The sequence below is a fragment of the Nyctereutes procyonoides genome, unplaced genomic scaffold (assembly GCF_905146905.1).
Source record: "Nyctereutes procyonoides isolate TBG_1078 unplaced genomic scaffold, NYPRO_anot_genome, whole genome shotgun sequence".
NCBI lineage: Eukaryota > Metazoa > Chordata > Mammalia > Carnivora > Canidae > Nyctereutes > Nyctereutes procyonoides.
This window is the reverse complement of record NW_026575125.1, coordinates 115,470,620-115,542,708: the sequence shown is the minus strand read 5'-3', so window position 1 is coordinate 115,542,708 and position 72,089 is coordinate 115,470,620. Positions and strand designations below refer to the sequence as shown.

The 72,089-nt window shown below is 39.8% G+C and overlaps 1 pseudogene; it reads right to left on the bottom strand.

The window, feature by feature from the left end:
• Positions 1–38,699: 38,699 nt before the first annotated feature.
• LOC129518973 (U2 spliceosomal RNA) lies at positions 38,700–38,850 on the bottom strand (annotated as a pseudogene).
• Between the last annotated feature and the right edge of the window lie 33,239 nt (positions 38,851–72,089).

Genomic DNA, 72,089 nt, shown 5'->3' with positions numbered 1-72,089 from the left:
TGTCATTTCTAAGAGTCTATATCTTTTGATTGGTATTTCTCCTGGCTATGAATCACATTTTCATGCTTCTCTGTATGGTTAATACTATTTGATTGGATACTGAACATTCTGTGTTTTACATTGTTGGGTGTTGGATTTTGTTATATTCCTTTAAATTTTCTTGGGTTTTATTGTGGAAAGCAGTCAAGTTACTTAAAATCAGTTTGGGGAACAGCGGTTTAGTGCCTGCCTTTGGCCTGGGGCATGATCCTGGAGTCCTGGGATCGAGTCCTACATCAGGCTACCTGCATGGAGCCTGCTTATCCCTCTGCCTGTGCCTCTGCCTCTCTCTCTCTCTCATGAATAAATAAAATCTTTTAAAAAAAATCAGTTTGGTTCTTTCAAGCCTTGCTTATAAGCTTTGTTAGAGCATGTTCATAGCAGCCTTTAGTCTAGGGATAATTTAGGCCTACTACTAAGACAATATCTCTTTGAGGACTCTACTTGATATCTTAAGTATGAAGGATCTTTCCACACTGGTTGGTGGGAACATGAACTATTCCTACCTAGCCTTATGTGAACACTGATAATTGCTCAGTCTACTGCTTTCTGATGTCCTTTCATTGATCAAGGGTAGCTTTTTTTCCCTCATGCATGTGCAGATCAGAATTCAGTCAAAGACTCAAGGAGACCTTCTTCATATCTCTGAAGCTCTTTATAAATAGATTCTAGTTCTTTAGTATTGTTACTTGCAATTTCCAGCCTTCTTGGCTTCCATAAACTCTTATCTTTATCTCTCTTACTGAGCAAGCTCTCTAGAATTGTTTTGGGTTTCTCTGCTGAAGCCTAGCCAGGCAATAAGCTATGGCACTCGTGGGGCTCACCTTACTTATTTTCCCCCTGCTAGGAATCACCATTTTGCACTTCCGTACTGCCTGTCTTCCAAAGTCTGAAAGCCATTGTATCATGAATTCTGTTTGGTTTCCTAGCTAAGATGGAAGGTAATCGGTCCCTCTGTTTCCATCATGACTATAAGAGGAAATTGCACTTTATAATTTTTAGAAGCACAAACATGTTTAATCATTTTTAAAAATATATTTTAATAAAACAATTCTTTTGTTCCTGACAGTATTGTGTGTGTGTGTGTGTCTGTCTGTCTGTCTGTGTCTGTGCCATACATCTGGCCATCAAGAAAATAATGATGTAGGGGCACTTGGTTGCCTCAGTTGGTAGAGCATGTAGCTATCACCTCAGGCTCAGGAGTTTGAGCCTTACGGTGGTCATGGATCCTACTTAAAAACAAAAAGTAAAGGAAAGAGAAAGAGAAAGAAAGAAAGAAAGAAAGAAAGAAAGAAAGAAAGAAAGAAAGAAAGAAGAAAGAAAGAAAGAAAGAAAGAAAGAAAGAAAGAAAGAAAGAAGAAAGAAAAAATAAATAATGATCTCAACCAGTTTCTCAACCTCATACTGACATTTTGGACTGGAAAATTCTTGAACATGAGGAGCTGCACCATGCACTGTAGGATGTTTGGGAGTTATAACAACCAAAACGTCTCCAGTCATTGCTAAATGTTCCTAGGGGTAGGGGTGGGGGGAAGCAAAATTGCCCCCGATTGAGAACCAAACTTTCAATATCATAGTAACTCAGAGACCATCCACTTTTATATAAAAGTTGGGAAGCCTAAAAATCTTAACAGGGGCATACTGAACATGTACAAAAGCCAACCCAAAAGAGTTCCCAATGTTCAAGGTTGAAAAAATCTGAGAAATGAGCAAAAAATAACCAAAACATAAAATAAAATCCCTGAATTTATACTGACACAAATAAAGGTAGGAGAAATTACACACTTCCTAATAGAAAAACTCCAATCAATAAACATAGAAAGAATGAGGGAAATAGAAAATCACCATTAGAGCCCAAGAGTGATAAATCCTGCAGGAAGGATCTTCCAATGGTGCTATAACAAGTCCTATGGGCAAAAGTTTAAGCAGAAACAGTATGTCTGAGGTACCTGGGTGGCAGCCAGTTTAGTGTCCAACTCCTGGCTTTGACTCAGGTCATGGTCTCATGGTAGTGGGATTGAGCCCCACGTTGGGCTCCATGCTCAATGCAGAGTCGACTTCAGATTCTCCTCTCTCCCTCCGCCTCTCCCCATTCTCTCTCTCTCTCTCTCTCTCTCTCTCATAAATAAACAAAATCTTTAAAAAAACTAGTATGTCTGCATAATTTCAAAGTACTTCTCCTAAAATATTTAGTAATTACAGAGGCAGGGAAGGAAATGATGACTTTATGGTAGAGAATCCTGGCAGAAACCACTTTAGCCAGGGACCAAAATTACTAATACATATCCCCAGTAATCCCCAGTACTCTATATTGATACTATGCATCCCCTGATATTATGGACTGGTAAAAGCATATCAACTCAGTGGTAGCCTTCCCCAAAAGGCACAATTTCAATCTAATCATGAAAAAAATTCAGATGAAACTAAATCGAGGGGTATTCTACAAAATAATGATTTAATGATCTTGAAAGTGTCAAGGACATGAAAGACTGATGAACTGTCATAGATTGGAGGAGACTAAAGAGATATGATGACTAAATGCAATGTGGCAGCCATAATTGGATCCTGGAGCAGAAAAAAACAGTGGAAAAACTGGTAAGATCCAAATAAAGTTTGTAGTTTAAATAATAGTTTTGTACCAAGGTTAACTTCTTAGTTTTGAGGAGTGTATAATGGTTATAAACATGTTAACATGGAGGAAGCTGGTTGGAGGGTGTGCAGCAGTTCTCTGTGGCATTTTTGTAAATTTTTCATAAATCTAAAATTACCTCAAAATAAAAAGGTTTTAAAAATTGCAGTATCTGATGGCCTCTGGGTGGCTCAGTGGTTGAGTATCTGCCTTTGGCTCAGGTCGTGATCCTAGGGTCCTGAGATCGAGTTCTGCATCAGGCGCCCCACAGGGAGCCTGCTTCTCTCTCTCTGCCTATGTCTCTGCCTTCCTTTCTGTGTCTCTAATGAATAAATAGATGCATAAATAAATAAATATTTAAAAATTGGCATATCGGGTGCCTGGGTGGCTCAGTTGGTTTAGCGTCTGCCTTCGGCTCAGGTCATGATCTCCAGGTCCTAGGATCAAGCCCACATCAGGCTCCCTGCTCAGTGGAGAGTCTGCTTCTCCCTCTCCCTCTGCCTGCTGCTTCCCCTGCTTGTGCACACGTGCTCTCTCTATATATATCAAATAAATAAATAAAATATTTAAAAATAATTGGGGTATCCTGTAGTCTCAAAGTATATATGTATCTGTGTATTACAAAAGATCTTATTAAACTAAAGATTGGAACCACAGAATCTCAAAGTTGGAAAGGCCCCTGTACATCACCCGTTTGAATTCTTTCATTTTACCTTTGGGGAAAATTTGGGACAGGAAAGAAATGGGATCTGCCTAAACTGATTCAAATAGTGACAAAACAGGGACTAGAACCCCTTTTTCTGCTCCCAGGTAAGAGATTTTGGTATATTTTCCTCATAGTCGTTTGCTCTCACCTCTAAAATACATGCAGACATACCCCAAGATGTTTTGGATACATGTTATGGTGGACATCTGTTTTACAGAACAGGGGTTGGAAAACATTTTCTGAAGGGCCATACAGTAAATATTTCAGTTTTGGGGAGATATTCGGTCTGTGGCAACTACTCAGCTCTGGTCTATCATGAAAGCAGTTGTGGGCAATATGTAAACAAATGAGTGTGGCCGTGTGCCAAGAAAACTTTACAAAAGCAGGAAGTGGGCTGGATTTGATCTGTGGGCCATAGTTTGCAAACCCCTGTTCTAGATCTTTGCTGAGAGACCTTTGTTAGCTCAGGGACATGCACCTAAGATGCATCTCAAGTAGTACAGTGAGTGGAAGATATGTGCATGTCCCCCAGTGGGCAACAGTATTGTAGAGGAGGCCATGAAGGTGAGATCTTCTAAAATGATCAAAGAATGGCAATAAGGTCTCTTTTTCCTTTGAGTTGGTTGGCCCAAGCAGAGGATGATCAAGTAGTATAAAGGATGTCAAAGATAATAAGCCCATAAATGGAAAGATGAACAGCCATCCCTCTGACATTTCATTATGTGCTTCTGGCAAGGTGGGGGACTTTCTACAGAAACACCCAGAGCTGTGGAGCTTTCAGGTTTCAAAGATAATGAATTAAATCTAATTTCAAAATAGTTGGTCTTTAAGCTAAAACGTGCACGTGCACACTCAGATACACAGAGGAGCAAAGTATTGTGCTCTAAAGTGGCTAGAAAAAAATGACAGAGTAAAAAGAATAATTCTGTTAAGAAAGCAAGATTTATGACAAGTCTATTTGGTATCGACAGAAAGCAGGCATGAGTGAGCAGCCTGGAAATAGGATAAAGAGTATTTTTAAAATACAATGTTTAATGTTATTTCCAGAGAAAATGTTTCCTAAGTTGACTCTTCTTTCAAAAATGTTTTTTCTATTTCACAATAGTTATTACCTATTTTACAGAAGTCCAGTGATGAAAATAATCTTTTGAGATGAGGTAAAATCTCAGTGGGATCTTTCCTTCTCATTTTTTCCCTCATCTGTCTGCAATCCTTAACCACAAAGTAAAACAAACAAGAAAAATACTAAATATACAGAGCGTGTTGAAATAATTTCTACTCCTGACAATTACTTGACATTGGCATAACGCTTTCATGAGTCTGATTAGCTTGTTGCTTCTCAGGTTAAATATTTCATACCCAGATTTTGTTTCTTTCTCTATTGGACTACAGCCTTACATGGAGACACACCTTTTTGTTCCATTGTCAATCCCTGAAGTACTGTGGCTCAATTAGTTTGAACCATGCAGACTGCAGGTTTAGTCTGTCTATGGTTCAGCTAGCAGTCCAACCATACTGTACCAGGAGTCCCAGGGGTCACTCACAGTTTCTGGGAGGCCACTGGAGTAAATGACAAGAGGGCAGGAAGAGTCAGTGAGGACTCAAAACTATGTTAACCAAGAATACCAGATTTCCTGGGACAGACTCACTTCTAATAGTAGGTCTCATTGATCCAGCCTTAAATACATTTATTGTTGTCAGATCATGGGTTTAAAATTTTAACTTCAGGCCTACAAGACTCCAGATCCACAAGAAGAAATAGAACAGGGATTAAATGAGACAAAAACTATGTGAGGCTTCCAAAACCTTGGTCACCTGTCCCATTTGGTATCCTTGCTTTCCCCTTTCTTCTTCCCTTTAGGGGCTGAATGCCAGTAAGTACCTAAAATAAAATAAGTGTTAGCCTGGAAGTGGGACCTGGGGTAAAAGTAGCCAGGGAAAATCAGCGAAGACAAGTACCTGTGACATGTCACTGAGTCTCTCTGAACATTCAATCCTTCATCTATCAAATTTGTATCTAACACCCACGCTGCCATACTGGCTATGAAGATTCAATGTCAGAATTCATGGGAAGAGCCTCTAAAATCATTGGCACAAAGAAAGCCCTTATCTTTATAAGCAGTCCACCCCTGGGGCTTATGAGAAAAGGGATCCTGGGTAGCCAGCCCAAGACAAGACATAGTCCCAGAGCTTATCTCTCAGCAAACACAAGTGGGCTTTCCAGCCACCTCACCCACCAAGAGACAAAGAGCTTGGAGAATGAGACCTATGCATAGGTGGTCAAACAGCTTTCCCTACTCGAAAACTAGTACCTTCTGAGCGAATAGTACCACGTATTGACCTGCTCATTGGGTACTTTGGGGGAAGCAGCCACCAGGCAAAAGAATTCTCCAGCAAGCTCTCTCAAAATCTGAATCACCCTAGACTCGATTCTGAACTGACAACCAGTGCAGGATACTACTTAATTGATGAAGCTCTTCCTCGCCACTCTTTCCACCTTTACTTACTTTTAGTTAATTGTCAAAAGGTTGTGTGCTCTTTGCAGCCACTACTGCTCCCCTGGCTGCCAGGGCTGGAACGTTGAGACTGCCTGACAATTTCCTAATTCTGATCCTAAATAGAGGACAGCACCACAGCAACACATATCAGGGCAAAATATCTAGGATAAACACCTCATCCCAAGTTGACCTCTGTGGCTTGTTCAGTATATTTTGGACCTATTACCCTCTCTAGCTACTGTGACCTTGAGGAATGAAACACTGTTTTAATAGTAGTGTAAGTAAAGCTAATTTAAGAAGGGAAATCTGCTATATATATATATCAGATAATGTCTTTCAAACTGAAATGAGTAACTTTGGAGTGACGCATGAACTTGGATTATCCTTTTGAATTATCCATGCTTCTCTTCTTTCTTTAACACAAGTGAAAGCTGGCACCACCATCACACCTCAGTTCTGGGGAGTAGGGCAGAGATGGTGAGAAGGGATCTATTTATTAATATCTGTGAATGGGTACTCTGAAAAATAAAGGAAAAATGCTTTTAAAAAACAGTGTCATTGAGGCTGTCTACTTTTACAGAGCTTAACATGTGTTGACATAAACATGTTTTTAAAGATTTTATTTATTTATTTATTTATTTATTTATTTATTTATTTATGAGAAATACAGAGAGAGGCAGAGATATAGGCAGAGGGAGAAGCCCCCGATGTGGGACTTGATCCCAGGACCCTGGGATCATGCCCTGAGCTGAAGGATCATGCCTCAACCACTGAGACATCCAGGCATTCCTGGCATCAACTATTTGATGACCTCTATCCTCAAAGTCAATTTGCAAGTATGTATTGAATATCTACCACATGTGAAAGAAAACACTCCATGCTGTAAAGACAGAAGCTTAAGTAATCCTAGAGGATGTGATGTTGTCACCTGAATAAGGAGAGAACAGGAAATGGAGAAGGAACATGAATTTCTGAGTACCTACTACATGTTTATGTGTGTGTTTATATATATAACTTTAACTCTCCTAAAAACCATGGAAGATAGATGCCATTAGTTTATTTTAAAAATGAAGAAACTTAAGCTGGTAGGTATTAAGTAGCTTGTCGTGGCCATACAGGCAGTATGAGGTAGGACCAGGATTCAATTCCAGTCCCTCTGTGTGCTCTTTTCACTATACTATGTTGACATCTATAAATATGGTTCTTTAGGGACGCCTGGTTGCTCAGTGATTGAGCATCTGCCTTTGGCTCAGGACGTGATTCCAGGGTCCTGGGATCAAGTCCCATATCCAGCTCCCCACAGGGAGCCTGCTTCTCTCTGTGCCTGTGTCTCTGCCTCTCTGTGTGTCTCTCATGAATAAATAAAAATCTTTTTAAAAATTTAAAAGTATATGGCTCTTCATATCTGGAGCATGAAATGTACATGATGATCCCAGACTATCTTACACCTAGCAAGAAAATTTTCAAAGACAGAGTCATGCAAAAAAGACTCAATGAACCAACTTAAAGAGTTCCCCAACGGCCAATGCAAGCCTCAATATGAATAACAATGTATTAAAACATCAAATATGTCTAAGTCCATTAATTCATTATTATACTTTAAAAAATAATCACTCACTGACTTTATTAGTGGATGCTGGCAAACCAGCTCATTATTTTGAATCAGGCATTTATCTTGCCTTCTTAAGCAAACTGTACCCTGGATAACCAAGTAGTGTATGTACAGACATATTCTAGCTAATAAATAAAGGAATAATAAAAGAAACACATCACCATCTTGTAACCCTTGATGAATAAATGATTCTAGACTTCATCATCAATGGCCACTAACATAAAAGTAGAGAAAACCAGGGTGCCTGGGTGGTTCAGTTGGTTAAGCATCCAACTCTGGATTTCAACTCAGGTCATGATCTCAAGATCGAGCCCCATATCAGGCTCTGTGCTCAGGATGGAGTCTACTTGTCCCTCTCCCTCTGCTCATCCCCCCACTCTCTCTTTCTCTCTCTCTGTCTCAAATAAATAAATAAATAAATAAATAAATAAATAAATAAAATATTTTTTAAAAATTAGAGAAAAGCAGATAGTATGTGTCACTTAATGGAGAGCACAAAACCATGTATGAAGTAGTCTCATCAAGAACAAAATGCTAAAAAACCCTTAAACCTGAATCTAATTAAGCCTCCAAAATCAACTAGTAGTTTATAGAAAATACAGAAGTCTCAGGATACTCAGGATACTAAGTTTAACATGTTAAACTTAATGGGCAGCAATCAGCAAAATCCAGAGTGTGGGAAATGTTACAGGGAAAAATAATCCATTTTCTTCCAAAAATCAATTGCAAGAAGAAAAAAGATTGAAGAGTAACCTATAGATTAAAAGAAACTAAAAGGCTATTAACAATCAATTATAGTATCTAGCCCTTACTTTTAGTCAAACAAATAAGAACCCACTTATCCCAACTGTAAGATAATTGGAAACTAGAATATTGACTGGATATTTGTTGATTTTAGTGAAGTTAAGTTCATTTTGAGATATGATAATTGCATTGTGGATTTTTTTAAGAGTCCCAATCTTTTAGAAATACATACTGAACCATTTGCAGACAAAATGTTATGATATCTGTGACTTGTATCAAGATATCACAAAACGATTGAACTCCAACAAAAAAATTACAAATGAAAAAAATCATAACTAATCTAAAAAAATATTAGTAAAGGCTCTATTTGGAAAATAAATTTAAAAAAAAACAAAAAAAGATACCACAAAAAGAGGAAAAGTGTGTGGTATAGATGACAGTGGCCATGGGCTGATCATTTTTGAGGCTGGGTGATGGGTACAGGAGTCTTTGTAGAATTATTTTTTAAAAAGATTTATGAGAGAGAGAGAGAGAGAGAGAGAGAGAGAGAGAGAGGATACATGGGTGGGGGACAGAGGGAGAAGGAGAAAGAGAATCTCAAGCAGACTCCCAACTAAGCAGGGAGCCTGACTTGGGGCTCAATCTCACAACCCTGAGATAATGACCTGGGCTGAAATCAGGAGATGGAAGCTTAACCGACCAAGCCACTCAGGTGCCCTTTGTTATAGAATTCTATCTGCTTTTGTTTATGTTCAAAATTTTCATAATAAAAAGATGTATCTATATAAAACACACACATATATGATTTGAAATATATATATATATATATATATATATATATATATATATATCTTATGGATACACAGCAGAAGCACAGCATATGCACACATGAGTTACACCAATTCAAACATAGGCATTCAGCATGCAGAGAAGGAGGGGAGAAAAGGGGAGACACAGAGACAGAGAGACAAGGACATAAATAGAAAATCAGAAGACAGAGTTGAGAGAGACAGAAGACAACTGAAATGGTGTAGCAGGTTCTATCCACCATTCTGCTCAAGGACTCTGCTATGCCTCAGAGACAATGTAAGGTGGAAGCTATCGTTCTGTCACTCCCTCATGAATCTTGGTCCTCACGTGCTTCTCATAAAGTGAGCATCTCACTGTGATTCTGGTGTTTAAAGATGCATATATGTCACTCAGTTTAGCTCATACCTACAAGCTCATCTCTTCATCAGGTGCTGCACCAGACTCAACAATCTACTTCAATACTGGAGGACAAACAGACACACAGGAATGATGAAGATATGGGATGCCAACCTCCCTAAGGGAATTTTAAGGATTGTTTTGAAACTATGGAATTTTCACCTACAATTAGACAATTTAATGAAAGGATGCAAAAGTCACCTATAGACCATACATGTGTGCAAAGACATGTGTAAAAAGATGTTTAATGTATCATTTTAATATTTAAAAAACTGGAAAATCTTAAATGTCCACTAATAGAGGATTGGTTAAACACAGTGTATCTTCATAATAGAATACTTTATGGAGCCACTACAAAGAAGAAGGTAGATATTTTTTATGCACTGATAGAAAAAGACGTCTAAGACACAGTGTTACATGAAAAAAGCATGTGTCAGAATAATGTACACAGTGTGCTTCCATTTTTGTAAATAACAAAAAGGATTAGAGATATACCCATAGATACATATATACTACTTTATTTTTATTACAGGACATTTCTAGGAGAATAATGAGGTGTTACAAGAAACAGGCAATAGTTATTGACTATTGAAAGGGAATGGGAATTTAGAGTAGAAGAGTGACTTCATTTTCATTATATACTTTCCTATATAGTTTGAAATCTAATTATGTGCATGTGTTCACACTTAAACTTTTGCTGAAGTATAACACACATGTAGAAAAGTTCATAGCTCATACCTGTAGAGCTCAATAAATTAGCATAACATGCACACTCTAGTAACCACTACCAGGGCACCAAAATAGAATATCACCAATCTCTAGAAGCCTCATCATGCCCCCATCGTTTTCCTCTCCCTCTTTCTTGAAAGTTAATTCTTATCCTGATTTGTATTTTTTATTAAAAAAATTTTTAAAGATTTTATTTGTTTGACAGAGAAAGAGAGAGAGTGAGAAAGCACAAGCGAGGGGAGCGGCAGGCAGAGGGAGAGGGGGAAGCAGGTTCTCACGGAACAGAGAGCCCAACTCAGACCAATCCCAGATCCTGGGATCATGACCAGAGCCAAAGGCATGTGCTCAACCAACAGAGACACTCAGGCACCCCTTCTCCTGATTTTTAATATCACAGTTCTGTTTTTGAACTTTATAGAAATTGAATCAGACAGCGTGTATTATTTAGGGTCTGACTTATTTCAATAAATATAATGTTTACAAGAGTCTTCCAGGGGCACCAAGTGGCTGAGTCAGTTAAGCATCTAGCTTCGCATTTGACAAAATACAGCATCCATTCCTGATCAAAACTCTTCAGAGTGTAGGGATAGAGGGAACTTTCCTCGATATCTTAAAAGCCATCTACGAAAAGCCCACAGCAAATATCATTCTCAATGGGGAAACACTGGGAGCCTTTCCCCTAAGATCAGGAACAGGACAGGGACGTCCACTCTCACCACTGCTATTCAACATAGTACTGGAAGTCCTAGCCTCAGCAATCAGACAACAAAAAGACATTAAAGGCATTCAAATTGGCAAAGAAGAAGTCAAACTCTCCCTCTTCGCCGATGACATGATACTCTACATAGAAAACCCAAAAGCCTCCACCCCAAGATTGCTAGAACTCATACAGCAATTTGGTAGCGTGGCAGGATACAAAATCAATGCCCAGAAATCAATGGCATTCCTATACACTAACAATGAGACTGAAGAAAGAGAAATGAAGGAGTCAATCCCATTTACAATTGCACCCAAAAGCATAAGATAACTAGGAATACACCTAACCAAAGAGGTAAAGGATCTATACCCTAAAAACTATAGAACACTTCTGAAAGAAATTGAGGAAGACACAAAGAGATGGAAAAATATTCCATGCTCATGGATTGGCAGAATTAATATTGTGAAAATGTCAATGTTACCCAGGGCAATTTACACGTTCAATGCAATCCCTGTCAAAATACCATGGACTTTCTTCAGAGACTTAGAACAAATTATTTTAAGATTTGTGTGGAATCAGAAAAGACCCCGAATAGCCAGGGGAATTTTAAAAAAGAAAACCATAGCTGGGGGCATCACAATGCCAGATTTCAGGTTGTACTACAAAGCTGTGGTCATCAAGACAGTGTGGTACTGGCACAAAAACAGACACATAGATCAATGGAACAGAATAGAGAATCCAGAAGTGGACCCTCAACTTTATGGTCAACTAATATTCGACAAAGGAGGAAAGACGATCCACTGGAAGAAAGACAGTCTCTTCAATAAATGGTGCTGGGAAAATTGGTCATCCAAATGCAGAAGAATGAAACTAGACCACTCTCTTGCACCATACACAAAGATAAACTCAAAATGGATGAAAGATTTAAATGTGAGACAAGACTCCATCAAAATCCTAGAGGAGAACACAGGCAACACCCTTTTCGAACTTGGCCACAGTAACTTCTTGCAAGATACATCCACGAAAACAAAAGAAACAAAAGCAAAAATGAACTATTGGGACTTCATCAAGATAAGAAGCTTTTGCACAGCAAAGGATACAGTCAACAAAACTCAAAGACAACCTACAGAATGGGAGAAGAGATTTGCAAATAACATATCAGATAAAGGGCTAGTTTCCAAAATCTATAAAGAACTTCTTAAACTCAACAGCAAAGAAGCAAACACTCCAATCATGAAATGGGCAAAAGACATGAAGAGAAATCTCACAGAGGAAGACATAGACATGGCCAACATGCACATGAGAAAATGCTCTGCATCACTTGCCATCAGGGAAATACAAATCAAAACCACAATGAGATACCACCTCACACCAGTGAGAATGGGGAAAATTAATAAGGCAGGAAACAACAAATGTTGGAGAGGATGCGGAGAAAAGGGAACCCTCTTACACTGTTGGTGGGAATGTGAACTGGTGCAGCCACTCTGGAAAACTGTGTGGAGGTTCCTCAAAGAATTAAAAATAGACCTGCCCTACGACCCAGCAATTGCACTGTTAGGGATTTACCCCGAAGATTCAGATGCAATGAAACGCCGGGGCACCTGCACCCCGATGTTTCTAGCAGCCATGTCCACAATAGCCAAACTGTGGAAGGAGCCTCGGTGCCCATCGAAAGATGAATGGATAAAGAAGATGTGGTTTATGTATACAATGGAATATTACTCAGCCATTAGAAACGACAAATACCCACCATTTGCTTCAACGTGGATGGAACTGGAGGGTATTATGCTGAGTGAAGTAAGTCAATCGGAGAAGGACAAACAGTGTATGTTCTCATTCATTTGGGGAATATGAATAATAGTGAAGGGGAATATAAGGGAAGGGAGAAGAAATGTGTGGGAGATATCAGAAAGGGACACAGAACATAAAGACTTCTAACTCTGGGAAATGAACTAGGGGTGGTGGAAGGGGAGGAGGGCGGGGGGTGGGGGTGAATGGGTGACGGGCACGGAGGGGGACACTTGACGGGATGAGCACTGGGTGTTATTCTGTATGTTGGTAAATTGAACACCAATAAAAATTAATTTATAAAAAAAAAAAAAGCATCTAGCTTCGGCCCAGGTCATTATCCCAGGGTCCTGGGATGGAGCCCCACATCAGGCTCCCTGCTCAGCAGGGAGTCTTCCTCTCCCTTTCTGTCTGCCCCTCCCCCCACTGCTTTTGTTCTCTCTCTCTCTGCTCTCTCTCTCTCAAATAAATAAAATCTTTAAAAGAGTCTTCCATGTTCTTGCATGTAGCTCTAACTTGTTCATTTTCATTACTATAGAGTATTCCATTGTATAAATGCACCACAATTTATTCATATATTTACTATTGATGGATATATGAGTTGTTTCCATTATTTGACTGATACAAAATAATACTCTAATGGACATTCTTGTATATATATTTCAGTGGACACATGTAGTGGAATTGCTGGGCCATTGGGTAGGCATTTGTTTAGCTTTAGTAGATGCTGCCAAACAGCTTCCCCAAGTGGTGGTCTGCTAGGAGTGTAGGAAACTTGAATTGATTTTTAAAATAAATAATAACAAAAACAAAATCCTACTTAATTAATATAAACAGTGATGATTTAATGGGTATTTCTGTGTTATATTCTGTGTTTAATTTGTAATAATTAAAGTTTAAAACATGAGTCACTGTTACCTAATGTGCTTATACAAGGCTCCTGTGACAAATCTCAATCTGAGTTTCATGTCAGGGAAAAGCTGATCTTTAAAGAGGAATATATCTGCTTTCTAGTTTTCTGTAAATACATACCAGTGTAACCCTTACATTTGACTGCCAAAAAATTCAGAGTCTTAGTCAGTGCTCAAGAACCATAGCATTCCACTCATCCAAGCTATCTGGTAATACCTACTCCTTCTTAAAATAGACAATTCTGTTCTATGTCTTACTTTGCATTATGTTTAAACTTGTAAGCTTCTTCAAATCCTTTTGGAATTAAAGAGGATAAATTGTAAATAAATAAACCAAAGATAGTTTTAGCTCCAGATGGTGAGTTTTAAAAGGAACTTTAAGAAATTAAGGTTAATGCAACCCAAACAACAAAAGTACAGGAAGCAGTATTCTATAATGTAAGATTGGGCAACCAGCCTGTCACATGGCTAGTGGCCAAGATAATGTCAGGCTTATATGAGTTCTAGATCCTCAAGATACAAAATGCCATGTTTTATCCTAATGGGGCAAGAGGGAAAAAGCAGTACCCTCCAAGGATTTGAGACCTTTTGGCTCAATACCTACTGAACAAGTCCTTTCTCCGAGAATCAAGTCCAATTTCTTCTCCTTGAAGTGGAATTAAATCCACCTTCGGAAGTGACACACAGTCTACACAGTCTATGACTATATCTCTCAGTCATGTATTGCCACCCTGGAACATTCCTAGCTGTGCCTCCAGATGGATAGAATCCCACATGCTTCTTGGTCGCTCTCAGAAAGAACCCTAACCAATCCAAAGGTCTCTCACCTTTGGATGCTGTTCTGATATTCAGTTAATGCTTGATGAATGTATCAGTCAATTTCTTGGATCTCATGGTAGTTACCAGACGGACTCAACAAGATCTTTTCATTTGGCGAGCAGACTAAGTCTGCTCAGTTTCAAATGGATATTACAAAGAGTAGGAGCTCAAGCGATATAGAGAGAGAGCCTGGATTGGGGTTTCCAGTAGGGTTTCCAAAGATCTGGAATTTAAGTGTAACTTTGAAGACTAGGTAAGGTATAAGGGCAATAATTAATATGATATTTGGGAAATCAAATATGCAGAGCAATGTATCAATAGACCAAAGTGGAGGGAATGAATATCAAGAAAGGATATTTGGCTCAAATTTCATGGAGCCCCTTAAATGCCAAACTAGAGAATTTGGATTTTATGCTACTATTGAAGATTTTTGAGTAGAGAGAGAAAAGATTATGATGAAAGCAATAGTTCAGGAAATGAAACTGGCCATGGTATGCAGCACAGACTGTGTGAGGAGAAAAATAAGTAGGGATTCCACTGCTATTGCTATGATCCAGGTAAAGACAACTAGTGTCTAAAACTGGGTAGCAGCATAAAGGACAGAAAGGCAGAAACAGAGAAGAGTGCAAAGGTAAGAATCACCAGGGTTCAGGAGTGATTAGGTGTACAGAAGGAGGCAGAAGGAGAATTAAGAATGCCACTGAGGCTTGCAGTGAGGAGAATCATGAGACAATTACCTCCATTCCTTATGGTAGCATTCTTTGTAATTGAAAAAGACTAGAATCAATACAAATATCTGTCAACAGGGACTGACCAGTTGAACAAAATACAGTTCCTCTTCAAGATCATATACTATACAGTCATAAAACAGCAGCAAGGAAGATCTCTAGACATAGAATGATCTCTAGAATATAATGTTAAGTGAAAAAAAGGAGCAGAAGAGTTCTTAAAGTACTTGCTACATTTGTGTGAGATATGGGGGTGAAATATAATTACTTATTCTCTTTTGTCTAATATTCAAATACATAATGGATGGATAAGCCAAAATGTAATTAACCATGGTTACTATAGAGGGAAGGAGAAAAAAGAATGGGGGCAGGATGGAAGCAAGACATTTAGAATATCTCCAGTTATATAGTTTTGACTTTGGAACTCTGTAAATGTTTTACATAAATTAAATGCAAAATTAAATTTCAAAAAAGAAAACAATCCATAAAACTGAGGGAAAAAAATGAGGCAAGTGAATCAAACTGTGTATCAAGTTGGTAACATAACCACACAGAGAACAAAATTACTTTTCAAGTGACTAAAACACAATACTTTGACAACCTCCCTAGTAGGATTTATTCTTAGGGCAAAAGAAAAAGCAAATAAGTCTTGAACTTCATTCCGTGATCTCAGTAGTACCATTGGAATCACTCCTTTGAAATTGTTACAGATACAATATAGGGTAATGCAAGTAATTACATAATATCATTAAGAATCAAGAGTTTCAGAGTGAGAGCAATGAGGTACAGTTACAAAATCAAAAATGTTAAGGAAAGGGCCTATACTCTTAAATTCAGCTTTGAAATATCAGTAGGAATTTATCATGTTTCCTTTTGAAAAAAAAAATAGGTAGTTTCCGGCTCTTTCACTGAAAAGACTTAATAGCCTAGTTACTGTGACAAAACCCAGCCCTCAGACTGGGCTCTCTAAATACCATTTCCTAGCAGAAGGAATGAGAGCCCCTTGGCAAAATGGTTGACTCCAGGTCTAGATTTGGAATTGTACAAGATGAACCTGAAACCAAATCAAAAATCCTCGAACCAAAAAAATCAAGAAATCTATCATGAGAAAAGGAACAGAAGCCAACTTGAAAGGACCCCCACTGGCATAAGATGAAATCATTTTAGCAACAAATTGAATAATGACTACAATAGATTGAAACATACTAAATATATAAAAATCTATGAGTTCATAGAAATACTTGATGGGTCACCATTGGAGGTTGCTAGGATACCAACTCATTCTGAAAATTGATGTTTTTATAAGGGAAAGTATCAAACATTTATCCTGCCTTTTTTTTGGGGGGGGGACCATACACTAATTCAAGGTAACTAAATGGTTGAAGAATAAAATTCTTCTTTATACAAAAATTCCAAGTAATAAATGCGGAAGGCATAACAGAATTAGAAAAATGCCATTTTGCAACTCTAAATGATATAATGGACCCAAACAGTAATCATCAATGGTTGTTAAAACCATCAGGTGAAGGGTTGACGGGGACCTTGATAATGGAGGGCTCCAGGTGATACCATTTAAACCCACTGATCAATCTGAGTAAAACTAAAAGTGGGGCAACCACATATGATTTGCCTTGTGAGGTGATGATAGAAAGTACACAGTACTGGCTGTGAAGTATTCTTGCCCAAAAACTTCTACCTGAATATAGTAAAAGCCTCTAGACATAACTACAGTTTACAGGAAATATAGGGGATAGAGAAACAAGTTCAATGACAACATGGGAAAACAAGTAAATTGAGAATGTGAGACATCCTTCAGGACAATTGACCTGGTTTCTCCAATGACTTAAAAGCAATAAAAGACTGATGAGACAGAGCCGAATGCAAGGTGTGGGCCCCATTTGGATTCTAATTTTAAAAACCTAATTATAAAATGACATCTCTGAGAAAAAAAATCAGGGAAATCTGAATATGGATTGGGTATGGAATGATACTAATAATGATCGTTAATTTTGTTAAACGTGATAATAGCATAGTAGTTAAAATTATATATTCATACCTATTCCTTAGGCACCAAAAGAAAAGATTGAAAGGCACCACTGCTGATGAGAGAAGAGAAGATGGGGAGAGAGGTCAGTTTGGGGGGAAAGGATGAGAATTTTTAGACATGATGTTCAGAAAGACCACCAAAGAACCAGGTATAGATGAGCAGCAGGAGCTTGCAGAATCAGACTTGGAGCTCAGAAGAAATGTCAGAGCTGGAGAGAGATCTGGAAGTTGTTCATATAGATGACTCGCAAGAGAAAAACCTTGGGATCAGATTAATTTTTACTAGGAAAGGAGAGGACAGGACCAGGTTCAAAGCCTGGAGGTGTCAGGAGTGGAAGTGGAAGAGCCCCTAGTGAGGAAGCAGAGGAAGAAGGTACAACAACAAGGAAACAAAATAAAGAACAAGGCCCCGGGGCAGAAAGGCATGGCGAAACCTTATCCCACATTCCTACTGTATTTCCACATTAATTCCAAGCTGAGCATGACCTCAGTAATAGCGGCAGGCCTGTAAGAAAGCGTCTCAGTCTTGGTTGTCAGGCTCCCTCTGTCCCTCACTCCTCCCCTCCCTCCCCCACTCACTGGGCCTGCACCCCCCTCCCCAGTACCTACTGTAAGCCACACCTACTACGTCCTGCCCACCCCGCTCTGTTCTGCACAGACTGAGACAAAATCTCTGCCCTCCTGAAAAATCACAGCTTAACGAGGAAGACAGACCTAGAAAAAGAATGACCACACAGTGTTAACATCTCAGCAACAGCTTATGTATCATGGGCCCCACACTACGGGAGGCACTAGAAATGCAAACATAAACAAGTGGCTCCTGCCCCCCAGAGCTCAGACTATAGCTTGGAAACCAGACGGAATCAGAATGTATCGAGAGATGAATTAACAATAAATGTACACATTGTATGAAAGCACCGAGCAGGAAGCGAAGCTAGTAAGGAAGCCCTGTGAGATGGGGACTGTTCCTGTGCCCGTTTTACATACGAGGAAATGGAGTACAGGGAGGTGAGTTGACTGGCCCAAGGCCCTATGGCTGTGAGTGGCAGAGCTAGTTTAGTGGCCGGTGTGTGAGACTCAGGAGTTCTGGTTTTATCCCCTCAGTCACATTACCTGAAGGCCTCTTCCAAGACTCCCTTTCTCATTCCACTGTGCCACCCCGGTTGAACCCCTAGAGGCCCAGCGCAGGGGCTCAGTGAGCACTTGCCAAATGAATAAATGAGCTATGCCACTTCAGAGGGCTGTTGGAAAGGTTCGCTGAGGGAAGTATTAGGCTCATTAGAAGTCACTGTGTATGTAGGGTGGCAGGTAGGGATCGCTGCTGTGTGGGCCACTATTACCCAAAAGAGAAGACACATCCAACAAGTGTGTTGGCGAGTGATTGGCATCAAGGAGCTCTGAAGTCAGGGGGCTGGGCCTCAGGCACCGGGGCTGGGAGGGCAAGTGGCAAGAACCAGACAAAGTCCCAACCCTACAGGGTTTGTGCTCTGAATACAGGGGTTCAGGGACTCAGATCTAGTCACTTAAACTGTCAGCACTGACAGCGGCCACGCCAATCAAGCTGCCAGCTTGAGGTTCTAGAAAGCTCTCTGAAGTTGAAGGTGGAGGAAAAACAGGAGGAGAAAGCAGAGAGGGTGAGGAGGAGGGGTGGGGAGGAGAAGGAAGGCAGGAGGGGAAAGGAGAAGGGTGGCAGCTAACACTTACCAAGTGCTGCCTGTGGGCCAGGTGCTGGGCTGAGTGCATTCCAGGCAGTCAGGTACCCCTCACAACCATCCTGTGAGGCCGAGATGCTAATATGAGCTTCCTCACTTTGTAGAGGTTCCCCCGAGACAGTAAGTACCTTACTTGCCATCACAGAGCCGGGCTGTGAACTCAGGCAGCCTGGCCCCCCGACCCCCACCCCGGCACAGCTCTAATGTCCTATATACATCACTGGGGCCCAGGGTCTTACACTGACACAGGCTGAGCTTGCTAGGGACAGGGGGGTCTACGCTCCTATTCCCACATCTGCCCGGGCCCTGCCTGTAGGTAGCAGTGGCCCCAGCTGATGGCAGTACAGGAGACCAGTAAACACAGCGAGAACTAAGAATCTGTTCCAGATGACTCTCTTGGGGTTGCTGAAAGAAGGAGCTGGTGTGGGGAGGGGCGACAATTCTGTCTCCTCTTGTGAACCACTGAGGTTGCCTACCTCCCCCCGCCCCCGATCTGTAACAATGAAGATGTTACCAAGGCCTTACACAGCGCTCCTGCTGTACAGTTTACAAAGCCTTTTATATGCATTACTTGATTAATATGTCACTTTGGAAAAAAACAATTTTTAAAAATCTGGTTCTTGATATTGAAGATTTTTCCCCAGAAGACTATTTCTCTCCACTTCAATCCACATATATTTCCCAGATGTCCTCTGGTCTTCCTGGAATTTCTACTAAGAATTTCAGCTATCCCAACAAGAATGTTCAGACATCACAGTTTCTACCAACATATGGAGCCCAGATCCCCTGGCTCCAAATTCATTTCCCTTTCAACCACAGCTGGGCCCAATACTTCCAGAGGCATGGTAGAAGGAAAACAGGCTCCCCTAGTTCAATTCCTCTACCCTACTCAGACCCCTACAGCTGGACCCACCCACTGATCCTTTCACCTAGAGGGTCAGGCCCAACTCAGTTCCCAGACCAACCCATCCATAGGCACAGGTTTCATGCTCAGCCTCAGCCCCAGGCTGGGGGATTAAGAACAGGTTGCCCTCCCAGACCTGGTACCCCCAGAACAGCTGCCTGAGAGGGTGTGGTGCTCCCAGACCAGAACTCTTCCCAAGCCCACCTCTCAAAATGACCCAGTCTTAACAGCTGACCTTCTGCCTTGATTCTCACCCCTAAGTCCTATGTGTTATCCCACCTACAACCTCAGCCTCCTTTCAAACTGAGCCCTGGCCCAAATGAGATACTATCTTACATGTGTCTTCCCCCAACATCTGGCACAGAAGATGGTCCTGACTGTTGGGTGGATGAGCCCCTCTGCCCTGCCTTGTTCTTATCCACCCTTCTCTCTGGAATGGCACCCTAGCCCAGTGACTGGGGTTTGGACACTATGGACAGGTCTTCTAGATGATGACTGCCAACTGGCTGACTATCCAAGCAGTAGCCACATACCTACTCCTTAGCTATGTTATCTTGAGCAGGTTGCTTAGCCCCTTCATCTCTTAATTTCCTCATATGTAAAGTGGGAAATAGCATTGTGACCTTGCAGGATTGCTGTGAAGATTAAAAGAGTGAATCTATTTTAAGGGCTTAGCACACTGTCCATGTAAGTATCTGCTCTTGCCATTGCTATTGAGCTATGGACTCAACACTGGATTCAGTGTTGGCTATTTCCCAGAATGTCATTGTGGCACCAATCTCCTCACCCACTAGCCTGTCTCTGCCTGTAACAAGGCCATTAACCCAAGCATGTGTCCTGGTCAGTGGCCATATCTAGTACCAGGGCTCCATTTCTGCCCCACCCACCCCCAACCACACACCTGGCTGGCTCCTGCCATTGAGCCCATCATTCCAGGTGTACAAGTGCCATGTTAGAAGGGACATCCACTTCTAACAAACAACCTAAGTTTGAGTAATCAGGCTGTTCTCTCTTGGGCTGGGCAGTCTCTGGAGGGAGCAGAGGTGAGAGAAAGAACCAGTATGGTTCAGGGAATCTGCAGACTTGGAGGGGAAAAGCAGAGGCAGAAAGAGCTGGGTCATGTCTCTGGGAACTAGGTGTGGTTAGCCAACCTTCCAAAGGCCGGAAAGACAACTTCCCCTGATGGTAGAGCCACCCTGGGAAGAGTTTGCAAAGAGAACAGGAAGGCAGCTGAGCTGTATGCTTCGTAGGGGGCAGGGGTTCTACCAAAGCAGCTCCTGACACAATCAAAACAAAATCCCAGCATCTGAGAGACTTGGGGGTACAGTCTAAGAACACCACCCTAGCTAGCAAAAGCACTGTTTGCTGCTCAGATCCCCAGAGGAGCTGGTACTGCAGGCTGCTGACACCGGGGGATATCTGACACAAGGGCACCCACAGGGCTCATTTAGCCCAATGCCCTTCTTCTATAGGTAAGCAAACTGAAGGCTCGTTCTGCCCTCTGCCTGGCTCTTTCAATGGAATTGGCCCATTCGCACCCCAGGGCACGAGCAGGACATCACAACTAGCCTCAAAGAATACCTGAACTCAGCAGCAGGCCCCAAGCATTTCTCTGGTCTGTCTCACAACTACACCCCCCACCAGCAGTTACCACCTGAATGCCGGCTGCGTTTAATCCCTCAGTTGGGGCAGTGCACTTGAACTTCTTGATTTGTGCACTTGGGCTGCTCCTCAGGTCCTTTCACTGACTGTGCTGCCTCAGGCAGTGTCTGTAAAGAGAACCTTTCCTTCAGCCCCAGCCCAGCCAGCCTCCTCCCCTGCCTCCCCCACCAGGCACACAGCTTCCAGGTCATGGGATTCAGGCACTGTGGCCCAGAAAAGGAATAATAATAGTAACACGAGCTCCTTGGCAGAAGGTGAGATGTTTTTAACTTTCAAAATAAAGAACAGAACCCTGGTACAAGTTTCAGTTTCAGCTCTGCCTAGCTACATGATCCTGAGGAAATGATTCAACCTCCATGAACTTCAGTTTCCTCATCCATAAAATGTAGACTAAATGGGATATTGTACCTCGGTGCCTGGTGATTAGGAAGAGCTCACTAAATTGTAGCTAATATTAGTAGTAGTAACGGATAATGTAATAACCTCTACATCTTGCCATCTATCAAGCTGGTGCCCAGAGCACTTGCTCAGTAAGTGCTAAGTGAAAAAGATGTTTCTTTACTTGATCGGCACACCCACCAGTTGAAGCAGGTAGAGAAGATATCAGTCTCCCCAGAGGTGGAGATCTGAGGCTGGGGGGCTAAGTGACTTATCCCAAGTCACAGTGAGTAGCAGAGCCTGGACTGGAAACTTCTGTTTCCTGACTTCCTGTTTGGTATTTACCATTTTATGTCACCTGATAAAATTTAGGACCAGAAAGGAGTTTAGAGATTATCTAGCATAATCTCATCATTTCAAAAATTGAAACGTGAGGCTAGAGAGACCAAGGACATTTCACAAAGCCAAAGAGTTAGTCAGCTGGGCAGAAGACTCCCAGCTTAGTGCTCTATTGATAACCCAAAAAACTTATCTCTTAACAATCATCCCACTGTTCCTGGTTCAGCAAACATGGTCATCCTAAGCTCAAAGCTACCACAGCTTTCCAGAAAAACATCCAAGTGCTAAGTACCAGATTCATTCCTTGTGGAGGGTGCACTTCCTATGTAATTTGGAAGAATGCATCGACGTGATGCCCAGTGACCATTGAGAGTGCACCAACAGTCCCAAATTTGGTGTGTGGAGTACCATCTTTGAAGTGGACCCTACAGTATTTCTGGAATGTCAAGCATGAGATCTGAGAAACACCCCACTTGGCAGTTCCTTCTAAAGCAACAAAGACAGTTAAATGAGGCCCAAGAAGCACAGGATATTGTTGTTTACATGCAACCCTTTATCCCATGGCTGTGGGAAATGGAGCCAAGTCTCACAACCTCTTTCCTCACCAGATACACTTTGCAAAACAGAGAAGGATAGCATTGCTGCTTGGTCTGCTGTTCTTTCTTGATGTCAGCTTCGTTTGAAAATGAAAAATGATGTCCTCAGACTTTAAGCTCCAACACTGAGGAGATGTATTAGGTTGTTGCACTTGCAGTTAATCTGAGGACGCAAAAGTTAAATGAGCATCGTGTTTGCCTCAAATGAAGAACATCACGGGGAGGGGACAGAGGTGAGTAACTCATTTGTCAATGTAACTAAAAAGGGATCTCCAATACTTCTAATTTAAAAGGTTTCGAAATTCGAAGGGTTTCTGATGAAACAAGAGGGGGATGTTTTCTATAGAAGAAAATCAACACCTTGGATTCTAATAGCACTCTTTTTTTCCCCTTGAAACTATCACCAAAACACATTTGTTATCCACCCCTGTGCTGTTGGGCAATGGTGGCTGTAGAAGCATGTGATTGATGGAAGAGGCCTGTCTCCATGCCCACGGTGTGCCCTGGCCAAGCACACAAATCAGGAGTACCTTGCCCTACTCCCCCAAGCATAGGCAAGCTAATGCCAGGATCCACATGCTCAATAAATTCCATGCTTCTTGGTTCCCTCTGCTCTGGATATAAATAGCCACAGCAAGTCTTAGACAAGTGGTCTTAGTTAGCATGCTTGCTTGGGTCTTGGCAGTAAAGGAGGACGGCCTTTTTGAAAACACCATCTTTGTGGCTGATATCCAAAAATGATAACATCTCACAGTTGGTTTTACTCTTACAGAATTCACCTAACATTTACTACAGGCTAGGTTTGGAGCTCAGTGTTAGATGCAAAGAGAAGACTAAAGGAGGAAGCAATCAATTCTGTTTTGTGCAGGAGGCCTTGGGCTTGATACTATTTGAGCTGGTCCTAGAGGACATGAATGGTGCTTCAGCAGGCATGGGGGTGGGGATGAAGTACTAATGAGAGAGAAGATGTAAGAAGGAAAGAAGCTGGCTAATGGCTCATGCACTCATTTGCTTAAACAGTTGGAATCACTGGATTGTAAATGGTTGGGGCTGTTTTCTCAATGTGAATGAGTATATTCATGGAACACACACTTGTTATTAAAATGATAGGATGGTTGTTTGCAAAAGGCTGCATGGAGTAGAAAGCAATGGACTCCCATAACTATGTTAGCATTCATTTATAAGACTTCTGAAGCTTCTAATAAACAAGAATTTGGTCTGTGTCTAATTGGGTTTTAATAGCTCAGACAAAATTAAGAACTAGAGGAATTTGATATGGCTTTTTTTTTCATTCAAACTTTATATAAGTCTAATCTCCTTAGAAGCTATAAATTATAACTTATCCTCATAAGACTATATGCAAAGCTCGTAAGCAAAGTAAAATAATCAGATATTGTTAGTTTTATTAGATAACAAATAACATATTGCAATCACGGCCCTACATCTGGTCAATAATGGCATAGGAAAAGTCTTCATTACTTTCCAGCCTATTGATGAGACATTTTATGAAAATAAGTTTTCTTCTGTACTGTTAGAACGTATGTTGGCAAAGGTGCATTTTATATCTATATCACAGATGGTGACCTCCTGTCTATGTTATTAACTGGGGAAGCACCCAAATCTGATAATCAATTATTCTTCATTGTTTGAAATTCTCAAAGGTCTTCTAGGGTTCAGGAGGAATCTCTTGTTGTTAAGTTCCAATGTCCTGAAATATATACCTAGAATTTTTAGGTGTTTTTACTTTTTAATGAAATTAGTTATTTCAGTTCTTATTAAAATTGTGAAATTACAAACTGGCCCTCTCTCCAGAACCCAAACCTGGACATGTCACAGAATCCAGAGATAGATGGTTCTATCAAAATGGCATAAAAACAGTGAGGAAAGCTCTAAGAAAACAAAAGGTGGGTGGGTCAGAACACTGAGTAAAATAGGAATTGGGGAAAGAGAGCCCCAAAAAGAAGGATTCTAGAATAATGGACAGGGGTTAAGGTGGGAATTTTTTTCACATGTGCTCCTTTTTCTCTCCTTATCATTGCCCTGAGATGACCATTTTCTGTCCCTTTGCCATTGGGAGACAGATAAGTGGTAGATTAGTGCCCACCAGGGGGGGCAGGGTAACTTCAGGGTGGAGCTCAGGGCTGGCTGGGCTGATGGGTGCTAGATAACAGGTCCATGTAGATTGGTGGGCCCCTAAGGGTCTTATTCTGCTTGCATCCACACACCAGTACCCTGAAAGCTAGAGAACTACAATTGGGAGAGGCTTCTCTTGAATGAAAGCAATGCCAAGGCTGAGTTTCCATTTGTAACACTAGACTTCTTTCTGGAGGCATATCTTCCCCCATCAAAGTCATTGTGGATCACCAGCCAAGGCTCAAGGTTTAGTTTCTCTCCACAGTTACACATTACAATCGAAGGTACCCATTATAACACTAGAAGAATAGGCGCTCACAAGGAAAAACAGCTAATGGGTATTCACTGGAAAGCATGGTGGAACAGTTGAGAATTCGCAGCTGAAACTAGGAGGGGCTGTACACTCTCCAATAGCGAGGGAGTGCAAGGGAGCTGTAGCAAGAAGGACTGAAGGCTGGTGGAATTTAGCCCCTGGGAACTCTAAAAGCTGACCTGCCAAGGCTCCCTTCTAGGACAAAATCCCATGTTAAGGACAAATTGGCAATAGCAAAATCAAAATTAAGCAGGATAGTTTCTTCTGCTTCTGATATGGCTGAGTAAATGCCTATTGATCTTGATCCTCTTGTAGACAGGGACTCTAAAGTCTGGGGAAAAAACTAAAAAACAGCAATATGAAGAGACCAGAGAGTGAAAAAAAGCAAGTATATTTTGAAGGGGAGTGGCACAAAGTGATTACCCATTTTTATAGGTTTGAGAGTGAAGGTAAACTAAAGCTGCCAAATAGCTAAGACCCCAAGAGTAAGACAGCAATAGCAAACTCACAATCTATCTGGTAAGAAGAACTATAGGCACAGCTAAGGATAACCACAGCCACTGGAAACTAAGGCGGGATCCTGGAAAGGAGAGAGCTAGAGCCAGGGAGCCCCAATTTCTGTATATAGACTCTATCTCAATCTCAGCTGATTCCTGAATAACACATACATGGGACAGACTTTGGCTGAAAATCAAAGCCCTGAACTAAGATTTCAACTACCACCTAAGAGGCAAAGTTCAGAGTTTAAATCTAACCATGTTAGCTATCCACCAAAACAATGAAGTCAATATTTTTCAGAGGAATAAATCAGAATTTATAATCTCTATTCGAAATATCCAGGATATAATCCAAAGTTATTCAATTTATGATGAACCAGAAAACTTTGATCCAATTTTATTTTGAGCAAATCAACAGAGAACAAACTTGAGATGACCCAGAGGCTCGAATTAGCAAATGAGAATTTTAAAGTGATTGTTAATAACTTTACTCAAGAAAGTAAAAGAAGATATGCTTATAATGGATGAAAAGATAGAAAATCACAGCAGAGAAATAGGAACCATTAAAAAAAGAGCCAATTAAAAATTTCAGAATTGAAAAATAACCTGAAATTAAAAGAAAATCACTGGATAGGTTCAACAGTAGAATGGAAATGAAAGAAGAAAAGTTTCAGTAAACTCAAGATAGAACAATATAAATATCCAATGTGAAGAAGAACAGAGAAAAATATATTAGGAAACAAAAATATGAACAGAGCCTCAGGGACAGATGGGACAATATTCAAAGGTCTAACATACATGAAATTAAAGTTCTAGAGGGAGAGATGGCAGAGAATGGGGTAGAAAAAACACTGAATGTGCAATAGCTTAAACTCCCCCAAATTTGGAGAAAGACATGAATTTAAAGATGCAAGAAGCTTAGCAAACCCCAAAAGGACAGAAAACAAAACTCTGAAAATATCACAAACTGCTGAAAACCAAATATAATTAGAAAATCGAAAAAGCAGCTAGAGAAAAAAAAACACTTTATATACAAAGGGGAAAAGAGTTTCAAATATGGCTGACATGAGAAACAATGGAAGCCAAAGAGAAAAGACCAACATCGTTAAAGTGATGAAGAAAAAGCCAACCCAGAATTCTATACTCAGTAAATATATTCTTCAAGAATGAAGGCAGTTTAAACAAAGGCATTTTCAAATAAATTGTAAGTAAAAAACGTAGTTGCCAGCAGACCTAAGCTAAAGGTGCTTTAGAGTACTTTAAAGACCAAGAAATGCTAAAGGTGTAGGAAAACAGCTCCACCACATAGTGCCCCAATGATATTTTTGTCACCACATGGACCACTTAGTCAGGACTTGACCACAATCTGACCTGTGCCTTCAGAGAACACCTTCAACTCTTCCTGGAGCAAGGGAAATAAGCTGGCTGGCAAGGAACTATCACAAAACTGTTCTCTCCATCTCCTAAAATGTCAGTTGATCAACTTGCCCCCCTTCCCTTAGGGTATATAGCTGCATGCTATAAAAATGTCTGTTGTAGTTTAGACTTGACTCCTCAATGGCAGAGCAACCCATTGTGCCACCTATCATCTGGACTTTCTGGTTCAGTGTCATTCTGTGGGAATGTTAATGCTATGTTGATCTTACTGTTGCTGTCTAATCAACTGAATCGATTTGGGCTTGTCTCCTTACCAGCTGAATCTAAAAAAGTGTGAGAAGCCAACCTAGCAGTTGCAGTAGTGATCCTATTGGCTTCATTAGCCATAGCACTACTGCCTAGATACTACTTGACCTCTTACCAAAAGAAAGATCTTCATCAGGCTGAAGGGAAATGAACCCAATGAAAATGAGATACTCATTTAAAAAATAAAGGTCTTAAGGACAGCACAGGATGAGATGAGCACTGGATGTTATGCTATATGTTGGCAAATTGAATTTAAATAAAATTTAAATAAATACATACATACATACATACATACATAAATACATACATGCAGGCTTGAGGGGCACCTGGATAGCTCAGTTGGTTGAGCAACCAACTGACTCTTGATCTCAACTCAGGTCTTGATCTCACAGTCATGAGTTTAAGCCCCACATTGGGCACCACACTGAGTGTGGAGCCTACTTAAAAAAAAGGCAAGATACTCAATAAAAAAAAAAAAAGGTTGGCTTGGTCAGTAGAATATACAACTCCTGATTTCAGAGTTGTGAATTTGAGCCATATGTTGTGTGTAGAGACTAAAAATAAAATTTAAAAAATTAAAAGCAAAAGTAATAAATATCTTGGTAAATATAAAAAACGAATTTTGTTCCTCTTAATTTCTTAAAATATGTGATACTTTTTAAAGCATAAATGATGTTGTCAGCTTGTAGGCTTTATATGTAGATGTAATACATATGACAAATTCTGAAAAATGGACAGAGAAGGGTTAAATTGACCTCTAATCTTGCAAGGTTTCTACTTTTCATATGAAGTGTTATAATATTATCTATACTTAGACTGTGAAAAGTTAGAAATACATGTAATAATCTGGAGAGCACATACTAAAGACTACTGTAAAGAGTAACATCTAAGAAGCCAATAACTCAGGTCATGCAGAAAATTTGGAGTAAAATGCTTAAAAATAGAGTATGTTTGGTTGTCCTGAACTTGATGTAGGCAAACACTAAACTCCCTTGGCTTATCTTGGTTGATAAAAGCAATAAATGACAAAAAAAATTTTTCAAAGGAAATAAATACATGAATATGAGAAGACAATGTTATAAAGGTGTCAATGACCCCCAATCTAATGTGTAATTCAATGCCATTCCAATTAAAATTCTAGCATTGCATTTTAAATTTTTTTCCTTTGAAATAATTATAGACTTACAGGAGGTTGCAAAATAGTTCATAGAGTCATTGACTGCTTCCCCCAGCAACCCCCATAGTGACATCTTACTGATTATAGTAAAATACTGCTAAATAGACTACAGCTTATTCAGCTGATACCAGTTTTCATAATACTCACATGTGGGTGAGAGGGGTATATGCAATTTTATCATATGTAGAGAGACTCATGCAATCATAATCAAGATAAAACACTGTTGCATCACCACAAAGGCACTCCCAGATGCTTCTCCTTTTTTTTTTTAAGATTTCACTTAATTATTCATGGGAGACAGAGAGAGAGAGGCAGAGACATAGGCAGAGGGAGAAGCAGGCTCTCTGCAGGGAGCCCGATGTGGTACTTGATCCTGGGATCAAAGTACAGAAGGCAGATGCTCAACCACTGAGCCACCCAGGAGTCCCATTGCTTCTTTTTTATAGTCACACCCACCTGTCACTCCTGCCCCTGTCTACTGGCAACCACTAATCTATCTTCCATCTGTATGTTTTGTCATTTCAAGAACCTTATGTAATTAGAATCATACACTGTTTACCTTTTGATATTAGCTTTTCCACCTTAAGCATCAAGTCCTTAATATCCATCCATGATTTTATGCATACCGGAAATTCAATCTTTTTATGGTTGAGTAGTATTCCATGATATAGATGTGCCAGAGTTTATTAGCCATTGAAAGACACTTGGGTTGTTTCCCGTTGGGGTTATTATGAATAAAGCTACTATGAACATTTGTCTACACATTTTTATATGATGTCAGTTTTCATTTATTTGGGATAAATGCTCATGAGTACAACAGCAAGGTCATATAATAATTGCATTTTGCATTTTATAAGAACTAATATTCTTTCCAGAATGACTATTCCATTTTACATTCTCATGAATGATGTATGCAAATTCGAGTTTCTCCATACCCTCACCAGCATTTGATGTTTTCAGTATATTGTTTTTATCCTAACCATTCTAAAAGCTATGTAGTGATATCTTGTTGTGGTTTTAATTTGCATTTCCTGATACCTAATGATGTTGAATATATTTTCATGTGTTTATTTGCTATCTGTAGATCTTCTTCAGTGAACTGTCTCTTCATATATTTTGCACATTTTCTAATTGGATTATTTGGTTTTTCCTGTTGAGTATTGAAAGCTCTTTATATATCATAGATACTGGTTCTTCGCTGGATATGTAGTTTGCAAATATTTTCTCCCAGTCTGTAGATTGTCTGTTATTCTCTTAGCATGATCTTTCAAAGAGCAGAAGTTTCAGATTTTTAACTTTTAAAAAAGTTTAAATTTGATGAGTTACAATTTATAAATATTTTCTTTTGTAGATGATGCCTTTAGTCTTGAGACTAAGAATTTTTCACAAAGCCCCAGATCTGGACATTTCTTTCCTATGCTTTCCTTTAAAAGTTGTGTATCTTACATTTTACAATTATATCTGTGAACCATTTTGATCAAGTTTGTTTTATAATATATTCTGAATAAAATGGTCAAAGGACAAAAATACACAATTTAATTCTTCACAGGAAAAAACACAACTACTAAACCAGTATGGAAAATTCAGTCTGACTAGTAATAAAGAATGCAAAATTGTAACAATAATGAAAGTTATATTTTTAACTATTAAATTAGTAAAAATTGGGATCCCTGGGTGGCGCAGCGGTTTGGCGCCTGCCTTTGGCCCAGGGCGCGATCCTGGAGACCCGGGATTGGGTCCCACGTCGGGCTCCTGGTGCATGGAGCCTGCTTCTCCCTCTGCCTGTGTCTCTGCCTCTCTCTCTGTCTCTCATGAATAAACAAATAAAATCTTTAAAAAAAAAAAAGACAACCGCCATTGAAAATATATTTTGTTACAGTTTCCAAGAAGGGGACATACCATATCATGTAGGGCCACACAGGGAAGCACCAGAGTCAGTCAAGAGGCAAAAGGAGAGGAAAGCATGGGCAAAAGCCTTTATGGTGGTTTTCTGAGAGAAGGAACAGCAGAAACAGGGCAAACAAACAGCACAGCAGGTTTAGGAATATGTTTAGGACTGGATAGTTTGAATAATTTTGATAGGCTCTAGGCTGTAGGGGTGGCCCCTAGCTGTCTAGTACCTAGCCCTGGGGTGATTTAGGGCAGAGGGATAGTGTCCTGGGCTGTAGAAGCCTGATAAAAAGAAAAGAGTGGGGGTATGGACTCAGGATTAGTTGGTTTGCATATCAAAGATGTGCTGCAGGTAAGTTGTTTATCTCTAAAATTAGCTAATTCTAGGAAGGACAGTCCCTCCCTGGGTCCATAAGGGCCCCAAATGTCAAAGTGTCATAAATACGGAGAACAAAAAACATCATTAAATACATAGTGTTGTGGGAGTTTTGATATTGGAGTGATTAGTATGTCTCTGTAGTTACTATATCCTGAGTTTTCCCAAAGGCAATAAATACAGAACTCAATCTCTCATAACGGTGGGATATTTCCTCTCTAGGCAGTCCATTTGCAGAATGTGCTGGTCCCAATGTACCCAAAGACAGTGTTTTTAAAGGAAAAGAAAACCAACTCACAACATTATTTGAGCAAACTACAGGAATGCAAGGTCAAGCATACCAAAAGTGAGCTTTCCTTAATCTCCCCAAAGTCTCCAAGGCACCATCTGCTTTTGGTCTATGATGCATAGCCCCATCTCCTGATTGGAAAGATTCTGGATTAAGTCCTGAACTTCATGGAATCGAGGTTCCCACCATTAGACTCTAAGATTTAGCAATACTATTCCTTCCCTTTATTCTGGTGTTCAAGTTCTTGCACAGTATGTGTCTTGTTGAAATTCCTAGTTGCAGGGAACTTGCTACATGCTGGGCAATGAGAGAAACTGGGTATAAACATCATTTTATTTAAAAGATATTGAGAACATATTATGAGCAACTACATGCCAACAAATTAGGCAATCCACAAGAAATGGATGCATTCCTAGAAATGTAAAAACTACCAAAACTGAAACAGGAAGAAATAGAAAACATGAACAGACCCATAACCAGGAGGAAATTGAAGCATTAGTCAAAAATCCCCCAACAAACAAGAATCCAGGGCCGGATAACTTCCCAGGGGAATTCTATCAAACATTTAAAGAAGAATTAATACCCATTCCTCTGAAGCTATTTCAAAAAATAGAAATTGAAGGAAAACTTCCAAACTCTTTCTATGAGGCCAGCATTACCCTGATCCCACAACCAAAGACACCACCAAAAAGGAAAATTATAGACCAATATCCCTGATGAATATGGATGCCAAAATTTTCACCAAGATACTAGCCAATAGGATACAACAGTACACATAAAAGGATTATTCACTACAGCAAAGCAGGATTTATTCCTGGGCTGCAATGGTGGTTCAACACCTACAAATCAATCAATGTGATACACTACATTAATAATAATAACGATAAAGGACAAGAACCATGTGATCCTCTCAGTAGATGCAGAAAAAGCATTTGACAAAGTATAGCATCATTTCCTGATTAAAACTCTTCATACTGTAGGAATAGAGGGAACATACCTCAATATCATAAAGGCCATATATGAAATGCCCACAGCAAATATCATTCTCAATGGGGAAAAACTAAGAGCTTTTCCCCCAAGGACAGGAACACACACAACAGGGATATCCATTCCCACCACCCACTATTGTTCAACATAGTACTAAAAGTCCTAGTCTCAGCAATCAGACAACAACAAAAAATTAAAAGCATCCATATTGGTGAAGAAGTCAAACTCTCACTCTTTCCAGATGACATGATATTCTATATGGAAAATCCAAAAGACTCCACTCTGAAATTGCTAGAACTCATACAGGAGTCAAACTCCCACTCTTTGCAGGTGTCATGATACTCTATGTGGAAAATTCAAAAGACTCCCCCCAAATTGCTAGAACCCATACAGAAATTCAGCCAAGCGGCAGGATATAAAATCAATGCATGGAAATCAGTTGCATTTCTATACACTAACAATGAAACAGAAGAAAGAGAAATTAAGGAGTCAATCCCATTTTTTTTAATTTTTTTTAAATTTATTTATGATAGTCACAGAGAGAGAGAGAGAGAGAGAGAGAGAGAGAGAGAGAGAGAGAAAGAGAGAGAGGCAGAGACACAGGCAGAGGGAGAAGCAGGCTCCATGCACCGGGAGCTCGACGTGGGATTCGATCCCGGGTCTCCAGGATCGCGCCCTGGGCCAAAGGCAGGCGCCAAACCGCTGCGCCACCCAGGGATCCCAGGAGTCAATCCCATTTACATTGCACCCAAAACCATAAGATACCTAGGAATAAACCTTAAAGAGGCAAAGGATCTGTACTCAGAAAACTATAGGACATTCATGAAAGAAACTGAGGAAGACAAAAAGAAATGGAAAAACATTCCATGCTCATGGATTGGAAGAACAAATATTGTTAAAATGTCCATGCTAGGGGATGCCTGGATGGCTCAGTTAGTTAAGCATCTGCCTTCAGTGAAGGTCATGATCCCAGGGTCCTGGTATCAAGCCCCACATTGGGACATCAGGCTCTCTGCTTGCTGGGAAGTCTGCTTTGGCCTCTTCCTTGGCCTCTTCCTTGGCTTGTGTGCTCTCTCTCTCTCATAAATAAATAAATAAATAAATAAAATCTTTTTAAAAAGTCTATGCTACTTAGAGCAATCTATACATTCAATGCAATCTCTATCAAAATACCATCAACACTTTTCACAGAGTTAGAATGAATAATCCTAAAATTTATACAGAACCAGAAATACCCCAAACAGCCAAAGAAATGTTGAAAAAGAAAACCAAAGCTGGTGGTATCACAATGCCTGACTTCAAGCTATATTGCAAAGCTGCAATCATTAAGACAACATGGTATTGGCACAAAAACATAGATCAATGGAACTGAATTGAGAACCCAGAAATGGATCCTCAACTCTATGGTAAACTAATCTTCATCAAAGTAAGAAAGAATATCCAATGGAAAAAAAGTCTCTTCAATAAATGGTGTTGAGAAAATTGGACAGCCACATGCAGAAGAATGAAACTGGACCATTTTCTTACACCATATACAAAAATAGACTCAAAATGGATGAAAGAGCTAAATGTGAGACAGCAATCCACCAAAATCCTAGAAAAGAACACAGGCAGCAACCTCTATGACCTCAGTCACAGCAACTTTTTGCTAGACACATCTCTGAAGGCAAGGGAAATAAAGGCAAAAATGAACTATTGGGACTTCATCAAAATAAAAAGCTTTTGCACAGCAAACAGTCAACAAAGCCAAAAGGCAACTGACAAAATGGGAGAAGAGATTTACAAATGTCTTATCAGAGATAAAGGTCTAGTATCCAAAACCTTTGAAGAACTTATCAAACTCAACACCCAAAGAGCAAATAACTCAATCAAGAAATGAGCAGAAGACATGAACAGACATTTCTCCAAAGAAGACATACAAATGGCCAACAGACCCATGAAAAAAAGCTCAACATCACTCAGCATCAGGGAAATACAAATCAAATCCACAATGAGATACCACCTCATCCCAGTCAGAATGGCTAAAATAAACAAGTCAGGAAACAACAGATGTTGGTGAGGATGCAGAGACAGGGGTGGGAATGCAAGCTGGTATAGCCACTCTGGAAAACAGTATGGAGGTTCCTCAAAAAGTTGAAAATAGAGCTACCCTACAACCCAGCAATTTCCCTACTAGATATTTACCCCAAAGATACAAATTTAGTGATCCAAAGGGGTATCTGCACCCCAATGTTTATAGCAGCAATGTCCCCAATAGCCAAACTATGGAAAGAGCCCAGATGCCCATTGACAGATGAATGGATAAAGGATAAACACACACACACACACACACACACACACAATGCAATATTGCTCAGCTATCAAAAATGAAGCCTTGCCATTTTCAACAATATGGATAAAACTAAAAGGTATTATGTTAAGTGAAATAAGTCAATCAGAGAAAGAATCATCATATGATATCACTCCTGTGAAATTTAAGAAACAAAATAGAGGTGTATAGGGGAAGGGAGGGAAAAATAAAATAAGATGAAATCAGAGAGGGAGACAAACCATAAGAGACTCTTAATCATAGGAAACAAACTGAGGTTTGCTGGAAGAGAGAGGGTGGGAGTATGGGGTAACTGGGTGATGGGCATTAAGGAAGGCACATGATGTGATGAGCACTGGGTGTTATATAACACTGATGAATCACTGAACTCTACCTCTGAAACTAATGAAACATACATTGTATGTTCATTAACTGAATTTAAATTAAATAAATAAATAATAAAAAACAAAGAATGATTCATTTTCTCATTGGTTTTCTACTCTCCAGAAAAAAAGCAAATAATCTCTGCATAACAAAAAACATGAAAATAGAGTAAAAGGACAATTGATAAACTGGGAGAAAATATTTGTAGCACAAATCACAAAACGCTAGTTTCCTAAAATATGAAGAACACTTTAATATTGAGGAACAAAGGACCAAAAACTGGTTAAAAGGGGGGGGGGTAGAGGCATGAACAGATAGTTCACAAATTATCTACCCATCTACCTAGATATCCCTTAACACATGAAAAGATGCTTCAGCTCACTCAAAATTAGAGAAATACAAATGAAAACAATGCCAAGGTACTATTTCTGACCTATCAGATTGATGAAAATGTAAAAGAATGAAAACACATTTTACTTGTGAGATTACAGAGAAATAGGCACTCTCAAACATTACTGGTGGGAATGCACATTACTGGCACAATTCTCCTGGAGGAGAATTTGTCATTGGCTAACAAAACTAACATGCACTTACCTTTGACCCAGCAATCCTACTTCTAAGAATTAACACAAAGATACACCTCTGACAACACAAAAATACATATGTACCAGGTTTTTTTTTTATTGCAGCACTGTTTGTTATTTCAAAATATTGAAAGAACCCTGATGTCCATACATAGGAGACTATTTGAATAAGCTATGATATATCCACACAATGGAGTTCTAAGGCATAAAAGAATAAGGAAGATCTCTACGAACTGACATGGAGTGATTTCCAAGATATACTTTTAAGTGAGAAAAAGCAAATTGTAAAAGAGTTTCTATAGTATTTTCTCCTTCATGTAGGAAAGAATGGCATATAAAAAATGTGCATGCATCTGCTCATTTGTGCAGAAAGAAATACAGGAATGATAAAGCAGAAATGAATGAGCTTGCTTACCTACAGGAGGTGGGCAGGAAGAGGGTGAAAAGAAGTGAAGGCACTATACATGAGGGTTGATCAAATATGTGAATATATTGTAGATAATGAGTGTCAGCTTTCTCACTGTTGGAGAGGAGTTAAAAATAAGTAAAGGAGAAAGGTCAGAGCGAGGCCTGTGCTGTTAGGTTGTAATTTGAGGTATCAGTATGAACTCACAGTGTTTAAGGTATATGGAAAGATGCAGAAATTAGTGGGCAAAAGTATAATGATAAATAGAATGTTTGCATAGTCTCAAGGTATCTCTCCAAAAGATTCCTTTTTTGAAAGTAAACTATACACCCAACGTGGGGCTCTAACTCCCAACTCCGAGATCAAGAGTTGCATGCTCTACTGACGGGTCAGCCAGGTAACTTCAGGGTGGAGACACCTAGCAGACACCCCCTCAACCAAATAATCAATGTTAATGTTACCAATAATGAGACACATAGATATCATGAACCTTTAGATATGATGCACTGGGAGCAAACATTCTTCTGTGGTGCTCTTGCCAGAAAAGCATAAACTCAGCCTAGTGATATGAAAACATCAGGTAAATCAAAATTGATGGACAATCTACAAAATAACTGAGGAGTACTTTTTAAAAAGTGTCAAGGGCACGAAAGACAAAGGAAGACTAAGGAATGGCCCCAGATGGAGTGGAATGGCGGATTAGATCCCCCAAAAGAAAAAGGACATTAGGACCACTGGCAAAATTTGAATAAGGTCTGTAAGTTAGTTAATCATATTGTATCAATTTTATTTTCCTTGTTTTGAAGTTTTACTATGATTATGTAAGGTGTTAACATTTGGTGAAGCTGGATGAAGTGAATTCTATGTACTATTTTTGCAACATTTTTACAAGTCTAAAATTATTTTAAAATAAAATCTTTTTTAAAGTTTCTGCCTGAACTAACACCAAATTCATTAAGGGATCCTCAGGTTATCTTTTATGGGGAAGGTCAAAAACTGGATTGCAGCTTAGAAGTTCCAAAGACCCTAAGATATGGCTCCTTCTGGATTCCATACCAAGGTTGGTGAAAGAGGGTAGCTAACTACCAAGTAAGGGCAAGGGGGCCTTCCAATTTCTGGATGAGACTGAAGGGGAAAATTATACCCACAAGCAACTAATGAATCCTCTTTTTAATTTTTTTGAATCCTATTTTTAAAAAGATTTTATTTATTTATTCATGAGATACACAGAAAGAGAGGCAGAGACATAGGCAGAGGGAGAAGCATGCTCCTCACGGGGAGCCCAATGTGGGACTCAATCCCAGGACCTCGGGACCATGACCCAAGCCAAAGGCAGACGCTCAACCACTGAGCCACCTGGTGCCCCTGATTCTTCTTTTTATGACTGAAGAGAAGCTACATAAAAGACCCAAACTAATGTAAAGAATTAGTCCAAAAGATAAAAGGGGCTTCAGCTATCCAAGATAACACAATGGGAATTGAAATTTAAGCCATACAATTTTCCAGTTAGACAAAGTTTAGATACTGACTTTCCCTTCCCAGAGGTAAGACCATGTGCAGTGGCAAGAAATTGGACAGAATCAAAAAGGACACCCCCCCCCGCCAAAGGGGAAATTCTACATAAGTTCTACATAAGAGCCCTAAGAAGAACAGAGAGGTCTCTCTCCTACTCAGCCCATTCTCCAACCAGGAAGGGACAGAAAAAATGAGTAAAGAAGAAAAGTTTTGAAAACTGTTCATTGGTTTCTAATCTGCTGATCCCTTATAGACCACTCATTTCTTGTTACAGGGAAATCCCTTTCCCTCTAACTTTACAATCTGCCACCTTAAGTTTAGGATCCTTCACTTACCATCTAAGGCTCTCCATAGCATGGTCCTACCCTTTCTTTCCAGTCATGTATTTATTTTGAATGCACAGAGCTTAATGGTAAATTCATGGATGTTAACTAAACTCACTGGGGTAATTATTTCACGCTATATACATATATCAAATCACCATGTTGTGTACCTTAAACTAATACAGTGCTATATGTCAATTATATCTCAATAAAACTGGAAGAAGGAAGGAAGGAAGGAAGGAAGGAAGGAAGGAAGGAAGGAAGGAAGGAAGACAGGCAGGATGGTTTTGGACCCCAACAGAGATGGTTCTCTCATCTCTGAGCAGGTGACCAAGTTACTTAATTGCTGTAAACCTTAGTCTCCTTACTTGTATAGTAGGGATGATACTGCCTATAACTAATGAGATTGCTATGGGTGGCAATAAAACAAGAGAATGCATGCAAAGCACTTAACACTATGCATGGCACAGAATAATGACTCAACACATGGGGACTATTACTAGCCCTAAATAGATCCTATGATTTCTCACCTTGTTACATTTACTTGAGCTATCCTTTCCTCCTGAAATGCCTCTACCTATATAAATTCTATCATTTAAGGCCAGTCCCCAAGGCCACCTTCTCAAGAATTCTTCCCTTTTATTCCACCAGGATATATTCTATCCCTGCTTCAAAACTCCAGTTCATTTGAACTCCTCCCTTGGTACCTCCTTTACACTGATAAGCATACCTGAACAGTGCCCAGAGCTGAGCCTGCACTGAGCAGGTGCTTTGTGACTATTAACTGAGTTAAATCCACAGGGTGCCCAAATGTGACATGATTTCCTAGAATTTTTAGTAAGAACCCCAAGTACCTGAGCAACAACTCAATTAATTCCAGATGCCAGAGTTTCTGCTAACAACCTGAACTCAATGTTAAAAACACATGACCAAGAGCTGAATCAGGAGTGAGAAAGCATAGAGTAGTGGGGCAGAACTCTGCTGGAAGTTGCTGATGATGATAGTGTTGGTCTCCAAGATGTGCATGGTGATACATGGGTTTTCAGGGCCCGCTACTGTCATTTTTCTGTTCTGTCCAGCAACTTTTCTTTGGAATTTTCAACAAAATAATTACTAAGGAAATTGTTCACAGGCAAGTATCTTAAACATACACGCATGCTTTTTAGATGGGTGTAAATGATGACATTTGCCTACAAGAAGGGTATACTACACTTGATCTTAGCCAAAAGGCCAAGAAGTGATGTAAGAAAGGGGTATAAATGAATAACTCTGATTCCCCTCTCAGCCCTGGTGACTCTTGCTCTACCTCCAAACACCAATAAATAATGTCAAAGGAAAGAGAATTGTATAACACTACCTACCCACCCAACTCTTCCCTAAAAGGCAAACGTGTCTTTAGACTCAAGACTAAAGTTTTAGGGTTTGGATGCCAACAGGTGTGCATAATTACCCATACTGTTTTAGTGGGCACTTGTTGCACAGTCACAGAAAAGCAAAAAGAACTGCCTCACTGAAGAGAGGTTTTCAACAGCTCTGTGGAGATGTATTGACAAATTCCAGACAAAATGTAACTCTTGGACGCCTGAGTGGCTCAGTGGTTGAGCATCTGCCTTCGGCTCAGGGTGTGATCCTGGAGTTCTGGGATCGAGTCCCACATCGGGCTCCCTGCATGGAACCTGCTTCTTCCTCTGCTTGTGTCTCTGCCTCTCTATGTCTCTCATGAATAAATAAAAAAATCTTAAAAAAATATAACTCTTGTGGATTATTTTCCCTTCTTATTCCTGACTTGGGAATGTTTACTGGCAGGCAAACATATAACTTTCCATCATTAATGACTCAGAGGGAGTTTGAGGGTCATGGAAAATCAAGTAAATGATCAAATGGAGTCAAAATAAGCAGGTTGCCTTTCATATTTTGGTAGTGAAATGAATAATGCTCAATGATCTTTGAGTCATCCAAAGTCGAACTTAACATGGGAAACATGGTCCACTGCAGTGCAAAATACTGACACACATTACAAGGTCCCCAAAACAGGAGAGAAAAACTATTTTCTTGAATGGAAGAAATCATAGCTTCGTGTTCCAGCCTTAAAACCCTCCCTCTCTTTTTCTCTTCCTTCCTAGCACAGATATCTAATGAATACCTACCACATAAGGGGCCTTGTAATAAGTACTCCTGGGAATAGAGAAATAAATATTGCGCCTTCAGGTAGTTGGTAAGCTTAACAGAAAAGACAAGACTAACAAAACCAGAAACAAGTTTCTACAAAATAACATGCAGACTCCAGACACTGGCTTCCTTTCTGGAGAGGCCACCAAAGTAAGTGTGTGTTGATATATTTGATAAATAAAAGGAACATTTGTGAAAGGCCTCTGGGAAAGTCCACCCATTTATACTTACTGTATGTATTATTTTACTGGACTTGTTCAAGAAAGACTTTGTGTGATAAACTTTTTGAGGCCTTGAATGCCTGAGAATATTTCAAACTTACATTTAAAGGATATCTAGCTGGGTATAAAATTCTACGTTCCAAGTTTTGTTTCCGCTAAATACTTCGAAAATTAGCACTTCATTGTCTTCCTGTATTTTGAGTACTGGGGCTTCAATAGGATTTTATTCCTTTGTAAATGATATGCTTTTTCTTGTTGAGAAGTCTTCTATTCATCTGATATTTTTAAATTTTAATACAATGTGTCTAGATATAGGATTTTTCTTATATATCCTGTTGGGCAAATTCTGAATCCTTTTAAACTGAGGTCATCCATATTTTACTAAGACTGGGAAATTCTTGATCTTTATTTCTTCAAATACTTAGCTCTCTTCCACTTATTTTTTTTCTCTCTCCTTGGATTCTTATTATACTGACTTAACACTTCCCTTTCCATCCTTTGTATCTCTAAAACTAAAAAATATATTTTCCAACTATTTCTCCCTTCCTGATGTCTTCTGGGAAAGCTATTCAATCTGGTCATTTGTTCATCAATTCATTTTTTATCTGTATTCATGTTGTTATTAACCTCACCCCCCAATCAAGTTATTTACTTCAACTAATATTTTTCATAGCTTATATTTCTGAATGCTTCTTAGTAACTATTTATGCCTGCTTCATGTTACCAATATGAACTCTTCAGTGATATTCTAGTTTATTTTCAATTATTTTTCTGACTAGTTCATTAATTCTGCTTTGTCTGGCAGGGTCTGTTGTCTTTCTTTTGGAATAGTTACACTCCTCATAAGGCATGTTATTTAAGAGGACCAATGCTCAGTAATTTCTAAGGTTACAATAGCAGTTTTTTTGATTGATCAGACCACCTGGGTTGTAACTTTCTCAGACTAATTATAGAAACTTGACTCTTACTCTATTTGGTTTAGGTTGTATATTCACTCTTCCAAAGGTTTATTCATCCATGAAAGAAAAAACTTGCAATTAAGATAAGGTATCACCAATTGGTAGCTACTGCCATGATTATACAGCTTGAAGTATAAGTATCAGTTCTGTGTGTGGTTACTTTAAACAGACAACATAACAGGGGATCCCTGGGTGGTGCAGTAGTTTGGCACCTGCCTTTGGCCCAGGGCGTGATCCTGGAGACCCGGGATCGAATCCCACGTCGGGCTCCTGGTGCATGGAGCCAGCTTCTCCCTCTGCCTGTGTCTCTGCCTCTCTCTCTCTCTCTCTCTCTGTCTCTCATAAATAAATAAATAAATCTTAAAAATGTGCTAAACAGAGCAACATCATTATGTTTAGGGATGGCACACAGAGAAAACGATCTAATAAAATAAATGTCATCTTGGTATTTTTTCATTGTGACTTTTTCACATCACGCTTAATATGTTAAGGATTCTCTAAGAATTCTGCAGAGGCAGTGTGGTTCATCCAAAGTGGTCTGCTTTTTACCTATGACAGCCACCAGTAATCACTAGTGGTAATATAGGGACAGAAATTTGGACTCTCTTTGGGCATGGCTAATCTAAGTAAAATAGATGTGGGGTGAAAACAGCACTTGCCTGAGAATTGGTAGACCTATGTTCCAACCACAACTCTGTCACATAATAGCTGTATGATCTTGGACACATGACCTAAGTCTCTGGGCTTCAATTTCTTCATGTATAAAAGTAGGGTTGAACTACATCATCTCCAATGTCCCTTCAAGCTGTTCAAGTTTATCATTCAGTTTCATAAGGATATACCACTCCAAACAGACATCAGTATTTTATGCAGAGGAATCATAAACAAGTATACTTTAACATATAAACCATGCAATCTCATACAAAACAATCGAAAAAGAAGTCTTTATGCAAAGGGTCCAATTTGTAACTTATTCTGTAATAAAGCTCAGTCTAACCATTTCTTTTGTTAACTTTAGTCCTAACTATAGGCTGCCTCAGGGCATTTTCACAGCTTTTTACCAATCTGTCCTTGTTTAGCTTTAGCTGTTAAATCTATAGATTCCAAACGCTAAATACTAGATTAATAGGTCCCTACTAAAAGTTCCAATGTCTCAGCTAGTTCTTGTGCTCCCAGCTTAATCTTCTCTTGTCTTCCTCAGTAATCAGCTTTTGCATAGTTCCCAAGTCTCAGCCCCTTTCTCCAATTCCCATTATTTTTCTCTCCTTTTTGAATCTGAGTTTCTGAGCTGCCTTTTATGCTAGAGGCATATGATGTCATTGTGTCTACCCCCAGCTGTTCTTAATTTTCTCTCAGATCAGCTCTCTTGAAGGACTCTCAGCAGGCCCAAAGACACAGCCCTCCCTTCTAGGGTGCAGATGAAAAGCTGGGGTGGAGGGGAAAAAGGGCAGTTCACCAACCCATAATGAGTAATCCTAGCAAAATAAAGGGCAGGGCCCTCTTAATAAACACAGCACTCCAGGAAGAGGGTGGAGCCAACTGAATAAGCCTCAGGCTCTGATGAACTGAGTGTGCTCTTGGAAGCTGTCATAGCAACAGGAGTTTGCTCTCCAAGATGTTGACTATCTCTACCTAAGGCAGATCTCTAAGATTGGAGCATCACCCTCTGTGGCTGTCCTTGCTTTTCAAGGTCTTGAAGCACCTGGCCTTAACCACCTACCATGCAAACCTCCTGCCTCCAACCAAGGGCTGGCCTTCTCTGGTTTGATAGTTAAAATGGATTGTGAGGGGCTCTAGGCAAATGTAGCTTTCTCATCCACGGATGCCCATGGTTTTGTGGTGTTACAGAAAAAGCCCTGATGCACCAATTCACATGACTCATAATTCTTATTGAATTCATGTTCCAACATCCATAGTGCTACTTGAAAAATGATGATGTGATGATACTTTACACAAAGGACTGAACCTCCGTGGTGGAAATTCCTGCTATATATGGCACCAGGTTAGAGCAGATAGGATAGTGCCCATGCTAGTAACTTTGGAATGAATTTCCTACTAGGGTAGTGGTAGAAACATTTTTCTTGCCTCATCCTATTTAGGCCAGCAGCCAGTTGAGAATAAATACCTCCAGAACACAGCAATTTTGATGAGGAAAGGGAAGGACAGAGTAGGAGAACACAGTGGAAACTCACGAGGCAGGACCTAATGGACTAGTTAGCATCAGTACTCAGCCCTGGCTACACATTAGAATCTCCGGGGTGGGGAGGAGGTTACTTTTTAATTTTATTTTTAAATAATTTTAAAGTTATATAAAAGTTGCAAAAACTGGGATCCCTGGGTGGCATAGCAGTTTGGCGCCTGCCTTTGGCCCAGGGCGCGATCCTGGAGACCCGGGATCGAATCCCACGTCGGGCTCCCGGGGCATGGAGCCTGCTTCTCCCTCTGCCTGTGTCTCTACCTCTCTCTCTCTCTCTCTGTAACTATCATAAACAAATAAAAAAAAAGTTGCAAAAACTGAAGAGATAGCTGTCACACATCCAGCTATGTCAAAATCTTACATAACCATGGTACAGTTATCAAAACTAAGAAATTAACCTTGGTACAACACCATTAATAAAACTATGGATTTTATGTGGATTTCACCAGTTTCCACTAATGTCTGTTTTCTGTTCCAGGAACTGATCAGGATACTACATTGCATTTAGTCATCACATCCCTTCTCCAATCTAGGACAGCTGATCAGCTCATGTATTCATGATCTTGACACTTTGAAGAGCACTGATCAGTTATTTTTTATAATGTGCTTCACAAGTTTTCCCACTAATGTCCTTTTTTTGTTGTTCCAGGATTGAATCCAGAATACTATGTTGCACTTAGTCATCATAACTTCCTAGTTACCTCCAATCTATGGCAATTTCTCAGTATTTCCTTATTTTTCACGACCTTGACAATTTTATATAGAAACTTTTTTTAAGATTTATTTATTTATTCATGATAGACATGGGGGGGGTGGGAAGCAGGCTCCATGCCAGGAGCCCGACGTGGGACTTGATCCTGGGAACTCGATCCTGGGACTCCAGGATCGTGCTCTGGGCCAAAGGCAGGCGCTAAACCACTGAGCCACCCAGGGATCCCCAACAATTTTAAAGATTACTTTGTAAAATGTCCCCCCATTGGGCTTATCTGATATTTTCTCATGATTAAATTGGGATTATGTAATTTTGGGGAAGGATAGCACAGTGGTGAAGTGCTTTTCTCATCATATGGTATCAACATGACATCCTGGTGATGTCAGCCTTGATCACTTGGTTAAAGAGAGATCTTTCCAGTCTCTCCACTGTAACCCTACTATTTAAAAAAAAAACCTATTTTGTTGATATAATTACAGATGCATATGAATTTGAAAATGTAATGCAGAGAGGTCTTGTGTATCCTTCACTCAGTTTCCCCCAATGGTACATGCGTATATTCTTGTAACTACCATCACAATCCAGAAACAGAACAATTCCACCACCACAATGGTCTTCCTCATGCTGCCTCTCTATAGTCACAACTCTCCTCCCAATATCTCTATCTAAGTCCTGGGTACCATTAATCTGTTTTCTAGCTCTTTAATTTTATCATTTTTGAGATTATATAAATAGAATCAATCAGTATGTGACCTTTTGAGACAGGCTTTCTTCACTTGGCACAATGCCCATCATATCTATCCATATCTATCCAAGTCGTGTGTATCTGTTGTTCATTCTTTTCATTGCTGAGGAGTATTCTATAGAATGGATATACCAGTTTGTTTAATCGTTTACCTATCATTCACCAAAAGAACATTTGAGCTCTTTCCAGCTTTTGATTATTGCAAATAGCTCTGTTATGAACATTCATGGTTTTTGTATGGATAGTTTTCGTTTCTACGGAATACATGCCCAGGTGTGTGATTTCTGAGTTGTATGGTAAATTTATGCTTAGTTTTATAAGAAACCATTAAACCATTTTCCACAGTGGCTGTGCTATTTTACTTTCCCATCAGCAATGTATGAGAAATCCAGTTTTCCTGCATCCTTGCTAGCATTTGATATTATCAATATTTTTACTTTAGCTATTTGAATAGATGTATATAGTGATATCACATCAAGATACTAACTTGCATTTCTGTAATGGCTAGTGATATTGAATATCCTTTCATGTACCTACCGGTCATTTACATATCCTCTTCAGTGAAATGTATGTTGCTTTTTTTGCTTATTTTCTAATTGGATTGCTTTTTATTCTATTGAGTTTTGAGAGTTCTTTATTTTCAGAAATATTATTTACAAATAGTTTTCCCAGTTCATCACTTGTATTTTCATCTTCTTTAACAAGGTCTTTTACAGAGCAATTATTTTTACTTTTGATGAGTTCCAATTTATCAACGTTTTCCTTATATGGACCAAGTTGAAGAAACCTTTGCTTAGTCCTAGATCCAAAGGATTTTCTCCTATGTTTGTTTTCTGAAAGATTTACACTTTTACATTTTGCAAAGTTACATGATCCATTTCAGAATTATGCTAGCACAGAGTGTGAGATTTAGATCAGGTTTTTGTTTTTGTTTTGTTTGTTTGAGTTTTATGTTTTGTTTTGTTTTGGTTTTTTGCCTATGCATGTTCAATTACTCCTACATCATTTGTTGAAAAAATTATCCTTCATTGAATTGCTTTTGCAACTTGTTAAAAATCAGTTGGGCATATTTGTGTGGGTCTATTTCAGAGTTCTTTGTTCTGTTCCACTGATCTATGTGTCTACCCCTCTGTCATACTGTCTTGATTAATGCAGCCATATAATAAGTCTTGAATAATCAGTTGAGACTGATTCCTCCCACTTTATTCTTCTTTTTAAAAATTGTTTAGTTCTTCTAGGACTTAGACCTTTTCATATAAATTTTGAAGCAGTCTTCTGCTTTCCACTCTGATAAGACCTTGGAAGTCAACACTCCCATTCTTACAAGAAGAACCAGACAAACTGAAAATTCAGTGACTTTTTTGGACCCATCAAAGTAATTAGGTTTCAGGGGAAACCACCACCCCAAAATCTAGGGAGTGAGGAACATCCAACTGCAATTTAATTACCTAGAAAAGAAGCTTTTGGAATCATAAACTAGTAGGAATACCAAAAATGGTCATTTTAAAAAACCGCTGGAGGCTGACTGTGCACCACTGTGAGAATAAGAAACTTCTGAGGACTGCATACACAAATTACCAAATTTCAGGTAATCCATCAAGTTCCCACAGTAAAGATCTGAATAAGGTCCTCTTGTGACTCTGGGAAGGGGAGAGAAAGAGGAATCATTGTGAAACATGCTTAAAGCAGCTCCATAACTCTACAGGGAAATAGACTGCCAGCACCTTATCCCAGCTGGGTGAGGGCACTGCTCTCACTCCACCCTTCTGTAGCCAACTGTAGAGACAAAGACAAAGAAAACATCTTTAAAGAAGACAGAGTAGGGAGGAATGCCTTTTAAAGTAACAAGCATAAGAATTGTACCAGGCTTCTTGTCAGAAACCACACAAAAACAAAGGAGTAGAGTGAAATATTCAAAGCGTTCAAAGAAAAAAAACATCAACCCAGATTCTATATCCAGCAAAATTACTCTTCAGAATTGAAAGAGAAACTCTTTCTCAGAAAAAAAAAACTGAGGGAAATAAAAATAGACTTGCCTTACCCAAAATGTAAAAAGTTCTTCAGGGGGAAGGAAAATAATACAGGTCAGAAACTCAGACATACAAAAAAGGAAGAGTGTCAGAGAAGGGATAGAGGAAAGCAAATTAAAATCTTTTATTTTTCTAATTTTTAATTGATATAAAAGATAACTATTTAAGTAACAATAGTAATAATATATTGGTTGATTGTAGCATATAGATAAATGAAATAAATCACAAGGTCACAAGTGATAGGAGAGAAGATTTGATAGCACTCTGTTATAAGGCACCTATACTACAAGTAAAGTGTGTAGTGTTATTTGAAGATGGACTCTTAGTTAAAAACGTATACTGAAAACTCTAGGACAACTACCAAAAACTTTAAAAGAAGTATAATTGACAATCTAAGAGAAAAGATAACTTGTAATTATATAAAATCTCAATTAAAACCAGAAAAGGCAGGACAAACAGTGGAGGAATCATTTTCTTCATTCTGAAGTCTACTTTAAATGATAATATAGCCATTCCCACTTTTTAAAAATATTTGAATGGCATGTTGTTTCTTTTTTAACTTTCTTTTTTTCAGGATTTTAAAAATTTATTTCAGAGAGAGAGAGAAAGAGCATGAGCAGGAGGAAAGGCAGAGGGAAAGGGAGAAGCAGACTCCCCACTAAGCAGAGAACCCAATGCAGGGCTCAATTCTGGGAGCCTGGGATCATGACCTGAGCCCAAGGTAGATGCTTAACTGACTGAACCACCCAGGCACCCCATATTTTTCTTTCAATTTACTTACATATTAACTAGAAAATATAAATAGTAAATGGTAAAACTATTATATTTCCCTTTCCATACTTTGTTAGAACTGAATTAGTAAGTCCAGCCCACATTCAATGGAGGGGAATTAATCTTTACCTCCAGAAGGGAGGAGAAACAAAAAGTTTGTGGACACATGCTAAAACCACCATAGCAATTAATAAATATTTGGGGGGTAATACTTTGAAGCTATATCTTGCCCTCCAAGATTATTAGTAGACTTAGTTCTTTTTATTTGGGAATGGCATTTGGAAAACAAAATGTGATTCTAGGTGAGCTCAATTCTCCTTGAATGTTGCTGCTTCCAGGCCATGTCAGTGGACAGAGCTAGGAAACACATAAAGTAAAATAATCCATATATATACATATATTGATGCTTATTTCTATATCTATCTTTATACATATATATTTATATATGTATAGATATGTTTATATGAATTTTTATATTGATATCTCTAACTTTAATCTAGTACCACAGGGTTTATTCTAGCTTTCCTTCCTTGCTTATTTGTAATTTGTTTCTATGGCAGATTCTTGGAGGTGTCTTTAAAAATACAGATAATTAAGAGCTCTCTACCCAAAATTAATTAAGTTGGATGCACCCATATGTTTTAAATATTCACCCAGGCAAGACCAGATACATAACTTGTAGGGCCCAATGCAAAATGAATATGTGGAATGCCTTGTTTAAAAAGCAGGAAAAATGTGTTATTAAAGGTACTAAAACATAAAGATTTTTTCCTTTTTTCCGTGGTCTCTCATTCAGTTTGTCCTGGTATTTTCTATTTGCAATTCAGTGTCACTCTAAGTCAAGAAAAACTATAATTTTAAATTATTAACATATATTTTACTGTTCATCTTTTTGTGCAATTTCAGTTTTAAGTAAAAATATCAGACCATTTAACTTGTACACAGAGTTAACAAAATTACACAATTTGTATTTCATTCCTTATCCCTGGAAGGTGCCTTGAGTTGGCCAGAAAAGTGGCATAAGCCAGATTTGGAAAGTTGGAATGAGGAAGAGACAGCTACCCAGATATGGAATAAGCCCAAAGGATACTTTCCAGGACACAGGGATTCTTATGGGGCAGGCATAGACCACGAAGGGCAACATGGAACCCCATCCCATGACTTGTGCATATACATGGCACAAGTCATGGGGTGGGGCTTAACAACTGTTGGGTCCCCCCTTCCATCACCTGCAGGACTGACATGCTATGCTTTATCAGAGGGCAGGGAAATTGAGATAGGCATCTCCCTTTCTGTGAGCCTGCTACCCCAACCAAAAGTATATAGGCACCTCTTAAGGGTATTACAACCTCTCCACAAAGATGCACTAGGTACCTGGCTCAGGGATGGGTAAGAGGCCACCACCACTGAGTTGCTCACTGAATGTGCCTGGTATATGCAAGGATGGTTATTGTCATGCCCTACCCTGAAAGATGGCAGAAAATGTACACTTGGCTTTGATCCTCCCCACCTCTAGGCTCTTGCTGGGAATGGATGGACTTGGATGGGGAAAGATAAAAGGTGCTCAGAGTATTAGGAATCAAGGGACTGGCAATCAAGAACCCATCCTGAAGATATGCAGAAGTAGTGGGAGGTGGAACTGTATGTGAATCAAGGTTCCAAGCCCCCAGTGCATGTTCCATTGTCCCACTGGCCTTCACTTACAGATTCAAAGATAAAATTATCAAGAATTTCAAATGGCAATAATAGGGCATTAATACCCCAGCATAGGGCCACTGCAGGACAAAAAACAAAAGTAAAATGAGAACGTATACATATTGGGGGATTTATCACAGGCCCTTTCTTTTTTTTTTTCTTAAGATTTTATTTATTTATTTGACAGAGCCAGAGTAGGCACAGGCAGAGGAAACAGCACAGGGAGAGAGAGAGAAGCAAACTTCCTGCGGAGCAGGGTACCTGATACAGGGCTCGCCAGGACCCTGGGATCATGACCTGAGCCAAAGGCAGACAATTAACTGACTGAGCCACCCCAGTGCCCCATCACAGGCCCTTTTTGACAGTTTGGCCCTAACAGTTAATCTCCTGGGGAAAGATGGACAAGTTCAGTGTCAAGAACTGGAGCTATGGAATTGGAATCCTAAACCTGCCTCTTACCAGGCTGCCATGTGACCTTGGACAAGTTAATGTACATCTTTGTCCTCTAGATACACTATCCTGCCTTCTTCACCAGGAAATTGTCTGGTATGAATTATATCAATAGGCTTCACTGGTCGCTGGCTTCTGATTGATTGGGTTTGGCCAAAAAGAACTCTGGAGAGTGATCAAAGATAAGAAGCATGCAGCTTCCTCTTGGCTTCCTCCCTATGGGGAGTTGGCTATTTACTTTGACCAAAGACCACTGCTCATTTCAGTGCTACCTGCTCTAGAGATCTCTCCTCCTAGATGTTCTCTTTCTAGACACTCCTTTCCTTCATCCTTTGGGCCTGGGTGGGGGGAGGGGGGTAACAGACCCATTGTACTAGCCCCAGGGTTTCATTAGCCCCTGTGGTTTCCCCACAACCTGCCTATACCTTGTAAATAGTCCCTTTACTAAACCTTCCTCAAACTACCCTACTTTGAGCATATCATATGATTCCTATTAGGACCCTAATACAGAACCTTACCTCCCTCAACTTTAAAATGGAGATGGAAACACCTATATCATGGCATAACTGTAAGAATTTAAATGAGTCAAGTTATATGAAAGCATCCAGCAGTGTCTGGCACAAAACAGATGCCAGGTTAGCTCCCTTCTCACATTCCTTTCTTCTTCAAAAGCTATTTTAGGTTTTGGATTTGAGTCCCAGCATTACCACTTATGAGCTAAATAATTTTCATCAAGTTGTTTCACCACTCTGAACCTTAGTTTGCACATTTTAAAAGTGGAATTTATTTAACAAATTCATCCTACTAATATTGACTTATTTTCTGCTATGTACTATGAACTGCTCTGAGCAGTGAGTTAAAACTACCTGTCTTGCCTACTTCATAGGGATATTGTAAAGAACAAAAGGCAATGAGTCCTTAAACATAACAAACTACCAAAACTCCTCCAAGATGAAATAGATGAACTGAACAGTCCTACAATCACAATCATTAAATAAATATGATTTTAGTTGAAACCTTCCGAAAAAGAAATATTCAGGCCTAGATTATTTTGCTAGCAAATTCTATACAAAATTTAAAGCAGAAATAATACCAGTTCTATACAATCTCTTCCAAAAAATAGAAAAGGAGATGTGTCCCAATTTATAGAAAATGGCAAACCTAACACTGATACCAAAATCAGACAAAACCAATTCCAAAAATGTAAACTATAGACAAATATCCCTCATGAGTATGGACACAGAAATCCTTAACAAATATTATATAAAATCCAGCAATATATAAAGAAATAATATAGTACAATCAAGTGGGGTTTATCATGGATTATTACAAGGTTGGTTCAATATTGGAGAGGATGTGGAGAAAGGGGAACCCTCTTGCACTGTTGGTGGAAATGTGAACTGGTGCAGTCACTCTGGAAAACTGCGTGCAGGTTCCTCAAAGAGTTAAAAATAGATCTGCCCTACGACCCAGCAATTGCACTGCTGGGGATTTACCCCAAAGATACAGATGCAGTGAAACGCCGGGACACCTGCACCCCGATGTTTACAGCAGCAATGTTCATAATAGCCAAACTGTGGAAGGAGTCTTGGTGTCCATCGAAAGATGAATGGATAAAGAAGATGTGGTCTATGTATACGATGGAATATTACTCAGCCATTAGAAACAACAAATACCCACCATTTGCTTCGACGTGGATGGAACTGGAGGGTATTATGCTGAGTGAAATAAGTCAATTGGAGAAGGACAAACATTGTATGGTCTCATTCATTTGGTGAAAGGGAATAAAGGGGGAAGGAGAAAAATGAGTGGGAAATATCAGAAAGGGAGACAGAACATGAGAGATTCCTAACTCTGGGAAACTAACAAGGGGTGGTAGAAAGGGAGGGGGGCAAGGGGTGGGGGTGACTGGGTGACGGGCACTGAGGGGGGCGCTTGATGGGATGAGCACTGGGTGTTATGCTATATGTTGGCAAATTGAACTCCAATTTAAAAAAATGTAAAAAAAATCAATCAATGTAATCTACACTATTACCAGCTTATAAAAGAAAAACTACATGATTATATTAATTGATGCAGAAAAAGCATTTGAGAAAAATCAACATAAATTGATAAAAACTCTCAGCAAGTAGGAATAAAAGGAAATTTCCTCAACCTGATAAAGAGTGTCTCCAAAAAAAACCTAAGATAACAACATACTTAATGGCAAAAGACTAAATGTTTTCTCCCTAAGACTGGGAACAATGCAAAACATCTTCTCTCACCACCAATTCAACATCATACTGGAGCGTTAGCGAATGCAATAAGGCGAGAAAGATAAACAAAAGGCATAAATATTGGAAAGAAATAAAATTCTATTTGCAGGCAACATAACTTCCTACACATAAAATCCCAAGGAATCTACCAAAAAAACTTAAACAACATAACTGAGTTTACTAAAGTGGTAGGATACAAAGTCAACATAGAAAAATCGGTCATATTTCTGGGATGCCTGGGTGGTTCAGTGGTTAAATGTCTGCCTTTGGCTCAGGTCATGATCTCAGGGTCCTGGGATCAAGTCCCGTATCAGGCTCCCTGCAGGGAGCCTGCTTCTCCCTCTGCCTCTCTCTGTGTGTCTCTCATGAATAAATAAATAATTTTTAAAAAAGAAAAATTGGTCATATTTCTATGTACTCCTAACGTACCACTGGAAACTAAATACATATGCTTAACATATAAGTATATATTAAATGTATTTTTATGTATACATATACATATTTTTATATACATATACACATACAACATTATAGTAGCTCAGATAAAATGGAATACTAAGGTGTAAATCTAACAAAATATGTACAGATTTTGTATGATGAAAACCATAAAACAGTGATGAAAGAAAACAAAGATCCAAAAAGATCTAGGGGGCACCTGGGTGGCTCAGTCAGTTATGCATCCAACTCTTGATCTCAAGGTTGTGAGTTTAAAAGCCCCATGCTGGGTTCCACATTGGGCATGGAGCCTAGTTAAAAAAATAAATAAAGCATTTTTGCCCAGAAAGCAGAATAAAAAAAAAGAACACATACTTTTGGGGCACCTGGGTGGCTCAGTCAGTTGAGCATCCAACTCTTGATTTCAGTTCAGGTCATGGTCTCAGGGTCATGAGATCGAGTCTCATGTCAGGCTCCATGCTCAGCACAGAGTCTGCTTAGGATGCTCTCTCTCCCTCTCCCTCTGCTCTTCCTCTTGCTCATGCTCTCTCTAAATAAATAAATAAAATCTTTTTCAAAATTTGAAAAAAATATGTAGATTTAAAAAAAATAAAGGGAAAGATCTAAATATACAGAGATATAATGTGTTTATGGGTTGAAAGAAACAACATAGTACAAATGTCAATTCTTCCCAAACTAATCCATAGATGTAATGCAAGTCCAATCAATATCCCAACAGAATTTCTTTTTAGTTTTCAGGGAAATGAATTGTAAAATTTATTTGAAAAGCAAAGGAACAAAAAGAGCTAAAACATTTTTTTTTAAAAAAGAATACAGTTAGAGGAATAACACTACTGATTTTAAGATTTACTATAAATCTGAAATAAACTGTTGGGACTTTGTCAAAATAAAAAGCTTCTACACAGGGGCACCTGGGTGGCTCAGTCAATAGAGCATCCAACTTTTGATCTCAGGTCTTGATCTCAGGGTTGTGAGTTCAAGCCTCATGTTGGGCATGGAGCCTACTTAAAAAAAAGCTTATGCACAACAAAGGAAACAATCAACAAAACTAAAAGGCAACATAAGGAATGGGAGGTGATATTTGCAAATGACATACCTGGTAAAAGGTTAGTATCCAAAATCTATAAGAACTTAACAAACTCAATAGTCAAAAAAACAAAAAATCCAATTAAAAAGTGGGAAGAACACATGAATTGACATTTTTCCAAAGAAGATATATAGTTGGCTAACACACTTGAAAAGATGCTCAACATCACTCATCATCAAGGAAATACAAATCAAAACCACAATGAAATACTACCCCCCAACTATCAGAATGGCTAGAATCAACAATGCAAGAAACCACAGGTGTTGACAAGGATGTGGAAAAAGGGGAACCCTCTTACACTGTTGGTGGGAATGCAAACTGGTGCAGCGACCCTGGAAAACAGTATGGAGGCTCCTCAAAAAGTTAAAAATAGAACTATCTTACAATCCAGCAATTGCACCACTAGGTATTTACCCAAAGGATACAAAAATACAGATTTGAAGGGACACATGCACCAATGATTATAGCAGCATTATCAATAATAGCCAAATAACAAAAAGAGCCTAAATGTCCATCGACTGATAAGTGGATAAAGAAGATGTGATATATAGAAATACACAATGGAATATTACTCAGTTATCAAGAAGAATAAAATCTTGCCATTTGCAACAACATGAATGGAAATGGAGTGTATTATGCTAAGCGAAATAAGTTAGAGAAAGACAAATACCATATAATTTCCCTCATATGTGGAATTTAGGAAACAAAACAAATTAGCAAAGGGGGAAAAAGAGAGAGAAGCAAACCAAGAAACAGACTCAACCATAGAGAACAAACCAGTGGTTAAGAGGGGAGGTTGGGGGGATCCCTAGGTGGCTCAGCGGTTTAGCACCTGCCTTCAGCCCAGGGTGTGATCCTGGAGACCCGGGATCGAGTCCAATGTTGGGCTCCCTGCATGGAGCCTGCTTCTGCCTCTGTGTGTGTGTGTGTGTGTGTGTGTGTGTGTGTGTGTGTGATGAATAAATAAATAAAATCTTTTTTTAAAAAAGAGGGGAGGTTGGTAGGGAGGATGGGTAAAATAGATGATGGGGATTAAGGAGTATACTTATATTGATGAGCACGGGGTGATGTATGGAAGTGCTGAATCACTATATTGTATACCTGAAACTAATATTACACTGCATATTAACTAACTAGAAGTTAAGTAAAAACTTAAGGAAAGGACTTACTAAAAAAAAAAGACTTACTAAAAGTCTGAACTAATCAAGACAGTACGGTATTAGCAAAGGGAAGGAACCACAGATCAGTGAAATAGAACAGAGTCCAGAAATAGACTCACATAAATATGTCAATTGATTTTTGAAAAAGGTACAAAAGCAATTCAATGGAGAAAGGATAAAATTTTCAACAAATGATACTAAAACAACTTTATACTCATATACAAACAATTTAACCTTGACCTAAATCTCACACCTAATACAAAAGTTAACACAAGGTGGATAACTGATCCACATGTAAACATAAAACTATAAAATTTTTAGGAAAAAAAATAGGAGAAAATCTTTATAACCTAGGGTTAGGTGGAGTTCTTAGATATAATACCAAAAGCATGATCTATTTTTAAAAAGTTGACAAATTTGGATTTCATAAAACTTTAAGTTTTGCTCTGTGAAAGACATTTTGAAGAGAATAAAAAGACAAGCTACAGACCGGGAGAAAATATTTTCAAATCACAACTTTGACAAAGGACTTGTATCTAATATATATAAAGAACTCTTAAAAATCAACACTTTATCCCCCTAACCATGAAAATCAATCTGGTTCAACTTGCTTTCACTGAGAATGTGCTCTAGGCCACTAGCTGCTTCCACATCCAGTGTCTCACTGAATCCTTATACCAACCCTTAGAGGAGGTAGTGATTTTTTTTTGAAGATGTTATTTATTTATTCATGAGAGACACGGAGAAAGAGAGAGAGAGAGGCAGAGACATAGGCAGAGGGAGAAGCAGGCTCTATGCAGGGAGCCTGATGTGGGATTCAGTCCCAGGATCCCAGGATCACAAACTTAGCTGAAGACAGATGCTCAACCACTGAGCCACCCAGGTGCCCTGGGAGGTAGTGATTTTTATCCACATTTTAGGATGAGAAGACTGAGACATCAATAGTAAACAGAGAATAAATATTAAGTTAGATAAGAAACTGGATAGTAAGGCACTTCAATCTTAATCCAAGATTACACCATTTTGATTTCCCATTATGAGGCCATGTTATGATTCGTGGAGTTAGTAAGGGTTTTTAGAAAGAAAAAAAGTTTTTGCTGGAGTAAGTAGCACTGTAGGTATGGAAACCTGGTAATCTGAATTGGGCCCAAATTAGGGGCATTTTCTCAAGCTTGAGGCTTCCATGCTTGCAAGATACAGCAGGAGAAACATCAGGTGATTAAAGAAGGAAAGACTTCCTGGCTGGTCAGGGGCCTCCATGTTCCAATGTATGGATGGGGGAGCTCATGGAGTCTTTGAAGGAGAAGGGATATTCTTTTTTTTAATTTTTATTTATTTATTCATGAGAGACACAAAGAGAGAGAGGCAGAGACACAGGCAGAGGGAGAAGCAGGCTCCATGCAGGGAGCCCGACATGGGACTCGATCCAGGGTTTCCAGGATCACACCCTGGGCCGAAGGCAGGCGCTAAACCGCTGAGCCACCAGGGCTGCCCAAGAAGGGATATTCTTAAGTTTCTTTCAGACTCAGAGTAAGAGAAAATAGGGAAAGTAAAATAGAGAAGTGGAAGAAAGAAAAATATCCAAAATGCCATTTCTTCTGCCTTAGCAAGGTCAGTTGAACACATTAGCATATCTTTCCTCTTGCCTCCTTTCCGGTTTCATGCCATAGATGACAGATAAAGTATTTAACTTTATGAATTTCATTAAGACATGATCATTAGTGTGAATCACTGAGTGAAAAAGCCCAGGTACAAAAAAAAAATGCCCAGGTACCTTTTGGGACATCCAACTTGACCAGGTTTTTTCTTCCTCGGCCTCATAGTAAAAAACAGTGATGTTGCAGTGGATACTTTGTCTATCCAGGATCATCAATCCCCTTGCAACTTTTAAATATCGATCAAAACTGGTATTGATGAGAGGAAATACTATCTTTGATTTTAAATAGACCTTATGGCACAAATAATCCAGTATCAGACATCATTCTAGTAACCACGGACCAAGCCAAATGGGCTATAGAAGGTAAAGGAGACCCCTGTATTAGGAAGAATCTGAACCACATCTCATTCAGTGTAAAGGTCAGTTTTCCTTCTGGCAGGAATAGATTTAACATAGTCCATTCAAAACATGCTCTTCACAATTCACTGGGGCTTTAAGAAAGGTAGAGAACCTTAAACAGGTGCACTTTATTCTAGAAACCTTTTGTTGGACACCTGTACACATACATAGATGACAATCAATAGCAAGAATAAAAGTTTTATCTCATTTCCACAGTACATTTTCCTTCATATGCCTCCAATCAGCAGTGTTCTACCTCTGGAATTCCAAGCTCAACTTGTACCTAAGCACTGTCAAATGAAAAGGAGATAATAAAATTACTAGTGTGTTGCAAGGTGATTAAATTTACATAATGACTCTGGATTTGATTAAATGCCAGATCCCCTTCCAAAAAATTACCTGTAGAGGCATTAAATCTTACAGCCACACACACTTCACTGCATTTACGCTTTATCCACAGAAGCTCCAGTTTATCTTAGCAGAGATTACTGCCATCCCTCCACAGGAACACAGCATGCAGGTAATGCCTGGAAGCTTATTCAGAAAAGTGGCAGGGGCTCATGCAGCTGATTTGCAGAATAAATATCAGAAAAAAATGTGAGACAGTCATTGTGTTCATCTAGAGAAAAGATCGTACCACAGGCTCAGAGGCAGACTTTTCTACTCTACTGAAAATGAAAAGGCTTCTTAAAATGCCATCCAAATACCTTCTCCTGAAACCCAAGGCTTTCACCTACTAACAAAGTCTAAGGAGCTCACCATAGGCTTGCCCTTCCAGGAGTATACTGGCAAAGAGTGAGGCGATGGTATTCCATATCTGGAATCCATTCCTGTCAGGTTGGTAGGTAACTTAACCATGTGCTTTCATCCTATGTATTATCTCAGATCAGGATGACACAACAGGGTATCTTCTCCTTGTTCAGTTGCTGCAGGGCCCTGGATGACAGTCTTTGAAATAAAAACATTCACACAAACAAGTCACAAACTTATGCATTATAGTCATGACAGGCACTGAAGCTGATACAGATTTCAGATTATCCACCATACCTAATGAAAAGGACTGCACAACAAAAGTGTTTTTAAATATCATTTGCCTCTAAGCCAAGCCTCCAATGGGGCTCGTACTGCCTTCTGAAAGGAAAAGATGTCTTAAACACCGTCCAATGGAACAGTAAGAAAAGAGACCATACTGTCAGCATGTTGTTCATTCCCTGGGTCCAAACTGATTCAGTCAAAGAAAACTGATTACTTCTCTGCCATGACTGATGTAAACTAGTCATTCCACATATCCCTGGTTTCAGCAGCAGGCAGAGTCTTGGCTGGGCAACTAGAGAAATCTACTACACCCCACGAAAGCTCTTGGTGTTGTTCCATGTTCTATATATCCATCCTCTTCAAGGCATCTGACTTTTTGCTCTCAAATGTGCATCAATCCCTTGCATCATTCACAAAGGTTAAGAGGTAGCTATAGCTATGGTCTACCTACAGCACAGCCTACATAAAGTGCACCTGCACTATATTCAGTGAAGGTAAGACTCAGGTCAGTGCATCATTGTTAAGTTGTAAATAGTTAACCACAATTGTGGCAAGCAGGTTGCCTTAGCAACCTGAAACAGTACTTTAGCATATGTCCGACCAACAGTACTTACAAAATAACCTTTTAAAACGTGCCATTATTGGGCTATTTTTCAAGTGTGCAACAATTTGAATATAAAAAGACCAAATTTCCAGTTGCCAGCACAAAGTAAGGACTATAAACTAGTGGATTAACATTTTCTAGGCATCTGTTATAGTCCTTAAAAATATGTGTGAGTGCAATAAATAAATAATTTTAAAGGACACAGGATGTTTTACTATTTCAAAAAAATCATATCATTTGTTAATTTTTATAATAATCATTTGGAGGGCTAAGACCAAAATTTGTTTCCCTGCAAAATGTTTTTCTTTATCACACTGGTTTATTATGTTAGAGTTGCTGTGAGTCATGAAACTGCCTTGTTCCATTTTTCTTTTAAAAAAAATCCCCAGGGAACTCAGGGAATTAAACTCATAAATTTAATTTCAATATCTGGTAAGCTGTGAGGACAATTATTAAGGCAGTCATTTATGAGTACCTAGGGGAAACCCAAGTGATAAACAGTAGTCAATATGGATTCTTCAAACACAAATCATGCCAAACGAAGCTAATTCCTGTTTGTGATAGGATGGAGAGCTGAACGGTAAAAGAGGATGAAGCAAAGTGAACATATCTTAGAGAGAGAAGCATCTGATATAATTTAATCTGACATTCTTATAGGAATACCATAGAAAGACAATAAATAGAGCTAGTAAAAGAAAAACCTGATGAAATAGCTAGAATTGGTTTGGTATACGCGCAAAGTGAGTGGAACCAATGACAGCGAAGGATAAATTTCAAACACAACACCACCCAGATCAAGAATAACCATTCTTGGGTTATGTCAACATGGATTGTAGTCTTAGTCAATATAATCAGAGTACATGTAGTTACATATACTACTGGGGAAAAAAATAAATTAAATGCATTATTGATATATTGGAGCTGTTTAAATCAATCCCATGTGGTGTGTTTTCTAAAGTCAACTATTTCTCATGTCAAGAATCTTCATCAAATACATATGACTGTAACTGGAAGGTATCTGCACAAAGAGACCCAGAGGCTGTGATAATAGGGAAAAGATTCCTTTATGATTGAGGGAGGGGTAGTAACCCAAGACTTCTTTAGTTGACAGAACAAGTCCAAACCCTTGGCCTAGCATCAAGGCTCATCATAAACTGGGTCAGGCTCACCTTCCCAGTTTTTATTTCAGACTGCTCTCCAGCCTACCAGACCAATCGCCATTTCCTGGGCTACCACACCTGTGGGGTATATGGCTCCTCAGCCTAAACTATCTTTCACCTCAATGTCTTCCTGTGATAGTCTCATCAATCCTTAAGACCAAGCTCAAAAGCTTCTTCTTCCAAACAATCTTTCCAGATTCCCTCCTTAAACTTTCCATTCCTCCAGTACTCCCATAGCACCTTGTTTAAACTTCTCTATACACTTTTATTATTGTCTTCTGTGTATGACAATTAACAGTGTACATGTTGACTTCCCTGTTAGATGGTGAAGTCCTGTAGGGCGAGAGTCACGTCTTATCCATTCTTTATCTTTTTCACAGCAGGCAGTCAACAAATATTTGTGGAACTGAATTGGATGAGAACTGAAATAAACACGCCATCTAGACATTTATTATTGACAAAGTCCTACAATTCTAGGGCAATGGCTATTGGTTTGGTTTTTCCCTTTCTGGATTTTCAGGTTCATTTTCCCAGTGCTGGGAATAAAATAAAAATAAAAACCTGAAAATAGGTATAAATAAACACTCATCCTACCATTTAATTTCTACCAGATAGTGAAGAAATAAAAGGCATTTACCTGACATCTGGAACGGCCTTTCTTTTGGACTCCAAGGAATGTAGAAGTGTTCAATTCAGTGCTTGGGCCATGACCACACTTGGATTCTAAATCCCCAAAGCATGAGAGGAAAACAGTTGGAGAACTGGGTTTGGAGACCACCACAAGGAGGAGTCCAGAACAGAAATCCTCTCCTGGCTGTCATGTACCTTCTCTTACATGCCTCATCCAGATAAATCTGAATTTAAAGAGGCAACACCCAAGGTGGGTAGCACTGATAGGCAAACTGAAGGACTCTGATCTGGAAAATAAAATAAAAGACTGCTTCTCTCTTGTATATTGGTCTTGGGGTCAAAGTAGAAACTGCAAGCCTATGCCTGTAACTGAAGTGGAGCTGGAATACACTAAGCAAAAATGCCCAACAGTGGCCGATTCAGCCTGAGGTTTTTTTTTTTTTAATTTTTTTTAAAAAAATTTATTTATTTACGATAGTCACAGAGAGACAGAGAGAGAGAGAGAGAGGCAGAGACACAGGCAGATGGAGAAGCAGGCTCCATGCACCGGGAGCCCGACGTGGGATTCGATCCTGGGTCTCCAGGATCTCGCCCTGGGCCAAAGGCAGGCGCTAAACCGCTGCGCCACCCAGGGATCCCTCAGCCTGAGGTTTTATAACAGTATCGCACAGGAGGACTGTGAGGGTTCATAATGTGGGAATCCCTTTTCAGTGTGCATTCTAAGCAGGAAGTGCTACTTCCCACCCGAGATCCTTCCAATGGTTTAGCTCGTAAGAAAGTGCTGCTCTAGTGAGAGAGAACTCCACACCACTCTCTTGCACAGAGCCTGAATGCAGCATATACCTAGGGAGCAGCTGTTGTGGCTTGCCCTGAGAGAATTGCAGGCTTACAGAAAGGCTCAGGCTGTTCAGTATGATTGGCTAGCCAGGAAACACTTGCTGACTTAAGTGTTATAAAGTTATAGTTCAACCATGCATCTTAAAGGGAATCAGCAGGAAAGGAACATGCTGACACGGAAAGCATACCAAGGTGTACAAGGAAGTGGATTTATAAAACTGTTTTTAACAAGCTCCAATCAATGTTTCCTGAAAAAAGCATGAACGTGTACATATATATCTGTGCATATACATATGAACGAATGCATACACCATACATATACGCATAGAAAAGTTCTGGAAGGATAAATAAGAAATTATTGCTGATGATCATGCCAAAGGAGTGAGAGTAGGACCTTGAAGGCACTTCTCATTTCATTTTATACCCTTCTGTGGTGTTTGTATTTTTACTGTAAATATGTATTGCTTTTATAATTTAAAAAGGAACACCACCACCAGAAAAGAGTACCTTGAGAAACTCAGAACATTGCACAGTGTTTTGCACAAAGTAGGACTTAGTAAATGTTTGAATGAAAGTCACTCAATTGTCCCATCAGTTGGTCTATGAGAAGGGAGAGAAGGAGATTAAAAGAAGATAAAAGAGGGCAGCCCGAGTGGCTCAGTGGTTTAGCGCTGACTTCAGCTCAGGGCGTGATCCTGGAGTCCCAGGATAGAGTCCCATGTCGGCCTCCCTGCATGGAGCCTGCTTCTCCCTCTGCCTGTGTCTCTGCCTCTCTCTGTGTGTGTCTCTCATGAATAAATAAATAAAATCTTTAAAAAAAGAAGAGAAAAGAAATAAAAGGGGAGAATACAGAGATTACAGAAGCAACCTGGAGCAGGTTTCACTACATCAAAGGAGCAAATTAGAAGGAAAGCCACCAAAGGAAAGAACTGGTGAGTACATTCCCCACCCCTCTGGCTCCTTTTGGCCAAGATTCCAATGTGCTTCTTTTGCAGATACTGTCTGCAGATCTATGAGAGGGCGTAAACGAATGGCTCTTGAAGGAGCTTATCAAAGCTGCATTGTACTCCAAACAGAGAAGGGGCAGAAGAGAGGTTAATATCCTCCTCCTAGCCACGAAAGAGGCTTTGCCATGAGGGTGCATTTCAGTAAGGAGCCCAGGGACTCCACAGAAAGTGCAGTAAAGCATCCTGTATTGGCAATAATAGATGCCATTAGAACACTGCTTTCCCACGTGTGCAAGCTCATTATGAAACGTATTTCTACAAAGAACAGTAGAAATTCAGGGTAGGGAACCCTATTAGGTCACCCACTCTCCTGGAAGGACTAATGCAGACTATATTCTGCCATATAAATCCTAACACTTTCAATGATGTATAAGAGGGATTTACACTAATAAATCCTAAATGGAAAACACAGGCACAAAGCAGTGACACAAGGCAAAGAAAAGACAGTCACCTGTACTGATTCATCCTGATGCATTCCAAAGCGATTATGAATCACTGGCATGTTTTTTTTAACTGATGTTTTTTTAAAAGAATTACAACTTCATTGAAAGTTTAATGGATGAAGCCATCGGAGTCAAGTTAGAACAAATGAATACGTATGTCATTTTCATTGATCCATTAGATTTAGTATGCTCATGGAAGATAAACAAATTCCTGAGCAAATTTGGGGAGAAATAGGGAGCTCTGACCCTGCAGCAATCAAAGTATACCTTTATTTCAACAAGAGCAAACATTCTCTGGGCCAGTGTGGTAAGGTACTTGCACTGAGTGCAGTAGCTTTCTTGCAGTTAGATATGCCCAAGGGAAAGCCAATTTGGTCTTCAATGAAACCCATTTATACTGATCATCTTCAATTTTGTGATTTAGCAGTGAGGGCCCTTATAAATATGTTTTCTGTTTTATTTCACTTTACTTTCCAGATTCTTCTATTTTCCTTTTTTCTATCCAGCTGTGAAAAATAGGTTACTTCCTAACTTTGGGGCAATTACTCACCAAATGGCCCATAGAAAAAGCACAATGGGAATCCAGACTTCTTTTTATCAAATAGCCTTTCTCTTGCCTTCTTTCTTCTCTTCCTTAGTTATTGTCTGGAGATCTAAATGCTAGGCTGGGCTGTGCCACCAACTTGCTGTGTGGCCTGGGGAAAAGGTTCCTCCTCTCTCAGGCTCACACTGCCCATCTGTACGGTGAGGAGCTAGACCAAATAAGTGCAAATTTTATGCAGCATTATAAAGTCTATTAAGTCTGAATGAGAGGATCCTCGGAAGCCCCTTGTAACCCCATTATCAACCTAACAGAGCTGGAGGCTCTCTGTAGTCAGATCCCCTGTTGGAAGATGCCCAGCCTTCAGTGTTCTCCTTGGGAAAATAAAGCTTCTTTGACAAAAAAAAAAAGTGAGGGCCATCCACTCAGGTTCTGGATTGACTTCTCAGGGACCTGAGTTGATAGACATTGTACCAGCCAACCTCTACGGCACAATAGATGCTCACTTAGTGGACATAATAGAGACTCTGTGTGATAGACAGACAACTTCAGGAAAAGAACTCATAATGACAACCCACTCAAAGCCCTCCATGATTCTCCAAGTATCTCTGCTCTAAGTGATGCTTCCATCTTCACAGTGTCTGTTTCAGTCAGGGTCCTCCAGAGAACCAGAACCAAAGGATGGCTATATATACAGATATAGATGCAGACATCAATATGTATATACACATACATATAGAATATGCACATATATGTATTTATAAATATATACACACGTACTGTATATATATACATATATATATGTATATAAGAAAGAGATGGGAGGACAGAGATTTTTTTTTAATTTTTTTATTTATTTATGATAGGCACACAGTGAGAGAGAGAGAGGCAGAGACACAGGAGAGGGAGAAGCAGGCTCCATGCACCGGGAGCCCGACGTGGGATTCGATCCGGGGTCTCCAGGATCGCGCCCTGGGCCAAAGGCAGGCGCCAAACCACTGCGCCACCCAGGGATCCCAAGGACAGAGATTTTAAGGAACTTGCTCATATAATTGTAGGAGGCTGATGGGCTAGATATTCAAGTAAGAACTGATGTTGTGGTCTTGAGTCCAAAATCTGCAGGGCAGGCAAGGCAGGATGGAAACTCAGGAAAGGTTTCTAAGTGATAGTTTTGAGGTCAAATTCTTTCTTCTTTGGGAAACCCTAGTCTTCGATCTTAAGGTTTTCAACTGAGTAGATGAGGCCCATCCACATTATGGAGGGCAATTTGCTTTACTCAGAGTCAACTGATTTGCACGTTAGTTGCATCTAAAACAATATGTTCAGGGCATCTGGGTGGCTCAGTGGTTGAGCAGTCTCTTCTGCCTTGGCTCAGGTCATGATCCCAGGGTCCTGGGATCGAATCCCACATCGGGCTCCCCGTGGGGGGCCTGCTTCTCTCTCTGCCTATGTCTCTGTCTCTCTCTGTGTGTCTCTCATGAATAAATAAAATCTTTAAAAATAAATAAATACATAAATAAATAAATAAATAAATAAATAAATAAATAAATACCTTCGTAGCAACATCTAGTGTTTGACCAAACAACTGGACACCATAGCCTAGCCAGGCTGACACATAAAATTCATCATCACGGTATCTAAACATGGCTTGCCTTTGTTGCTCACCTATGCTACTGACTACTCTCCTTTAAACTGGGTTTACCTTGGGCTAGCTGATACTGACCTTGTACCATTTCTGCTGGCCCCTAAATCCTGCCAGTACTTATAAGAATAGTCAGTCCCTCACATCTGGTCTGCTCTTCCTCTACCCTATTAACTGCTTCCAAAATAGCTTAAGTCTAGGCTGTCAGAACAGCAACAGCAGGCACCAAACAAAAAGAAGTCAGTAGCCCCTGACTCTAGTTCAGGAAATTCCTCTCCACTCAGGAAATTCCTCTCCTTCAAACTTCCCCATGCATGGGCTCTGCTGGCTCCCCAAAGCACTTGGCTTTTTGTACTGTCTCCCTAGTCTCATCTGGTTCCATGTCAGGCTGTTTGCCTTATTCCTGATCTGCTATTCCCTCAGGGCACTGATTCCAATCTTTGCTGTCCACCAACACTAGGCAAGAGGTTCCATGTCTGTGGCCCCTACCCAACTTGGGAAAAAAGATCGGATAATCTGTATGACGCATGACAGTTCTTAAAACACTTTCACATCCACTATTCACTAACTGGTATTCTTGATCCCACCTTGAGAGCTTATAAATGAGCAGAGATACTATCTCCACAAAGCCTCATTTGGCAGATGATGAGCTTGAGGGTCAGAAAGAGTAAGTCCTTAGCACAAGAGCACACAGTTAACCAGTACACATGTACCTGTTATTGGGGCCAGGACTCTGGGTTATTTCATTAGGCTAGAAACACCCTTGCAAGGAACTGAATACTAGTAGGCTCTCTGCAACAATGTCACCTTAGATTCATATGCAACTCTACTTCCCAAAAGATCACATAGGCATTTTTCACCTTTCACCTGATGACCTCTTGCTGGCTCAAAAATCCCTAACAGTACCCCTTCTCCCTACTGTAGGTTGCAGAGATCCAGAGATTCTTGTCATTGTCCATCTCAGAATTTTAACTCAAATTTAGCCTACAAAGTCGTTGACTTCAAAGTTTACAAGGCTGTTTATTAACTGGCACAGAGTGGGTGAGTCTGGACATGGTAGCTTCCATCCTGAGGAATGGAACTTGGCTTCATGCACTGAGGAATGGGCCCAGATAGGACAGCCTGGCCCAAGAAATGCCGATGTAGACTTTGTAGGCTATAACTGGAAACTGGCTAGGGTTGGAATAGTCCAGCCCAGGGAGATCCAGAACCCAGAGACCAGGCAGGCCTGGGAAGGCTCTGAGGGTGGTGTCTCCAATGAGATATGAGAAGTAGAGGCTTAGAGTCAGTGTCAGGGAGCCCCAGAAGTGAGTAACATAGCAATGCCCCCACAAAGCAAATGGAACACATCTTAAGGGGATCTAGCAATAAGCAGTAGGCAGAGGTCCTGGCAAGGTGGCAGCAGCTTGAGGGAAGCATCCAGGGGCTGTGCTGGACAGTAGGCCAGGAGGCCTCATGGGCTCCCAGCACAAGTCATAGACAGAGACCTCTGCAGATCCAGACAGTTCTGGCAGTAGCCAACCTCAGACCTGGGAACATTTTGAAAAGACCAAAAGAATTCCAGGCTTCAAAGGACAGAGACATCAAGTATGAAGCCAAAGCAGGGACCCAGGCTCTCTGGCAAAACAGACTGAGTAACAGATAAGGAATAAGGCAAGGGGTTGGTCAGAGGAAAGTATCAAGAGAGTATTTATTAGGACCAAGGCACAGAATCTGACAAGAACACACTGCCACCCTGCCTCAGTGACCCTGGACCCTTTAAATCTCCCTTGACTACGGACAGGATAGGGTCCAGAGCCTTGCTAAATGGGGTGGAATGGGATGATGGCCTACATCTAGAGGCCACCTAGGCTCATCCGTTGGTAAAGGAGGGCGTGTGGAGAGAGCACCTCCATAACCAGAGGAAAACCTGTAAGGAGACCCCAGTTGTACCTGTCACCACCTCTCTGAGCCATATTCTGGGATGTGGGTCTCCCTTTCTCATTCCACAAGATGTCAGTGGAATCTGAATCTTCAGAGCCAAAGCAGGGAGAAACATAACCCTAAATATTCCAGAATCCTAGAATGAGAGAGCTATAAGAATTCAGCGCCCAAACACTAAAAAAAAAAGGGGGGTGGGGTGGGAACCTGAGACCCAGAGTCCCTTTAGAGAACTGCCCCAAATCACATAATGGTTGAGTAACAGAGGCTGGGATTTAGGTGTCCTTACTCTCAACCCAAAGTTCTTTCCACTAAACCTCAAAGATGAATATTCCAACACCTATGCAAATCTGAAGACAGCTTTATGATAGCTCAATTTCCATCCATGTCTTGGACAATTCAGCTGGTTTATCTCATTTGGCTTCAAAACACACATTTATAGATGAAAATCAAGGGGGTAAAGAGACTTCAGCATCCATCATATATAATAAATTAACTTTGCTTCCAAAGCCTGACTGACTTTGTTATTCGAAAAATAAAGGAAATACCTGCAATATGCACCCCACCACAAAGTGTGCTATATTTAGTAAATTTCACTAGCATGTTAAACTCAAAATTCCAATATTTCCCCGTTGCTATAGTTATGGCATCTGGTTAAATCAGAGTTCAGCAGCTGTGAGCAAAGCTAACACTAACCCCAGCCAACTTTGTGCTTTGTTTCTTAGGCAGGTCAAAAAAAAAAAAATAGGAGCAAAAACAGTCACTTTCTCTCCCATCCCCTCCCAAGAGTAAAGCCCCTTAGCTAGTCTGGTCTAAACAACAGATTGACTCTCCAACTAGTACCACAACAACTGTGGCCATGAGTCCCAACGCCTGGACTTGATGATCTAGGCTGTCCCAGGTCTATGAGAGTTACATGGTCAGGACATGTTTCATATGACAAAGCTGTCATCTGCTCACCCAGAATTTCAATGCCTAGGGTAGCTGGATGCTTGAGTGGCGATCCCTTCTACAAACAGCATCGGAGGGTTCTCGGACAGGACAAAGTAAGGGCTTTCAAATGGAGTGATTACTTTAGGCTACATACCTTCCTCTTTTTGAAGTTGCATTTTGAACTCCTATTATTTGAGGGCTTCTTTTGCTTGCTTTTCAAGAGAAGTTTCTTAGGCTGGTTTCTCAGGTCAACACATGGAGCCCATTACTGGGCTCTAACCCCTTTATTTCCTTTACTGTGAATAGTGACTCGGTCTCCAAATGTTATTTTGAACGTTTATGGACCATCATAAATATACATGACAGAGCATTTCCAAAGTTGTGACAATAAAATCAATGTCATATAAATTATGGCGTAGATTTGTAATGACAAGCTATCTTATAGGATTGGAATGTATGAGGCTCATTTTTAAAGGGAATTTAGTGGGTTTCCTATAATCCTTTTCAATGTTCATATTCTCTTCAAATTTGGTATGGTTTATGGGTACACATTTTCTGGAAAATCCGATCTATATCTGAGTTTAAATGGGCTTTTCAAAAAATCATTCATACACACCTACTGAGATTGTTCCATTGATATCTAAGCAAATTGGTAATGGATACTTCCTAGTAAAGGAGTTCTGATAGCATGTTCTCAAAATGATTGCTCCTTTCTGTGACTGGGAGTGGGATGCACCCCTGAGTGATGAACATGTATTGGTTTCTGGTAAAATAGAGCTCACGCACTGTGCCACATTCATTTAGTCTGGGCTGGCAGACAATGATGATAAGTGATTCTGCCTTTAAGCTAGAAGACTTTCATCTGGCCACATTGCTAAGTCCTCACAAGGCTCTGGATGTCCTTCATGGAGAGAGAACCAGGCCTGGGCCATCTTCACACAAGGCCAGTGACTCATCTCACTTGCTATAGTTTCTACCTGGAAGGTCTCAGCTAGAGAGGGATCTAGATTCATGGGAGGTTTGCTACTGTAACCTTTTGTGGGACAACATAAATGTGAAATCTAGAGATTGGCAGAGACTGGCATTCTTTTTTTTTCCAAATAAAAAATATCTTGAATGCCTTCAGAATGTGTGCCATGTCTCCAATACCCCAGAATCCAGAATCTTAGCAACAGCTCCCATTTCCAACACTTGGGAAACTCGTGCACACTGCTCACAGGTGAGGAGGAGTTCTACCATTCTGAATTTTTATTTATACTGACTTTCCAATAATATGATTACATGGCATCAGTGTTTCATCACATAATAATATGCATTATTGGCTAGTGTTTCCATTTCTATTTCTAAATATCCCCATATCATTTAGACATTCAGTAGACAGATTCTTTGCAATACTGGAGACTTATCCTCACTGATGCTCATGTCCATTCAAAACTCCAATTAACATGAACTGCTAGGCCTTTGGTGAATGTGGCAAGGGTGCTTTGGGGAGCAATTCACGGATCTTAAATACTTTCTCATATAATTCCATACCATTTGAAATATATTTCAGAATGAAATAGAATTTGTTGACAGTGGTCAGAGAGAAGGTGGACACAGGTTATCCTTTTCAAGCTGCTCTTGCTTATATCTCAAGTTAAGAAAACACAGGATGCAGGAGAAAAGCACTGGGAATCAAAAGACCTAGATTAGTTTTTGCTCTGCCACTTATTAGCTGTGTGGCATTGGCATGTCCCTTGCTTCTTTGAACCTCAATCTTCCCATCTTTAAAATGATGAACTTAGACCAGCTGATCTCTTAAAAGCCTCTCCTACCCCAGAGTGTATGGTTTCCTAACACTTTCATTCTGCAAATCATCTCCAGTTTCCTGACTTCTATGTTAATGGTACCACTACCAGTCCTGATTCAAGGCTGAAGCTCCTGAAATTGTGTTATCAGAACGGACTTTATTATTTTATTCTCAAATACTTCCATATGATTCCTTTCCAAGTTGCTTTAAAAAGAGAAAGAGAGAGAGAGAGAGAGAGAATATGCACATACACACACGTGTGTGTATGCATGGTGGGGGGCGGCAGAGGGGCAGAGGGAGAGGGAGAGAGAGACTCCCAAGCAGGCTCCATCCCCAGAGCAGAGTGTGACCAGGGGCTTGGTCTCACAACCCTGAGATCATGACCTGAACTGAAATCAAGAGTCGCATGTTTAACCGATTGAGCCACCCAGGCACCTTGCAAGTTGCTTTTAATTTGAGGCTCCTTTCATCTACATCGATTTATTTAAACCAATGAAAAGTCACAAGAAAAGTAAGTGACACATTTGACTCCACAGGAAGTCTTTTGTGCCCTCACAGAGGACAGATGGATAGGAAACAATGTCCTTTGATGACCAGCTGAAGGAACTTTAAATGTTTACTCTAAACAAGACATAGCAGCATATGAAATCTACTTTTCAAGTATGTGAAGAGCTTTCACATTGACAAAGGATTTGCCTGGGCCTGTGTGGCCCCAAGGAGTTTAACTTAGGACCAAGAAGTAGGAGATACCAGTTGATAGATTTTCGTGCAGTCTAATGAAACATATCTTTCTAAGAGAGCAACCTAAAGATGATGTAGGCTGCCCTGAGATACAATGAGTACTTTGACACTGGAGGCACTCAAAGAACAGGCTAGAATAAGACTTGTAGGGATGCATCCAAGGGTACTTAGCCTAGACTGGCTGATCTTTGAGGCCCCTTCCCACTCTGTAATTCTATGGCTCATTCCCACCTTCCTTCCCTCTCCTCCATCCTCCAATTTTGTCCACTTGCCCTCCCCATCCACTCCAAATACTCATCAGTCAGACAGGTCATCTAAATGCACCCCTTTTTCTATCCTCACTGTCGTTGCCCTAGTTCAAGCCCCCATCCTTTCTCATTTGGGGCTAACAAAACAGCTGGTAACTGGTATTCTAGCTTCTAGTTTCTCTCTCCAACCAATGTCCACACTGCTGACAGAATAACATAAAATAAACATTTGGTAATCTCACTTTCCTTACTTAGAACTCTCTAGTGCTTTCCTATTACTTTATAGGAAAAAAATTGCCAAAATTTCTTAGCATGTAATACAACTCTTCCAAAGCCTGTCTTCCGTCTGTCTTCCCAGCCACACACTCCATGCCTTTGTCAAAATAGACTGCCTCCATTGTCAGAATATCCCAGGGACCTTATGCAATTCTGCACTCCTCTCAGATTCTTCCCTCTAGAATGCCCTTCCCTACTCCTATCCAACCAAAAAGGTCCCATTCAGCCTTAAAAGTCCAGCCCAATGTTCGGTAGGTTTTTATCACCTCCCCAGATAGAATCAGGTGCTCCTTTATCTGTGTGGTGCTACTATTTTCTAAATACCTCAACATATCTTACTCTGTGGAGATGCATTTGGTGAACTATGTATGTGGTCACATCTGGAAACACAGAATGCAAATGTGCCCTAAATGAATTCCCCATCTACTGGATTTAATCTTCAATGTGGCATTGCTGAGTTTGTAAACTATTTAGCTCCTTTAATAATACTTCTCTATGCTTTGGTCTCAATTCAATTTTTAGATGCTTAGGATGGGAAGGTTTTATTATTATGACTTTTTCTGAGAATTTTAAAACATTAGTTGCCACAGCATCCTGAAGAGAAAGATGTTGTTGTGAAGAAAAATGCAAATGGCTTTCTCATGGAATACAGTGAGTCAGTAGCAGATGAACAGGCGTAATTTAATTTTGCAGGGTTAGACAATATAGAATGTAAATAGAAACTAGAAATGCTTTTGTCTTTCTAAATGATGAATTCTACTTCCTGTTCCAGATTAGGGTCTTAGCAGGTCAGGGCAGAAGGTGGAGAGCAGGTGAAAAGTAGAGAATGATGAAGTCACGACAGGGTATCAGAGAAGGCTGGTACCAGAGAAATGACCAGAACATAAAAGGACACACAGACTGGCAGGCAGAGCCAGATGAAAAGCCCTAAAATCACACAAGTAACTACATTTATACTTATGAGTGTACAGACTCACTCTGGAGGGAGCCACAAAAAAGGTAGTTGTAGCAGCTAGCTCTGGAGGAGGGAGCCAGGGGATACAGGATCATCTAGAAGAGGAGGGCTTACAGTTCACTGAATACACTTATTTCATTTGCATTTTTATTATGTGTATCTCATTTTATCCAAAAAAGTACATAGAAAAAGGAGAAAAGTCAGCAACTGTGAATAGTGAAAATACTGAAGGAATAGCACAAGATATTCAAGGGCCAGAAGGCCAGCAAGGCTGTCCTGATCTAAACAAACAAGGCAAGGCCCTGGCCCTTGACCCTGACCCTGAAGGCAGGGCTGCCCAAATTGCAGGTACCTATATTTATTCCCTTCCTATCTCACTGGAAATTAATTCTAAGCAAGCCTGATCTGAATGCCTATAGGTGTAACTGAAGACACCTGACTGGACAAAAGTTGAGGAAGGGAGCAAGCAAGGGTTTCTGGCAGTGTGACATTAATTTTAAGTGTCAGACTGACTGGGCCATTGTATAACCAGATATCTGATTTAAAAAAAAAAAACAGATATCTGATTAAACATTATTTCTGGGTGTGTCTGTGAGGGTGTTTCCTGAAGAGATTAGCATTCAAATTGGTTGACTGAGTAAAGCAGATGGTCTTCCCCAATGCGGGTGGGCATCATCCAATTCACTGAGGGCCTGAATAGAACAAAAAGGCGGAGGAAGGTTGAATTTGTTCTCTGTATGACCAACTGAGCTGGGAC